The sequence below is a fragment of the Salvelinus sp. IW2-2015 genome, linkage group LG2, assembly GCF_002910315.2.
Source record: "Salvelinus sp. IW2-2015 linkage group LG2, ASM291031v2, whole genome shotgun sequence".
Taxonomy (NCBI): Eukaryota; Metazoa; Chordata; class Actinopteri; order Salmoniformes; family Salmonidae; genus Salvelinus; species Salvelinus sp. IW2-2015.
In genome coordinates, this window is record NC_036839.1 from 37,126,157 (window position 1) to 37,198,245 (window position 72,089).

The 72,089-nt window shown below is 42.2% G+C and overlaps 4 protein-coding genes across 7 annotated transcripts in view; 1 reads left to right on the top strand and 3 right to left on the bottom strand.

Moving 5' to 3' along the window:
• Positions 1-3,827: 3,827 nt before the first annotated feature.
• asb11 (ankyrin repeat and SOCS box containing 11) lies at positions 3,828-10,025 on the bottom strand. The gene is made up of 6 exons (XM_024009857.2): positions 9,343-10,025; positions 5,384-5,463; positions 5,162-5,269; positions 4,877-5,027; positions 4,446-4,769; positions 3,828-4,171 (listed from the first exon to the last, which is right to left on the bottom strand). The coding sequence occupies exons 1-6, from the start codon at positions 9,437-9,439 to the stop codon at positions 4,047-4,049; spliced, it is 885 nt and encodes a 294-aa protein (XP_023865625.1). The 5' UTR covers positions 9,440-10,025; the 3' UTR covers positions 3,828-4,046.
• Positions 10,026-10,483: 458 nt separating this feature from the next.
• piga (phosphatidylinositol glycan anchor biosynthesis, class A) lies at positions 10,484-15,056 on the bottom strand. 2 transcript variants are annotated; one of them, XM_070448780.1, is made up of 7 exons: positions 14,895-15,056; positions 13,994-14,506; positions 13,462-13,732; positions 13,179-13,311; positions 12,963-13,095; positions 11,652-11,858; positions 10,484-11,494 (listed from the first exon to the last, which is right to left on the bottom strand). In XM_070448780.1, exons 2-7 carry the CDS (start codon positions 14,438-14,440, stop codon positions 11,201-11,203), a joined length of 1,485 nt encoding a protein of 494 aa, XP_070304881.1. In that variant the 5' UTR covers positions 14,441-14,506; positions 14,895-15,056; the 3' UTR covers positions 10,484-11,200. The 2 variants fall into 2 exon arrangements, with proteins under 2 accessions (XP_070304881.1, XP_070304879.1); XM_070448778.1 differs by having other exon boundaries at positions 14,851-15,056.
• A 15,607-nt stretch (positions 15,057-30,663) lies between these two features.
• Positions 30,664-44,879, bottom strand: LOC111979372 (butyrophilin subfamily 2 member A1). Of its 3 annotated transcripts, none has more exons than XM_070448791.1 (6): positions 44,630-44,879; positions 41,556-41,614; positions 33,561-33,647; positions 33,095-33,406; positions 32,298-32,443; positions 30,664-32,032 (listed from the first exon to the last, which is right to left on the bottom strand). In XM_070448791.1, the coding sequence occupies exons 1-6, from the start codon at positions 44,641-44,643 to the stop codon at positions 31,976-31,978; spliced, it is 675 nt and encodes a 224-aa protein (XP_070304892.1). In that variant the 5' UTR covers positions 44,644-44,879; the 3' UTR covers positions 30,664-31,975. The 3 variants fall into 3 exon arrangements, with proteins under 3 accessions (XP_070304892.1, XP_023865650.1, XP_023865643.1); XM_024009882.2 differs by having other exon boundaries at positions 30,664-32,029; positions 33,561-33,872; XM_024009875.2 differs by having other exon boundaries at positions 33,561-33,872.
• Positions 44,880-53,785: 8,906 nt separating this feature from the next.
• The window catches only part of LOC111979392 (amyloid-beta A4 protein-like), a 48,036-nt gene continuing 29,732 nt past the window's right edge, over positions 53,786-72,089 (top strand). Inside the window, 2 exon segments of the mRNA XM_024009902.3 lie at positions 53,786-54,026; positions 71,577-71,744. Coding sequence (XP_023865670.1) covers positions 53,967-54,026; positions 71,577-71,744 — 228 coding nt within the window. The 5' untranslated portion in view covers positions 53,786-53,966.

Here is a 72,089-nt window from a genome sequence, read left to right on the forward strand (position 1 = left end):
TTCGCGCCATGCAGAATAAAGGAAAGAGTGGTCGCGTCATTCCAACAGGTCTTGTTCGGCCTCAGATAGAGCTRTACACCCCATTCCAACTCTCACTGCCTACTGACATCTAGTGGAAGGCGTATGCAGTGCATGTAGACCCATAGATTCCATGCAAATTAATAGGCTGACCCTGGAACAGAGCCCCCGATTTCAGATTTCTCACTTCCTTACAGGAAGTTTGCTGCAAAATGAGTTCTGTTTTACTCACAGATATAATTCAAACGGTTTTAGAAACTAGAGAGTGTTTTCTATCCAATAGTAATAATAATATGCATATTGTACGAGCAAGAATTGAGTACGAGGCAGTTTAATTTGGGAACGATTTTTTACAAAGTGAGAACAGCGCCCCCCCTATTGAGAAAAGGATATGAGCCTGGAAGGAGAGTTTACAGTCTAACCATACACCTAGGTATTTGTAGTTGTCCACATATTCTAAGTCAGAACCGTCCAGAGTAGTGATGTTGGACGGGCGGGCAGGTGCAGGCAGCGATCGGTTGAGGAGCATGCATTTCGTTTTACTTGTATTTAAGAGCAATTGGAGGCCACGGAAGGAGAGTTGTATGGCACTGAAGCTCGTCTGGAGGGTTGTTAACACAGTGTTCAAAGAAGGACCAGAGGTATACAGAATGRTGTCGTCTGCGTAGAGGTAATTCAGAGACTCACCAGCAGCAAGAGCGACATCATTGATGTATACAGAGAAGAGAATCGATCCAAGAATTGAACCCTGTGGCACCCCATAGAGACTGCCAGAGGCCCGGACAACAGGCCCTCTGATTTGACACAATTAAATCTATCAGAGAAGTAGTTGGTGAACCAGGCGAGGCAATCATTTGAGAAACCAAGGCTATCGAGTCTGCCGATGAGGATGTGGTGATTGACAGAGTCGAAAGCCTTGGCGAGGTCAATGAATACTGCTGCACAGTATTGTTTCTTATCGATTGCTGTTAAGATATCGTTTAGGACCTTGAGCGTGGCTGAGGTGCACCCATGACCAGCTCTGAAACCAGATTGCATAGCGGAGAAGGTATGGTGGGATTCGAAATGGTCGGTAATCTGTTTGTTGACTTGGCTTTCGAAGACCKTAGAAAGGCAGGGTAGGATAGATATAGGTCTGTAGCAGTTTGGGTCAAGAGTGTCCCCCCCTTTGAAGAGGGGGATGACCGCAGCTGCTTTCCAATCTTTGGGAATCTATATAGATTATAGAATGTGAAGATGTTGCGAAGTCATTCAACACTTTGATTCTGGAAATCGATTGAATGTTGCTCTGTTCTATTTCATTCACAACTCTGAGAACATTGCACAAAACACTATCAGGCAAATCAATACCTCATGTAGATCAGCGTTTCCCAAACTTGGTCCTGGGGCCCCCCCTGGGTACATGTTTTTGTTTTTGCCCTAGCACTACACAGCTGATTCAAATAACCAAAGATTGATGAGTTGGTTACTTGAATCAGCTGTGTAGTGATAGGGCAAAAACAAAAACCCGTACCCAGCGGGGGCCCCAGGACCGAGTTTGGGAAACCCTGATGTAGATTAGCTCTATAGACCTACCGTTTATACTATATATGGTGACATGTAGGTAAGCCATATTTATTTGTTCAGTTCTTCCAAGGCAGTTGGACTTTCTTGGAGGTGTTAAATTCTTGTCATGTGTAAACCCTCCTTTTTAGTGACACTCAGACACACTAACAGGGTCAATAATAGTGTTTACTAGTTGTTGAAAATCTATTTAGTCAATGTAACACTGGCTGGAGTCCCGCTGAGCTGCCTGACCAATAGAAGTGAATGACGCAACGTTCCAAACAACCAAACTTTTTTTGAGTGGAAGACATCTGGTGCAACCGATTTACTCCAGTGAATTTTAACATACTCCGTCTCCATGGTAAAGGCCTTAGGGCAGATTCTCTCTGGACACCTACACACAGTGGGATGCTCAGACTCCCTCAAGGTAATTCATAGTTTGGTCTAGATCCTAAGTGATATTTTGGCTCTGATTATTACCACAACAAACATTATGGTTACTCCAGCATCCCATGATGTCATTAATGAGCCATAGGTAATCTGTTTCAGGAGACCTGATTGGCCATCGGGGATTTGATGATATGACCTTTTCAATCTCAATCTAAACTGGCATACGAGGACAGGAAACACCCTGGAGCCACACCTCTCCATCTGCTATGCCTCTTCCCTTGTTCCTTTGTCAGTCAGCGCCTTAACTTCTTTGGGATAGGGGGCAGCATTTTCACTTTTGGATGAATAGCGTGCCCAGAGTGAACTGCCTCAGTCCCAGATGCTAATATATGCATATTATTATTATTGGATAGAAAACACTCTGAAGTTTCTAAAACTGTTTGAATAATGTCTGTGATTATAACAGAACTCATATGGCAGGCAAAAACCTGAGAAAAAATCCAAACAGGAAGTGGGAAATCTGAGGTTTGTAGTTTTCTAACTCAGCCCCTATCGAATTCACAGTGGGATATGGGTTATGTTGCACTTCCTAAGGCTTCCACTAGATGTCAACCGTCTTTAGAACGTGGTTTCAGTGAAGGGGGGCCGGATGGGAACTGTTTGACTAAGGGGTCTGCCAGCAGCCTCGTTCTGTCACGCGCATTTCACATGAGAAGTATCTCTCGTTCCATTGCTTTTCTACAGACAATGGAATTCTCCGGTTGGAACATTAAACATTTATGATAAAAACATCCTAAAGATTGATTCTATACTTAGTTTGACAAGTTTCTTCGACCTGTAATATAACTTTTTGAACTTTTCGTCCGACTGGACCTGAACGCGCTTTTGGATTTGTTTACCAAACTCCCTAACAAAAGAAGCTATTTTGACATAAATGGACATTATCGAACAAAAAAAACATTTGTGGAACTGCGATTCCTGGGAGTGCATTCTGATGAAGATCAAAGGTAAGTGAATATTTATAATGCCATTTCAGACTAATGTTGACGGCGCAACATGGCGGATATTTCTTTTGGCTGGTTTGGGCTCGGAGCGCCCTTCTCAGATTATGCTTTTTCCGTATTTTTTTATTGATTTATTTTTAATCTGACACAGCAGTTGCATTAAGGAGAAGTGCATCTAAAGTCCCATGCATAACACTTGAATTTATCAACATTTTAGTATTTCTGTGAATTCATGTGGCTCTCTGCAAAATCATAGCATGTTTTTGAACTACTGAACACACCAATGTAAAATTAGATTTTTGGATATAAATATGCACTTTATCGAACAAAACGAACATGTATTGTGTAACATGAAGTCCTATGAGTGTCATCTGATGAAGATCAAAGGTTAGTGATAMATTTTMTCTCTATTTGTGCTTTTTGTGACTCCTCTCTTTGGCAGGAAAAATGGCTGGGTTTTTCTGTGACTTGGTGGTGACCTAACAATTGTTTGTGGAGCTTTCGMTGTAAAGCATTTTTGAAATCAGACACTGGCTGGATTAACGAGAATTGTATATTTAAAATGGTGCCTAATACTTGTATGTTTGAGAAATTTGATTTATGAGATTTGTTGATTTGTATTTGGCGCCTTGCAATTTCATTGGCGAGGGGTTCTGCTAGCGGAACCCCAGTCCTAGACAGGTTAATCCCCCTCTTCTCACAGATATAGGAAAGGCATCTAGGAGAAGAAGCCGCTGGTGACTGTTGAGATGCACTAGCAATGCATACTGATACAGTATGTGATGGGGCTTCCCCTACTGTTTATGTTCCCCAATTACAATAAATACATGTCCACGTCAACATAAGGGGTTTAAGACAAAAGAAAAGCTATTTTGGATATGTTGAATATGATCATTTTATTAGACAAATACAGCATCCTGAGAAAAGCTACAAAAGTCAGTCAACCCAATTTCTATTAAACCAAGAAAAACAAAACCATTCATTTGTTCAGTCACCAACTCACTGCTAAAAACATTGAACAAGTTGATTAAAATAGATATAAAAAAATACAAATTACCAAACATTTGTAACAAAGTTGCAGTTTCAGTGTTACTGGTAAAGCAGGAAAGCCTGGAGTCTGTAAGGGAGGAAGAGGGCTGATGTTCTGTCCAGACGAGCATGTCCCAAACTTCTCCGAATGCAGAACCGACACAGCTGAGAAAGAGTGCAGGGACCTGGGGAGAAAGAGGTGAGGCAGTAAGGAGGTAAAACGAAGGAGATATGTCAGACATGGAAAATATGTTGATAGCCTTCCATCAGTAGACATACTAATAGCCCACTGGGCACAGATGTAAATTCAACGTCTATTCCATGTTGGTTCAAGTTAACTTCATTGAAATGAAGTGGGAACAACGTTGATTCAAACATTGTGTTGCCAGTGGGACGTTTGGGTAGAGTCATGTATGCGTGGATGTGCGTGTGAATGCATTAATAAACAAGTATTTTCACCTCTTTTCTGTATTGTAGTTCTGACTGTACTGTCGCAAGCTGCCAGCTCCAGAGGAGTCTTCCCGTCTGAATTCCTACAACTCCCATCAGCCCCGTAGTCCATCAGAAGCTCCACCATCCTGACTTCTCCCCCTAGCACTGCAGCATGTAATGGTGTGTCATGACCACACCCACCCTGGACATCAACACCTGATTGCAGCAGTCTCTCCACACAGTCGGTGGCCTGGGCCAGACAGGCTGTGTACAAAGGGGTTCCCACACCAGGCAGCTCCAGGTCTATGTGGAATCCATGGGACAGCAACACCTCTAGACACTCCCTGTGACCTGGGGAGGGAAACAACTTTTACTGAGTACAATGTTTACCATTATGCTGCATGAAATGGTCATTCTGAGTCACACTGCACATAAAATAAATCCACATGCACACTTACCTCTCTTTGCAGCCTGGTGGATGGGTGATGCCAGGTGATGGACAGCATGTGTGTTGGGGCTGTGCTGTAGAATCAGTCTGACACAGGCAACACTCCCACTGCTGCAGGCATTGAAGAGGGGTGTGGCTCCATCAGTCGATACCATCTCCACCTGCAGACACACAGGGAGCAATCACATGAAGCGGCTTTAGGTTAGACGCTACCTATATTGGTAAAAACAATCATTCATCACCTTTGATTCTTCCTAGTGTGAGCGAGAGAAGAAGAAAAAAAGGGTGTCCTTACATTGGCCCCATTCTCCAGTAGGAACGTGGTACAGGCGTAATGTCCTCCGAGGCAGGCCTCGTGGAGGGGAGAGACCCTGTCCATTGTCAGCATGTCCACAGGAAACCCCTGAGAGTGGAGAAGATGGAGGACTTCATGTCTATGTGATGTGTGTTTTGTTTAGTGTCAGTATGTCATTTTTATGGCAGCTTTATACTGTAAGACATGGTTTTGACTGTCTACCTGTGAGACCAGAGTCCTCAGGATCAGGAGTCTACCCTGGTAGGCAGCATCGTGAAGAGGGGTCCTGTCTGACCACAAGTCTGTCCAAACACAGCACATCATTATCAGACAAGCAATCTCCTGGACCTCAGAGACACTGAAGCCCAGTTCCTGCACTAGTATCACAAATAAACACTACCTGGGAGAACTAAACAACCACACTGACTTCCTCTCTCTCTCCCCCCAAACTGGTTGTACTAACTGTCTCGTCTCATCAATAGAAGTAAATGAATATACATCAGAAACCTGTTGGAACAGCCAGGAGAGTTCATGTGCAAATGAGAGGCACTGTAAGGGAAATGTGGTCTCACATACTCAAGTACTACCAGTGGTGTAAATACTTAAGTACTACAGCAGTTTCTTTTGGGGGGGGGGGGGTAATTTATTTTTTTGACAACTTTTACTCCACTACATTCCCAAAGAAAATAATGTACTTTTTACTCCATACACTTTCTTTGACACCAAAGTACTTGTTACATTATGAATGCTTAAGAGGACAGGAAAATTGTCAAAATCACACACTTAAAGAGAATATCCCTGTGCATCACTACTGTCTCTGATTTGGCAGACTCACTAAACACAAATACTTAATTTGTAAGTTATGTCTGTGTTGGAATGTGCCCCTGACTATCTGTAAATAAAATTGTGCCATCTGATATGCCTAAGGAATTTTAAATGACTTATACTTTTGCTATTTAAAATCAAATGCTTTGTCTTTTACTCAAGTAGTATTTTACTGGGTGACTTTCACATTTACTTGAGGCATTTTCTATTAAGGTACTGTATTGTTACTCTGCATATCTACATGCTGATGTATCTGTAACATACAGTATTTTAACTCTGCATATCTACATGCTGATGTATCTGTAACATACAGTATTTTAACTCTGCATATCTACATGCTGATGTATCTGTAACATACACTGCATTCAGAAAGTATTCAGACCATGACCACGTTGTTACGTTACAGCCTTATTCTAAAATAGATTAAATACATTTTTCCCCCTCATCAAGCTACACACAATACCCCATAATAACAAAGCAAAAACAGATTTTTAYAAATTCTATATGAAAATAAATTAAGTATTCAGACTCTTTACTTAGTACCTTGTTGAAGCACCTTTGGCAGTGATTACAGCGTTGAGTCTTCTTGGGTATGACCCTACAAGCTTGGCACACCTGTATTTGGGGAGTTTCTCCCATTCTTATTTGCAGATCCTCTCAAAGACTGTCAGGTTGAATGGGGAGCGTCGCTGCACAGATATTTTCAGGTCTCTCCAGAAATGTTTGATCGGGTTCAAGTCCGGGATCTGGCCCCTCAGAGACTTGTCCCGAAGCCCCTCCTGCGTTGTCTTGGCTGTGTGCATAGGGTTGTTGTCCTGTTGGAAGGTGAACCTTTGCCCCAGTCGGAGGCCCTGAGCACTCCAGAGAAAGATTTCATCAAGGATCTCACTGTACTTAGCTCCGTTCATCTTTGCCTCGATCCTGACTAGTCTCCCAGTCCCTGCAGTTGAAAAACATCCCCACAGCCTGATGCTGCCATCCCCATGCTTCACCATTAAGGACCGATCAGTGGAGTGCGGCAGAGATGATTGTCCTTCTGTAAGGTTCTCCCATCTCCACAGAGGAACTCTGAGTGACCATYGGGTTCTTGGTCACCTCCTTAACCAAGGCCCTTCTCCCCAGATTGCTCAGTTTCTCTTGGTGGTTGTTGGTGGTTCCAAACTTCTTTCATTTAACAATGATGGAGACCACTGTGTTCTTTGGGCTCTTCAATGCTGCCAACATTTTTAGTACCCTTCCCCAGATCTGTGCCTGACCACACTCCTGTCTCAGCACTCTACATTCAATTCCTTCGACCTCATGGCTTGGTTCTTTCTGACATGCACTGTCAACTGTGGGACCTTATATAGACAGGTGTTTGCCTTTCCAAATCATGTCCAATCAATTGAATTTACCACAGGTGGTCTCCAATCAAGTTGTAGAAACATCTCAAGGATGATCAATGGAAAAAGGATGAACCTGAGCTCAGTTTCGTGTCTCATAGCAACGGGTCTGAATACTTATGTAAATAAGGTATTTCTGTTTTTTATTTATATTTAGTACATTTGAGGAAAAAAATTGCTTTGTCATGTTTGGGTGTTGTGTGTAAGATTGCTGAGGAAATGTGTTTATTTAATCCATTTTAGAATAAGGCTGTAGCGTAACAAAATGTGGGAAAAGTTGGGGGGGAAATTGAGAAGAATGTAGTACAACTAGTTTTATAGATTGCCTTGATTCTGTCGCGAACTCACATATCGAGTGCTCAACGTGTTTGGTCTAAGATTAAGCGAAGGTTTCCGGCCATCGCTAACGCACGGTAATAATGGCACAAGCCAATCAAAGGTTGTAACACGGAACCCAAGCTGGCTGCGCGCTTGCGCCATCGTGTATAAATGTATTTTGTCCCCCTACACCAAACGCAGGTTAAAATATCAAAACAACAACAGCTTGTTTTGATATTTTAACCTGCGTATCGTGATAGCGCAGTCGATTTGGGTTTCGTGTTAAAGCCCCCAGGCATCTCTACCCCCAATGCTACAATTTATGTTAAGTGATCCCAGTGGTCGCTCAGGGTAGCCCTCATATCCATTCGTTTACTACTAGGATATGCTGAACAACACCTCTCCTGCTTGTCTGCCTGCGGTGCTCCCACAGATTCAGAGATCCATGTAATGCATCAGCAGCGGGTAATCTGATTTCCAATGACTACACCGGCAATGCTAATGTTTTCATCCTAAATGTAAGTCTCTCACATCTATGTCCCATGGAGAAGCAGTAGGCTACAGGCTAACATCACAAATATATCTTATCAATTTCTACACCCCCTCATGCAAATATGTTTGTCTCTCTGTGGGGGGAATGGTTACACGGAAGATGGGAAATGGACTGAAATAAAAGTGTGCACTGTGTGGCGCACATGAATGGTTTCAGAAGTGTGTGTGTCTGTGGACGTGATTAACTATACCCCCCCCCCCCCCSCSATGATGTCACTACACGAGAAGAACAACATTTTCAAAAATTTCTAAAAACCTGTTTTTGCTTTGTCATTACGTGCTATTGTGTGTAGATTGATGAGGAACATTTGTAATTTAATACATTTTCGAATAAGACTAATGTAACAAAATGTGGAAAAATTGAAGGGGTCTGAATACTTTCCAAATGCACTGTATCTTTACTTTTACTCAAGTATGGGAACTGGTTACTTTTTCCACCACTGGGTATTACTAAACTAGACTTTGGTTCCCTTACTTTCACTAAGAAAATGATATGCAGTATATTTATTCAGGACATACATCAGTCGGCTACCTACTGTGCACAGATATCAGTTCAATGTTTAGTTTTGATTTACATTTGGTTGGATTTGTCAACAAAAATATTTCACCATGTCATTGGATTTATGTTTTTTAAAAATACAAAATTCCCTTAAGTTGTTTACTTTTGTTCTTCAAATCCAATCAGTTTTCCACGTGGATTCAACGTCATCACATAAAAAAATTGGGTTGAAATTACATGTAAACAACATTGAATCAACCAGTAGGTAGACAGTATTCTTCTTCTAAAAACACACACCAATATATCTTGACCTAACTGCTCTCTCTTTCCATTTTCTCTATCTCTCATCGCCTCAACCAACTTCCTGAAATATCTGAAACAACTCTGGTTCTCAACTCTTAGGAAAACATACTGTATAATGTGTTTATTCAGGACACCAACCTTCTCTGTTGAACACCAATACCACAGACAAAAGCACAGAACACACTGAAGATCTCTTGGCCTCTCTCAAATTGTAAGTGTAACTTTCTTGCTCTCACAGAACACAAACTTGCTAAACAGTATTTACTTTGTCAAAGCAGCAGAAGAAAAAGAGAAAACCATACCAGCCATGAGCGAGTTGCATGCCAGTCCACCATAGATGTGGAAGGGTYCCCTCCAAGGCCGACTGCACAGGGCAATCTCCGTCTGCACACCAGTCATGGTCAAACAACAGCAGCCTCCTCCACAGTGAATGAACCAGCTATGGGTGGGATCCACAAACCTGTCTGCCCACTGCTGGCCTTCCCAGACCTCTTATCAGGCCCCAAGCTACCTCCTCCCCCAACCCTGAGGAAAGGAGTACCACCCCTACAACCCCCCTTTCCGTGGAATTGGGGAACCGTTGCATGACAATAGAGGTAAGCATAGGACCGACAGACACAGACACACACAAATGGAACATCTGTGTCTATTCTGATATCTAGGTGATAAGGTGTGGTATTTCAACATGTGCAGAGGACAACCTTATGGCGTAAGAAAAAAATTATTGGATAAGGTGCGATTGAATTTAAGAAATCTGTTTAGGACTTTCTAAAAGCCCATTTTAAGAGTGGAGTAGTAAAGCTATCTGCATATCTGTGTCGTTACATCATTCAAGTCCGGGTCACTGTTTCCTTCAGGGACATCACTTCAAAACAGCCAGTCAAAACATGGTGCCTGTAGTACATCCACATTGGAATGTGAATAGTTGGCTATTTTGAAAGTAAAAACTTGTTTTTACCAACATGTTTTTACCAAACCGTGGTTCAGTCTTCAGTCTGAATGAGGGCTACATAACATACCATATTGACTTTTCAGACTTGTTCTAAAACTATTGAGCTAGATTAGTATGTTACATGTATAGGGGTGCTGGGTGTGTCCAGCCCCTCTGGAACCTCCCTTGCATACAGTACTCTCTCCTACATCTCTTTGAAACATTTGACCCTCATGAATACCTTAAAACCACTTTAGGCAGAAAATGTGTTTCTATAGTGACAACAATGATGCTATTTACCCAGACTACAACCCTAACGATGTGTGAATGGTGCACTACCCTCACCCTTGAAAAGATAGGAATGCCATTCCTACCTCCTCCCCTTTCATTGCTATGTGTTTCGTCTGGCAAGATGTTTACAGTGAAAACTGTGATGTTTTTGTTCCAGGACGTACAAGAAGTTTGAGGCCCTAGCTATTGAAAATCCATGATCAGAAAAAAGGGTGATAAAATAGGTCATCCCGAAACAGACTTTACTTTCCTTATTTCCATCATAGGTCAAGGTTCAGGAATCAGTGCATCATTAGGGTACACACAGCCTTAAGCATGAGCTCACAAACATTTGTAAAAAATAAACAATCTCCAAAGGAGAGGAACCACCCAACAAAGACATTGGCAAAGCATGATATGAGTAAAAAAGTTAAACAGCAGAGAACTACAAAAAATGAAATTCAAGCACAAAAGGACAAGGAAGGGAACTTGGTTAGTGGGTGGTGTTGAAATACAAAACTATGCTATTAGACTCCCCTTAAAGTTTATACTGCTGTCTATGGCAACCAGTGGCATTCATTGTGGCATTTTTGTAATAACGGTATACCACCCAACCTCCTTCCCTAATCAAATAATTATCTGTRAACCTATATCCTTCTTTATTCAGTGCAAAGCATTGATAAAGAAATTAAAATACAAAAACTAGGAGTGGAACATTAGTGCTTCAGTTTTGTAGTTCATTCCGGGGTTACAAAGAATAAAAAGTATATCTATAACCGTCTTAACCTGAGCAAGAACACTCATCCTATTGTAAACATCAGGGTTCCCCTTAAAACATTCTGCAATGAGTGGTCAGTATCCACAGCTGATTAGGTGTTGGGTCAGAGGTCAAGTTAAGATTTTTTTAAGCAGTTATATTAAGGTTGAGGATAAGGAGTTGTGTTTGCTTGGAGTTATCATCATAGCTTGGTCTTTTGACCACCTGGCTCCTCCTTTGTCAACATGGCACTTTTAGAGTGAGTTCCTTTCCTATCGCCCAAGCCCTGCCTCCACAGCCCCTGGGGGCCCGTGGCGTCCATGGCAACGTCTATGAGGCAGTCTGGGAGGAGCCAGCGGAGAAGGATCAGGAAGAGGAAGTCGAGGACAGCAAAGAAGGCAAAGATGGAGCCTGCCACAGGGCCACAGTGGGTTCTCAATCTGAGCAGCCGTCTGTCAAGAGGAAGAACCTTCTCCCCAGCCACACGGTCATACACCTGACAGAACAGAGAGAAGATACACACACATAGTGTTAGTATCAATGAATTAAATCTCATCAATATCCCAGTCTGTGTCAATTAAAGGTATTACGGCAGTGTATCACAGTCTAGATTTAGGAAACATACAAAATATATTACGCATGTATGAGCCTACCTTCTCGGTCCTCTCTGCGACATTCCTCCAGGTGTAGAGGGTGCAGACGTGGGCGTGGATGGAAGCTGGGGAGGCGACGCTGCCCGATCGTTGCCTAGCGATGACACTGTCCAGGCCGGCACAAAGAGAACGCACGGTGGGCTCACACAGGGTGATCAGATCCTCAGGCAGAACCTCAGGGATCCCTCCAACACGCGTACTTACCACCTACACACACACACACTTCCATGAACCTCATTAACCACACACATACTCAATGACAAAATTCCCAGACCCATATGCATTGGGTGCATAACCCGATTAGGATGTACACTCACGGCGCTTGTGGTAATATGGTAATTCATATTAAAAGTTGAGGGTGCAACGATGTGCGGTCCTTTTTTACTGAACTCTGATGTGCACTTTGAAGATGTTAGAATAACTGTCCCCATTAACTTTTCCTCAGACAACAAGACCAGTAACAAACAACAAAATCACTAGCCTGTCAATCTACTATAGTAGAAATGTTTCGTTCTGTAATGCAATTAGCGGGAAAACAGCGCTGTCCAAAGCRCACCGCACATGAGTGATTTCATGTGACAGAGATGAAAATATCCATTAGAAATGTAGAAAGAGGGGAGATGTAATACGCAACAACTAACATGGGTTGCTAATAGGATTGTGCTTTTGGCTAATGGACAATGAAAGAAAGTGGATTTTAAATAATTGCCTCTACGGATATGGTCTGATTTTGGCTAGGGTACTTTGAAGCATGGTAAGACATGCCTCATAATATGTAGTAAAACTTTCAGATTTCAAACAATAAAGTATATGTTTTCAAAATGGATACTGCCTCCAGCTCATTGCAAAGTGGTGTGTGTCAAGCTGATGTAGCCTGCCTTCCATTGCATATGCATTTAATGTTTGTGATGTTTTAGCAGTAGCTCTTGCGCTGTCTGACAGATTTTCCACTCAGACTCTGTATCTGTATGCTGTACACGTGATAAATAAGATACATAACGAATATACTGTACACATGCGCCAATTTAAATCCACAAAATGTTGCGAATGAACCTAAAGACCTATAAGCAGGACCAASCAAATGTATTTACATCAACCGGTATTTACAGCAATAAATTGGCTAAAAAGTATTATTTCTCTTCTGCCAGACAACTGGCCTGCAGCAATTGTATTTATCAGCATTTGTATCATTTTTTTGTTTTGCCAAAAAGCCAGCTATAAACAGCTATTAACAGTACAACCACCTTCTAGTTTGTGTCCAGGTATGGGCAAGAGGATGAATATCGATTAATATTCAGTAGGCAAACAGACCTGTAGTCCACAGCTGGCCCCCTCCACTATAGCCATGCAGAAGGCCTCGGTCAGGGAGGTGTTGAGGAAGATATGTCCCTGGACCAGGACCCCCCGCACATCCTTATGCTCAAGGGCCCCCAGGAGACGCACCCTGGGGAGAGAGAGAAGCAAATCAGAGACACACCTACACCCACAAACATATACCAACCCACACACATCACTGTTTAATTCTACCTGTCGTGTAGCTGGTATTTCTCTCTCACTTCCTCCAACACGATTCTCTTTGGTCCCTCTCCACCAATCAGGAAATGTAGATCGGGATGTTTGAGGCACAGCTCTGGGATGATCCCACCCAGAAGATCTATTCCTAAAAAAGTGTAAAAGCAGCAGTTGAGACTTCACATTCCTACAATCATATCTACAGGCTTTATTTATTGATAAACGACAAGCGCACATAGTTCATCTTTTTGCTATGTGGGGTCTACATTTATCATTATATAGTCTCACCCCTCCATACCTTTACGATAAACGAGGCGGCTGACCACTACGATGGTGATCCTGTCGTCATAGCGCTGGGAAGGGTCGGGGGTGAAGTCTGTGGGGTCGACAGCGTTGGGGATGACAGAAACAATCTCGGGGTCAAGTGCTGCCCTAAGCACGGTGTTCTCCTTACTGGTGTACGACACGCACACAATGTGATTGGTGTCGCACAGAGACACCGTCAGCAGCTTATTGGTCAGCACTGAGCTAACATCAGCAAAACCAAAGAGGGAGTGGTCAGTAAACACCTGTAAACAGACAACAACTTTTAGTTATTTATACTAAATGGACACACAAAAACTATTTTAGGAACTTTATATGCTCTCATCTTGCTCTAGGATGCGCCTGCAATGGCATCATCTTCCCTAAAGTGCACCACTTTCGGTCAAAATTGGCTTAGTTTCACCACACACAACTCTGTTAAGACTGCTACCCACAACTCTGTTAAGGACTGGCTACCCACAACTCTGTTAGACTGCTACCCACAACTCTGTTAGACTGCTACCCACCGTGTTGAGGCCCATGGTCTTGGCGTGGAACAATGCATCGTGGCCCATGGCGGAGAAGGAGCTGTGGGCGTGCACCACGGTGATGCGCTCCCTGACAAACACGCAGCGCAGCAGCGGCAGGCTGTGGAAGCAGGTGGTAGCTGTGGACTGGTTGTACATCACCTGCAGGGGCAGGTAGTACACCTTGAGCCCGTTGGTCAGGTAGCGGACCCCCTTTCTGCAGCCGTAGGCGTGGGTGGCGATCACCACCTTGTGACCCTTCTCTATCAGACACTGAGACAGCTGGTAGATGTGGCTCTCCACCCCACCCATGTTGGGGTAAAAAAAGTCTGACACCATGCAGATGTTGTGCTTCCTGGCAGGGGCCTGGGGAGCCACTGTGAGCCCATCAGGGTGTCTGTTGGCTAGGGGAGCGTGGACAGYTGCCCCCCTCCTTCGCTGGCCCATGGTGGTGGAGTTATATGGTGGTGTGCGTCACTCATACAGGCGTCTTACATTTAGAGCAACCATGCACTGAGTAAACAATGAAATAAACATTACAATGGATAGCTACAACTACACAATCTGCCCAGATTAACCTAGGACTTGATCTAACTACAACATACACTTTGGTAATGAAGTTTATGGAAAGGTTATCTATGAATAAGCAGTTGCAAGTAAGCTAGCAAGTCGAGGAATTATCTTTGTAGTGGCTTGGACAACGATTCCCATAGATAACCGATTAATTTGTGGCTTGGAGGTAGCATGCTAACGTAGCTCGCAAGTTAGAAATGAGGCTAGGTAAGCTAGCTAGTATGTTTGCTGTAATGCTTCCGAGAACATTTGGACGATTGGGACTTGAGAGACTACGATCTTACCTTCAAAACAACGCGAAATTGTTTTTTGTTTGATATAAACCTACATTTTGTCTCAGTCCATCTTCATTCAAATTTCTGTCAATCAAAACAACCTCTTCACTTCCTGGTCCGCTTCAGATCGTCTTCTTCTTCTTTCTATTCTTCTTCTTCTTCTAGAATCTGGTGTTATTGCTGCCTCCTGCTGTAGTAGTCAGGAATAGCCTCACTGCCTCTGGTGCGTTCAACACCTGGGTTGCGGTCCAAACACTTAAATGTGTGTTCCAAACACTTAAAAGTGCGGTCCAAACACTTAAAAGACACACCCTTGTCCGCTTACCCTCGCCTTATGCCCTTGGGGGAATCCCCGTCGTCATCTTGGAGGGTGGTTTAAATGATTAGCCAAGCAAGGGAAGTTTGCAATGTAAGCCCCTCAGCCCTCGTTTTTAGTCGGCTTTGCAAGTGTACAATTATGTTCACACTACGGCCTGAAACTCCCCATAATTCAATTCACGATTGTACATCCTGCTAAGAAAAGTCTGTGAAAATGTTAAAACAACATCAATGGAGAAGTCAACATACAAGTGTAAGTAAAAACGAATGCAAATAAGGTAGACATTTTGTTACTACATAAAAAGTAAATATGTTTTTGTTTGGTTATCTTTTGGAAATTGTAKAAATAAAACATTTTCCTTCAGAAGTTCCAGCTAGGCGTATTTTAATAATGATATTTTTAATATAAGTAGACATGCACTCATAATTGACTGTAGCCCATATAAAGCACCACAAGCTACCGGTGGCTGAAAACAAAATCATAGTGGGATGAATGAGTGATGAATTTCCGGCCAAAGGTGGTCCATTTAAAAATCATTCCTTCCTCCCTCACCCCTTGCCCTGCAAGTGTATACTTGTCAGACATCATGATACGTCATCAGAAGTGTCCACTTCATTTTACGTCTTAGGGGATGGGGTGTGTCTTTTAAGTGTTTGGACCGCAACCCTTGTGTTAATGTCTTCAGTTCAACAAGGCGCAACATGGCAAGACTTCCTGGAACGCTTGCGAAGCAGACCAAGCTGACCAGGACGGCGTTTGGAGTTTGAGAAGTCAATTAGAGAAGTGAAGAATTCTATTTTAGATGGTAATTTTCTCGAAATCTAAAAGCACAACCTAGATCTGAGCCAATATCTTAAGTAGTTGAACATGTTATTACTCCAGCCTCGTAAAAGAGACAAACTGAAACATTTAYATTTTCGTCAAAAACAACTTTATATCGTAGGAGTGTCTTTGATTTGATGGCCTAGACATGGGCAGTTCGGTACGAGATGACCGTTGGACCCGAAGACATGTTTATCTGCATGACATCGCCATGACATCGCCTACAAGCTTGATCTGGGATTTCTATTGGAGAATACGTTTCTGCCTATATACTGTACTATCTTTGATATCACAGTGACATCCAAATAGTTACTACCAATATTACAAGTTATTTCTCGTGTAGGCTGCTATCCTACTCAAACTAAAATCAATTGGGATGGAAGAAATTGGACATGGTGACCAAATCCAGAAGTTATTTCTGCCCCGCCCATCGAAATAAACTACTTTATTTTATAAGTTTTAACTAGCACCATGCTGCTGACATTGCCATTAAAACTACCTGGGAAAGGTTTAACAGGAGGACTGAATGATGTCACCATTGCCCTTGATACTAAGCAATGTTGTGCTATTTTTATTGACTTGGCCAAAGCTTTTGATACAGTAGACCATTCCATTCTTGTGGGCCGGCTTAGGAGTATTGGTGTCTCTGAGGGGTCTTTGGCCTGGTTCGCTAACTATCTCTCTCAAAGAGAGCAGTGTATAAGGTCAGAATATCTGCTGTCTCAGCCACTGCCTGTCACCAAGGGAGTACCCCAAGGATCGATCCTATGCCCCACGCTCTTCTCAATTTACATCAACAACATAGCTCAGGCAGTAGGAAGCTGTCTCATCCATTTATATGCAGATGATATAGTCTTATACTCAGCTGGCCACTCCCCGGATTTTGTGTTAAACACTCTACAACAATGCTTTCTTAGTGTCCAACAAGCGTTCACTGCCCTTAACCTTGTTGTGAACACCTCCAAAACAAAGGTCATGTGGTTTGGGAATAATCTCACCTCTACCTTACCTGACACCCTAGACCCACTTCAATTTGCTTACAGCCCCAATATATCCACAGACGATGCAATCCCCATTGCACTGCACACTGCCCTATCCCATCTGGACAAGATGAATACCTATGTAAGAATGCTGTTCATTGACTATAGCTCAGTATTCAACACCATAGTACCCAGTATTCAACACCATGACACCACAGTACCCTCCAAGCTCATCATTAAGCTGGTGACAGGAAAATAACCTCTCACCCAACGTCAACAAAACAAAGGAGCTGATCGTGGACTTCAGGAAACAGCAGAGGGAGCACCGCCCCTATCCACATCGACGGGACCGCAGTGGAGAAGGTGGAAAGTTTTAAGTTCCTCGGCGTACACATCACTGACAAACTGAAATGGTCCACCCACACAGACAGTGTTGTGAAGAAGGCGCAACAGTGCCTCTTCAACCTCAGGAGGCTGAAGAAATTTGACTTGTCACCCAAAACCCTGACAAATGTTTACAGATGCACAATTGAGAGCATTCTGTCGGGCTGTATCACAGCCTGGTACGGCAACTGCACCGCCCTCAACCGCAAGGCTCTCCAGAGGGTGGTGTGGTCTACACAACGCATCACCGGAGGCAAACTACCTGCCCTCCATGACACCTACAGCACCCGATGTCACAGGAAGGCCAAAAAGATCATCAAGGACATCAAGGACTGTTCATACCGCTATCATCTAGAAGGCGAGGTCAATACAGGTGCATCAAAGCTGGGGCAAGAGACTGAAAAACAGCTTCTATCTCAAGGCCATCAGACTGCTAAACAGCAATCACTAACTTAGAGAGGCTGCTGACTACATTGAGACCCAGTCACTGGCCACTTTAATAAATGGATCACTAGTCACTTTATACAATGCACTCTAAATAATGGCACTTTAATAATGTTTACATATCTTACATTACCCATATCTCATGTATATACTGTATTTTAATATCTATTGCACCTTGCCTATGCTGCTCGGCCATCGCTCATCCATATACTTACATGTACATATTCTCATTCACTCCTTTAGATTTGTGTGTATTAGGTAGTTGTTGGGGAATTGTTAGATAACTTGTTAGATATTTCTGCACTGCCGGAACTAGAAGCACAAGCGTTTCGCTACGCTCGCATTAACATCTGCTAACCATGTGTATGTGACAAATAAAATTTGATTTGTCTGTTTCCAATTATGTTTGTACCATGTTTTCTGCTGCTGTCATGTTGTGTTGCTACCATGTGGTTGTCATGTGGTGTTGCCGCCATGCTATGTTGTCTTAGGTCTCTCTTTATGTAGTATTGTGGTGTCTCTCTTGTCATGATGTTTGTTTTGTCCTATATTCTTATTTTTAATCCCAGCCCCCATCCCCGCAGGAGGCCTTTTGGTAGGCCATCATTGTAAATAAGAATTTGTTCTTAACTGACTTGTGTCGTGTAAGTTCTAAAGAATCAACGCTCATGAATATTACCAGTCACAAAATTCAGACATTAGCTTCCTCCTCATGAGTCATTGTCAACCCATCTGCTTCACATGTTATCTTAATGATTTATAGGACAGTGATCAGAAAAGAGGAACTGATGCTGGTAATCTTTGTCACACAATTCACTAGACATGGGAAGTTTTTCCATAGCCTTACAGCTAATTACAGATATTGCAGCCCCAGTATCAAAAATAAAAATTATTGACTCCACACTATGTTCCTTTTTTTACTGTAGAGTGGTTTTTAAGAAAAATTGACTCTTGTCCCTCAGCTACTTCCTCTTTCCAACTTGTGTCAACTTCCCCTTTGTCTGCCCCTGTCTCTACCTCACATCCGTTTTGATAGTCTGGATTGTACAGTGTCGTCTGTGGAGGTGGTCTTGTCATCCAGGGCGTTCCTTCTCCTCCTACTCCTGGGGCCCCCCTTGGGGTTCCTCTAACCCTCTGTCCTCCCCTGCCTCGCCTCTCCATGGTTAGCCCGTGCCTTGTTGAGCAGTGCCCTGATCCCAGTTGTTTGCATAATGTCCCAGTTTTCCGCATGTGAAGCAGACTCTGTCATTCTTGGCACCCCCTCTTCCTCTATGGGCACCTCACTGCTGACCACCATGTCCCTTCTCAGCCTGCCCTTGATAGAATGTCAGCTGGGCAGCCTGTAACTTCTGGCCTTTCACCTCCCTCTCCTTCTTTTTCTCCTCCTGCCTCTCACCCACCTGGCGTTCTGCATGCTTGCAGTGCTGGACCACAGTGTCGATTGGCTCCGTCTCACAACTGATGCAGGTGGTTCTGACCATTTTCTGGAWCTCCTCCTTCAGTCCTCGGACTAAGAAGTCTTTCATCAAATGTCTGTATGCATCTGTGCCAGAGACCATGCCACTGTTCAGTCTGAAGCACGTCTCCAGGCGTTTTTGATAGTCCCCCAGGCAGTGATATTTCTTCTGAGTGCAATTGTTTTTTTGCTGGCCAGTCAGTCCTGGCAGGATTTAACAATTTCAGCCTATCCCTAAGGCTTGTCAACTGGGTCTGGTAGGCTCCTCCTGCGTCCCATTGGAGGTTGAGGTCAAAGTCGCCCTCCATGTCTCCCCATTGCAGGCCCATCTTCTTTCTGAAAATGTGAGCCACTTCAGCAGCAGATGGCTTATACTGCCTACATATTCGTCCATTGGACTCCCAGATGGTGAAGCGTGATTCATCACTCCAGAGATAGCGTTTCCACTGCTCCAGAGTCTAATGACAGCGAGATTTACACCACTCCAGCCAGCACTTGGCATTGCGCAGATGATTTTTACGCGCTACACGCTTCAGCACTCGGTGGTCCCATTCGGTGAGCTTTGCGGCTGAGCCRTTGTTGCTCTAGCAAGGCAGAAATTTGACAAACTGACTTCTTGGACAGGTGGCATCCTATGACAGAGCTCCATTGAAAGTCACTGAGCTCTTCAGTAATGCCATTTCACTGCCAATGTTTGTCTATGGAGAGTGCAYGGTTGTGTGCTCGATTTTATATGCCGGTCAGCAATGGGTGCCGCTGAAATAGCCCAATCTACTCATTTGAAGGGGTGTTCACATACTTCAGTATTTATAGTGTATGTTATGAATTCCAATTTGTTGTGGCTCACATTAGCAAGGTGGCTAACGCTAATGTTAGCTAGCCCTAGGGGTTAGGGTTAAGGTTAKGAGTTAGGCTAAAGGGTTAGGGAAGGCTTAGTTAAAAGGGTTAAGGTTAGGGGAAGGGTTAGCTAACATGCTAAGTAAGTGCAAAGTAGCCAAAAAGTAGTAGTTGCAAAGTAGCTAAAATTGTCCATGATGAGATTTAACACGCAATATCTGGGTTGCTAGATGTTTGCGTTATATACCCATCCATCCACCCTCATTTCATTTTTGTCTTATCTAACTAAATAATTATCAGAATAATTTCAGTGTCCCGGATTTACCTTTAATATGTTACGTCTAGTCTATGAGAAGCTGTCCAGGCTGTAAATTTGGGTACCAGGCATGTCCATAGTCTTTCCCAAGGGAGAGGGATAACTGGGCCCACAATCTGTCTTCTCCAGCAGGTGGCATCTTACATTTACATTTTACATTTTAGTCATTTAGCAGACGCTCTTATCCAGAGCGACTTACAGTAGAGTGCATACATTTTATTACATTTTTTACATACTGAGAAGGATATCCCTACCGGCCAAGAGCAGACGCTCTTATCCAGAGCGACTTACAGTAGAGGGCATACATTTTATTACATTTTTACATACTGAGACAAGGATATCACTACCGGCCAAGAGCAGACGCTCTTATCCAGAGCGACTTACAGTAGAGTGCATACATTTTATTACATTTTTTTTACATACTGAGACAAGGATATCCCTACCGGCCAAACCCTCCCTACCGGCCAAACCCTTCCTAACCCAGACGACGCTATGCCAATTGTGCGTCGCCCCACGGATCTCCCGGTTGCGGCCGGCTGCGACAGAGCCTGGGCGCGAACCCAGCCCAGCCTGGGCGTGAACCCAGAGACTCTGGTGGCGCAGCTAGCACTGCGATGCAGTGCCCTAGACCACTGCGCCACCCGGGCATCTTTTAGTTTTTTTCACTCACCAAGAGAGGAGTTTTTGTATGGAGGTCAATGAGAGAGGGTCAAATTGAATGGCTTATTTTCTACGTGTGGCTTATTTGATCGAATAGAACTTTCGTAATGCTTAGGTTCTTACGAGGGTACTGATATATAGGACAGGTGACATCCTGGTATATCGCAGTTGTGCCTGTTCCACCCACCAACGAATTTCTGGCTATGCCACTGATCTGGTCAATATAATGGATCATCTGTGGCTTTACCAAACTGAACCATTTAGCGTCCTTATACACATGGCTTGGGCCAAATCAGGATAAATTACATTAAATGACAATGAGGAAAGGGTTATCATAAGTCCATAGAAATAGGTAGGATTCACTGAAATACTCAGCCCTGGGAGATGAACGAGACAATGGTATGTGTGATGTGTAGGCTACAGTGCACTTTACCTCTCCAGTGCAAAAACAAACACAGCTGGGAGGATTAAGAGGGCCGTCAAGGATATGTTTGATATCTTACACAAAACTATGTGTCTTGTTAAGCTTCACTGCTCATCTTTGCTCCCTCTCATCTGCTCTTCCTGTTTCCACTTCAGTTCCTCCCCTATTCAGACACTCAAGTATAGCTAAGTTTGCAGCAACTGGATGGAATATGCAGAAAAATGCACCAAATTCTTTATTAATCTTCAACATATAAATGCTACCAAAAATAATTTACTGCAACTTGTCACCCATGATACAGCAAACAATATTTTGAAAGAGGAAGTAAAGTACTTTAATATGTTTTAGTTTCAATTTCCACTAACCAAAGTTAATTGTGAAGGCCCAATTACGGAGGAGGAACTTCTTGATGCAATTAAAGCCTTGAAGTCCATGAAAATTCCTGGGCTGGATGGCATACCAGTTGAGGTATATCAAACCTTTTTCCTGATGTACTAAGAGGACCGTTATTAGCATGTTTGTTAACACTTGACACCTAACGTCATAACACATTATGACACGGTCATAACCATGTCATAAAAGCTGACATAACTTGTCATAACCTGTCATAATATTGTCAGAACACTGTCAAACACATATTTACACCTGTTGTGACATATATAGAGTTATTTTATGGCTGTTATGACACCTACATGAGTGTCAAAACCCACATTTATTCAAATGTCTTTTTTCTCTGCCAAGAAGTTTCCTTTCGTTTGTAAGTTTGTTTCTTAAATCCTTTGTTGTAATTAACTATTTGCCATCATATTTTAAATACTTTACTTTATGACACTCTTGTAGTGACACAACTTGTAGACTTGTTTACGTGCTGCTGTGCGTTTTGTTGCTAACCTTACTTTGCTACCTGCCAACTTTAATGTTTTTACTTTTTAATTACTGTTTATATATTTAGTGTTTCCCTCGCTCAACTTTTNTTTTGTTGCTAACCTTACTTTGCTACCTGCCAACTTTAATGTTTTTACTTTTTAATTACTGTTTATATATTTAGTGTTTCCCTCGCTCAACTTTTTTTCATTCAACTTTTTCACTCCGGACGTTTTATCTGGAMGTGGTTTGTCAGGACCTCCACCAGCCGAAGTTAAGTAGTAACATTAACATGATGCCTTCTAATTGCAGTCACTGCACTCATAATATACAGGAGAACGATCGCCTTACGTCGAGGATAGCTGTGCTGCAAGCCCAGCGTCAGACGCAATCGTTAGGCAAGGGTAATTTAAGTGTAGGAAAGGATGAAACAGCGTCTGAGTCACCAGTAAGTACAGATAGTAGTATAAATCCCCTCGCACAGTCCCCGCAGCTGGACAACTTTCTCATGGCTTCTGGGAGAAAATGCTGTAGGAATGCTCAACCGGTGTCGCTCATTCAGCTGACAGAAACAGAAACCGGTCGGAGTCTGAGGCCGAGCATTCTCTGGTCTCTACTCCTCCCGTTACGGGGTCTGAGCCGCCGAAGCCTCCCACCATTAGCTCTGACAAATGGAAAACCCTAGTCATTGGCGACTCCATTACCCGCAGTACTAGACTTAAAACGAATCATCCAGCGATCATACACTGTTTACCAGGGGGCAGGGCTACCAACGTTAAGGCTAATCTGAAGATGGTGCTTGCTAAGGCTAAAACTGGCGAGTGTAGAGAGTATAGGGATATTGTTATCCACGTCGGAACCAACGATGTTAGGACGAAACAGTCAGAGGTCACCAAGCGCAACATAGCTTCAGCGTGTAAATCAGCTAGAAAGATGTCGGCATCGAGTAATTCTCTGGCCCCCTCCCAGTTAGGGGAAGTGATGAGCTCTACAGCAGAGTCTCACAACTCTCATCTTATCTACGAACATAGACAGGGCTCTAACTCCCCTAGCTCCACAATGAGATAGGGTGCAGGCCAGGCAGCAGGCTGTTAGCCAGCCTGCCAGCTTAGGGGAGTCTGCCACTAGCACGGTCAGTGTAGTCAGCTCAGCTATCCCCATTCAGACCGTGTCTGTGCCTCGACCTAGGTTGGGCAAAACTAAGCATGGCAATGTTCGCCTTAGCAATCTCACTGGAATAAAGACCTCCATTCCTGCCATTATTGAAAGAGATCGTGATACCTCACATCTTAAAATAGGGCTACTTAATGTTAGATCCCTCACTTCAAAGGCAGTTATANCCTCCATTCCTGCCATTATTGAAAGAGATCGTGATACCTCACATCTTAAAATAGGGCTACTTAATGTTAGATCCCTCACTTCAAAGGCAGTTATAGTCAATGAACTAATCACGGATCATAATCTTGATGTGATTTGCCTGACTAAAACATGGCTTAAGCCTGATTGAATTTACTGTGTTAAATGAGGCCTCACCTCCCGGTTTACGCTAGTGACCATATCCCTCGCGCATCCCGCAAAGGTGGAGGTGTTGCTAACATTTACGATAACAAATTTCAATTTACAAAAAAMCCCAGACGTTTTCGTCTTTTGAGCTTCTAGTCATGAAATCTATGCAGCCTACTCAATCACTTTTTATAGCTACTGTTTACAGGCCTCCTGGGCCATATACAGCGTTCCTCACTGAGTTCCCTGAATTCCTATCGGACTCTGTAGTCATGGCAGATAGTATTCACATTTTTGGTGATTTTAATATTCACATGGAAAAGTCCACAGACCCACTCCAAAAGGCTTTCAGAGCCATCATCGACTCAGTAGGTTTTGTCCAACATGTCTCCGGACCTACTCACTGCTACAGTCATAATCTGGACCTAGTTTTGTCCCGTGGRATAAATGTTGTGGATCTTAATGTTTTTCCTCATAGTCCAGGATTATCGRACCACCATTTTATTACGTTTGCAATCGCAACAAATAATCTGCTCAGACCCCAACCAAGGATCATCAAAAGTTGTGCTATAAATTCTTSGACAACCCAAAGATTCCTAGATGCCCTTCCAGACTCCCTCCGCCTACCCAAGGACGTYAGAGTACAAAAATCAGTTAACCAYCTAACTGATGAACTCAATTTAACCTTGCGYAATACCCTAGATGCAGTCGCACCCCTAAAAACAAAAAACATTTGTCATAAGAAACTAGCTCCCTGGTGTACAGAAAATACCCGAGCTCTGAAGCAAGCTTCCAGAAAATTGGAACGGAAATGGCACCATACCAAACTGGAAGTCTTCCGACTAGCTTGGAAAGACAGTAYCGTACAGTACTGTGCAGTATCGAAGAGCCCTCACTGCTGCTCGATCATCCTATTTTTTTCCAACTTAATTGAGGAAAATAAGAACAATCCAAAATGTATTTTTGATACTGTTGCAAAGCTAACTAAAAAGCAGCATTATCCAAGAGAGAATGGCTTTCACTTCAGCAGTGATAAATTCATGAACTTCTTTGAGGAAAAGATCATGATCATTAGAAAGCAAATTACAGACTCCTCTTTAAATCTGCGTATTCCTCCAAAGCTCAGTTGTCCTGAGTCTGCACAACTCTGCCAGGACCTAGRATCAAGGGAGACACTCAAGTGTTTTAGTACTATATCTCTTGACATAATGATGAAAATAATCATGGCCTCTAAACCTTCAAACTTTATACTGGACCCTATTCCAACTAAACTACTGAAAGAGCTACTTCCTGTGCTTGGCCCTCCTATGTTGAACATAATAAATGGCTCTCTATCCACCGGATGTGTACCAAACTCACTAAAAGTGGCAGTAATAAAGCCTCTCTTGAAAAAGCCAAACCTTGACGCAGAAAATATAAAAAAATATCATCCTATATCGAATCTCCCATTCCTCTCAAAAGAAATTGAAAAAGCTGTTGCGCAGCAACTCCCTGCCTTCCTGAAGACAAACAATGTATACAAAACGCTTCAGTCTGGTTTTAGACCCCATCATAGCACTGAAACTGCACTTGTGAAGGTGGTAAATTACATTTTAATGGCGTCAGACCATGGCTCTGCATCTGTCCTCGTGCTCCTAGACCTTAGTGCTGCTTTTGATACCATCGATCACCACATTCTTTTGGAGAGATTGGAAACCCCAATTGGTCTACACAGACACGTTCTGGCCTGGTTTAGATCTTATCTGTCGGAAAGATATCAGTTTGTCTCTGTGGATGGATTTGTCCTCTGACAAATCAACTGTAAATTTCGGTGTTCCTCAAGGTTCCGTTTTAGGACCACTATTGTTTTCACTATATTTGACCTCTTGGTGATGTCATTMGGAAACATAATGTTAACTTTCACTGCTATGCGGATGACRCTGTACATTTCGATGAAACATGGTGAAGCCCCAAAATTTCCCTCCCTGAAAGCCTGTGTTTCAGACATAAGGAAGTGGATGGCTGCAAATGTTCTACTTTTAAACTCGGACAAAATAGAGATGCTTCTTCTAGGTCCCAATAAACAAAGATCTTCTGTTGAATCTGACAATTCATCTTGATGGTTGTACAGTCGTCTCAAATAAAACTGTGAAGGACCTCGGCGTTACTCTGGACCCTGATCTCTCTTTTGACGAACATATCAAGACTGTTTCAAGGACAGCTTTCTTTCTTTCTCTCTCTCTCTCAGAGAACCTGAGCCMTAGGACCATGCTTCAGGACTACCTGGCCTGATGACTCSTTGCTGTCCCCAGTCCACCTGACCTGCTCCAGTTTCAACTGTTCTGCCTGCGGCTATGGAACCCTGACCTGTTCACCGGACGTGCAACCYGTCCCAGACCTGCTGTTTTCAACTCTCTAGAGACAGCAGGAGCGGTAGAGATACTCTGAATGATCTGCTATGAAAAGCCAACTGACATTTACTCCTGTGGTGCTGACCTGTTGCACCCTCGACAACCACTGTGATTATTATTATTTGACCCTGCTGGTCATCTATGAACATTTGAACACCTTCGCCATGTTCTGTTATAATCTCCACCCGGCACAGCCAGAAGAGGACTGGCCACCCCTCATAGCCTGGTTCCTCTCTATGTTTCTTCCTAGGTTTTGGCCTTTCTAGGGAGTTTTTCCTAGCCACCGTGCTTCTACACCTGCATTGCTTGCTGTTTGGGGTTTTAGGCTGGGTTTCTTTACAGCACTTTGAGATATCAGCTGATGTAAGAAGGGCTATATAAATACATTTGATTTGATTTGAAGTTGAAGCCTTTTGTATTTTGTCCATCAGTTCACTCCAATTAGGGGGTGGGTGGGGGGGTGGTAGCGTTAGGGGAAAATAAAGGAGAAAAATATAAATATATATATTTACCCCAAAATATATAGGGGATTGGAAATAATGCAGATAATTACATTTATAAAAAACACAATATTAAAGCTGATCAACCCCATGCAATCAAAACCACAAAAACATTTCATCTGAGATTACACAACGCAGGAATACAATCAAAAAAAAAAAAGTTACTTGTCACATGCACCGAATACAACAGGTGTAGACCTTACAGGAAATGCTTACTTACAAGCCTTAACCAACAATGCAGTGTTAAGAAAATACATTACAAAAGTAAGAGATAAGAGCAGCAGTAAATAACAATAGCAAGGCTATATACAGGGGGTACAAACGCCTGAAGGTACCACGTTCATCTGTCCAAACAATAGTACGCAAGTATAAACACCATGGGACCATGCAGCCGTCATACTGCTCAGGAAAGAGACGCGTTCTGTCTCCTAGAGATGAACGTACTTTGGTGTGAAAAGTGCAAATCAATCCCAGAACAACAGCAAAGGACCCTGTGAAGATGCTGGAGGAAACAGGTACAAAAGTATCTATATCCACAGTAAAACGAGTCCTATATCGACATAACCTGAAAGGCCGCTCAGCAAGGAAGAAGCCACTGCTCCAAAACTGCCATAAAAGCCAGACTACGTGTTGCAACTGCACATGGGGACAAAGATCGTACTTTTTTGGAGAAATGTCCTCGGTCTGATGAAACAAAAATAGAACTGTTTGGCCATAATGACCATCGTTATGTTTGGAGGAAAAAGGGGAGGCTTGCAAGCCGAAGAACACCATCCCAAACCGTGAAGACGGGGGTGCAGCATCATGTTGTGGAGGTGGTTTGCTGCAGGAGGGACTGGTGCACTTCACAAAATAGATGGCATCATGTGGAAGGAAGATTATGTGGATATATTGAAGCAACATCTCAAGACATCAGTCAGGAAGTTACAGCTTGGTCGCAAATGGGTCTTCCAAATGGACAATGACCCCAAGCATACTTCCAAAGTTGTGGCAAAATGGGTTAAGGACAACAAAGTCAAGGTATTTGAGTGGCCATCACAAAGCTCTGACCTCAACCCTATAGAACATTTATGTGCAGAACTGAAAAAGCGTGTGCGAGAAAGGAGGCCTACAACCTGACTCCGTTACACCAGCTCTGTCAGGAGGAATGGGCCAAAATTCACCCAACTTATTGTGGGAAGCTTGTGTAAGGCTACACGAAACGTTTGACCCAAGTTAAACAATTTAAAGGCAAATCTACCAAATACWMWYWRWKWGTATGTAAACTTCTGACCAACTGGGAATGCGATGAAAKAAATAAAATCTGAAATAAATCATTCTCTCTACTATTAATCTGACATTTCACATTCTTAAAATAAAGTGGTGATCCTAACTGACCAGATGAAGGTGGTTCCTTCAGGCATTTGGAAATTGCTCCCAAGAATGAACCAGACTTGTGRAGATCTAAAAAAAAAATTCTGAGGTCTTGGCTGATTTCTTTTGATTTTCCCATGATGTCAAGAAAAGAGGCACTGAGTTTGAAGGTAGGCCTTGAAAGACATCCACAGGTACACCTCCAATTGACTCAAATATTGTCAATTAGCCTATCAGAAGCTTCTAAAGCCATGAAATATTTTTCTGGAATTTTCCAAGCTGTTTAAAGGCACAGTCAACTTAGTGTATGTAAACTTCAGTGAATTATAAGTTAAATAATCTGTCTGTAAACAATTGTTGGAAAAATTACTTGTGTCATGCAGCAAGTAGATGTCCTAACCGATTTACCAAAACCATTGTTTGTTAACAAGAAATTTGTGGAGTGGTTGAAAAACGAGTTAAATGACTCCAACCTAAGTGTATGTGAACTTCCGACTTCAACTGTATACTGTATATACACTGATTGTACAAAACATTTAAGGACACCTGCTCTTTCCATGACATAGACTGACCAGATGAAAGCTATAATCCCTTATTGATGTCACTTGTTAAATCCACTTCAATCAGTGTAGATGAACAGGAGGAGACAGGTTAAAGAAAGATTTTTAAGTCTTGTGACAGTTGAGACACGGATTGTGTATGTGTGCCATTCAGAGGGTGAATGTGCAAGACAAAAGATTTAAATGCTTTTGAACAAGGTATGGTAGTAGGTGCCAGGCGTACCGGTTTGTGTAGAGAAGTGCAACGCTACAGGATTTTTCATGCTCAACAGTTTCCCGAGCGTATCAAGAATGGTTTACCAGCCAACTTGACACGACAGTGGGAAGCATTGATTACCCTTGATTACTAAATGTTAAGCCGAAGTTGTCCTCTGAGGATTATACAAACAGGCTTTTCTAGACAGAGGCAGAGGGAGTTCCCACTGCCACAACAGACTATGATCAAACTAGGCAAACCAGGAAGTAGCTAACCCTCTCATATCCACTCTTCACCACAGGAACTAGGGGAGAACGGCTCATAATAATGCCTRGAACAGAGCAAATGGAATGGCATCATGTGTGTGATGTATTTGATACTATTCCTCTCCAGCCATTACCACTAGCCTGCTCTCCCCAATTAAGGTGCCACCAACCTCCTGTGCTCTTGACCTTTCAGATTTTATTCTTTGATATTATCTTGAACAAAGATCATTGTATCTCGAGAGAACATTATCTTGATCATGAAACTTCCAGGACACGTACAAAGACATCTGTCAAGGATGTATATATTTTAAGTTATTATTAGTCAAATATTGACATTCAAAGTACATAGTAGATGGATAGTAGGTAATACCATCTGTTAGTAGTATTAGAAGAGAAACCAGTGAAGGTGGAGGTTGACATACTCCTGTGGTTACTGTAAYACACGTATAAACTATTATGAGTATGGGTGTGCCCTGTGTAAACTATATAGCTACATCGTTTAATATCTATTATAAAACTATAGATAAAACAATCTAAAACTTGTGATTAAGGTTATAGTAAGATAACTCCTTCTTTTGCAGCTTTTAGCTGAGGTCTAGTATAGCTTAACGTGAAACCTTTATTGTTTACATGAACAAGACTACAATATACCCGTCCGCTCTAGTAGAAATCAGGCCAAGGTTGATTTATGATGATGAGTAAGCTGAGATATCGCATTCAATTGTTGACTTACTTGACTTGCTTGACTGATGGCATGCCATAGTTAAGTCAACAATTTAATGAGGTTTTAATTGGTCTCGGAAATATAGTGTTGAAACTGAATTGACTCTTGCAAAGAGCAAATCCTTAAAGTCAATGTGGCAGAGGGAATCTCAGACAGACGGACAATTAGAATGTAGCATTTGATATTGCGTTTATTTTGACATTTAATCAAATCAAGCTTTTTTTATACAGAACATTTCAGACATGGACTGCAACGCAATGTGCTTTACAGAACTCACAGGCAGCCAGTAGAGACCTTAACACCGGTGTAATGTGTGCTCTCCGTCTGGTCTTGGTCAGTACCCATGCTGCAGCATTCTGTATGTTCTGCAGTTGACCAATGGCTTTCTTTGGTAGACCAGACAGGAGAGCATTACAGTAGTCAAACCTGAATGTAATTAAAGCATGGATGAGTCTCTCTGTATCAGCCTGAGAGAAACGTCCACACCTTCGAAATGTTCCTCAGGTGGTAAAAAACAATTTTGGTCGCATTCCTAATGTGTGATTCAAAATTTACTTCAGAATGTAAAAATAACACTTAGGTTTTTACCTGGTGTTTTATCTTTATTGCCTGTGAATTAAAATATGCTGCTAGATTCTCTCGCTGTGCTCTGGCTCCAACAATAAGTACCTCGGTCTTGTCTTGATTTAGCTGGAGGAAGTTGTGAGCCGTCCAAGTATTTAACTCACTAAAACAGTCTAATAATGTATCCGTGGAGCTGGAGTCCTCTGGTGACACAGAAACGGGAGGTTGGGTATCATCTGCGTAGCAGTGACAATCAATGCTGTGCTTTAATATAGGGTTTATTACGGCATTTAATATCTCATTTCATATTCACAGTGCATACAGTTTATTTGAAAAAGAAACACGAAGAGGGAAGAGGGCAGAGAATTTCAGCTACTTTCCAACACTACAAACACATAAAAACGATTAAACAATACTTTCACACACAGAAAAACAGCCAGTATTGTCACTTACAGCATAAAATACAAGTGGTATAAAAGTATTAAAACAGATGTTCTCCTTTTGGCAATCTGTGGCTTCATCACTATCAAGCATTTTATCTAAACCAATCCCTTGTCTTGCCAATCTCTTACTGCTTAATGATGACTAACTACACTGTACCTAACACCCAGGCAACCAAGTATCAACAAATATCAAACACTACTTTGATATTTGTACTCAAATAAGCAGGTCATGTGGGTGGAAAGGGGTGGGAGGATATAGTATATATGTGTATTTGTATAATGTCTGTAGTTTTTTTTGTCTTCTCACAAAATAAATATGAACACAGATGTGAAACTTGTACTGGTCCCTCTAGTCCCTCGGGACAAGACCTATAAAAAGTCATTTTATTTCCCTGATTTCCGATCAGCTCTTCCTGTGTTGTAAGCTTAACCAATATGGTTAATAATACAACAAAACGGACCCTGGACCAAAGTGTTACTAATCTTTTGATTTAGTCATTCCATGGCATGCTTGTTTCACAGCAAGCTTCATAATAATAAGCAGCAATGAAAACATTGATCATGTCAAATTCTTCACATATTCAGATAATTAAATTCACATTTAAATGGTGAAATGACTGCTGTACATGAAAACGAATTATCAACCTGAATTATCAACATGATTCAAATGGGTAACAGCAGGAACATGCAGTAGATGTATGTAACAAGAGTTTCCATGATGGCTGTTAATTATAGTAGTCCTGTATCATCTGCTTCTCTTCTTAGAAATGTGAATGCACCTGTAGTTAGTAAACTCTATAATTGCAATATACAGGCTGCCTTAGGTCTACTTTATTTCTTGGGATTTCTCTGGACTTCATTTACTGAGTTCAGCTCATGTTCAGTCCATTGACCAGTCATTTCTCCCATCATGCTGTTCTCCACTTCTTTCACTTCCTGCCTCGTTTCATAACGGCCACAGAATATAGTTCAGACATGACAGTACAATACATTGCTCAATGCTGCTACTTTGAACACAGGCATTATTTTAAGTTTAAGTTTGTCTTGTTGCAAGTCACCATCCCTCCATTTTGTCGTCCGTCAGTTGAGGAGAGATTGTTGTATCAGAGGGAGAAGATGCTCCACACACTCAGTGTTCATACATGTTCAACTGCTGGGTCACGCTTCTTTCCTCCRTGTCTCTCTGCTTCTTCCAGGGAAAACAAAACATGAATCACACACAAGGACTGAAACTGATCTATTCAATCACTATTTAGGTGCATCAATATCAAATTGAATGTGCAAGTACGGTATGAGGTTTGTTAGTCTTATTAGTCTTTTTTTATTTCTAATTCGAACACCTTTGCAGTATGCGCTCTGATTTGTGCCCAGATACTGGCATTTTTTCTAGATCCAAGCAGCATTAACACTTGGACACATATCACAGTGGTATAATAAGGACAAGGGCTCACCGTTGACGTTTCACGCCGGTGACATCTAGCCAGTAAGAAGATCACCAGCAGGACTCCCGCAACCAGCATCACAACCATGCTGACAGACACACCTGCTGCTACTGCTACTTTATCAGGACTCTCAAATAGACTCTCTCTATTGTGCACTGGAAAGCAGAGAGGAAACAGAAAACTTAGAAATAGTTAATACAAACTATGAAATGCTCCAAAAACGTGTTTTAGATGAGAGACGGAGAGGCCAAAAAGCTGAGGAATTTGAAAAGGCAGACCTCTTAGTGTAACTTGACCAAGTGGTGAGAAGGTTTTCCAAATGAAACTCTTAACTTCCTCCCTATTTGTCACAGCAGTGTAACTTTCTTTGTCTACTACTCTTCAACACATCACTGTGTATTCCAGCTTCTTCATTTTTATCCAAACATTTGTGTTCAGTCAGAGGAAACACTATTATCTACACATTGGTAATACTAATAGTTTAGTCCCAAAGATAACGCTGTTGTTTCTCTGTAGTTTCACTCTAGCTTAGAGTTTGTTTTTCCTTTTCTGTATTTATGCCTGTGCATGCCCCTAGATTGCCCCACCCTCATGCACTTTCACACACATACGCATGCACCCACTCCTAGCTTTTCATTCTCATGCATTCCTATGCAGATGTTTTGGGATTTTTGGGTACAAGCTGAGACTAACCAACATTCTTCAATGAAATCACTATGGGACTGAAACTCCTGACCCTGACTACAGTACCATGATTTACTGCTACAGTGTTATGGCTACTGGTGTCACTAGTCTCCTGTACTCACCAGGCTTTTCCTTGCAGGTGGAGTTGAGTTTAGAAGCCTGGTCTGTGTTCTCCACCATACACTGCAGTTTTTCACCCTGACTCCGATCCATGGTCAGGTTGCTGGTCAGACTGTAGAGTCCTGTAGAGTTATCCAGGTGGGTCTCATCCCTCCTGGAGGTGTTCACGAGAGGATGTCCATCCATCTTCCAGTGAATCTGGCCCTTTGGGTATCCCCCGTTGGCTTTACACTGGTACACCACGAACCCCTCTCCCCATCCGGAACCCCCCGAAGCCTGGTCTAGTACCTGGTACATACAGACACTGTAGTTGGCTGGAGAGGAGAGAGGAGATAAATCAACTACAGCATGCCTGAAATGGAGTCATTTATGAAGTAGAAAAGGGGGGGGGAACACAAATAAATCAACCATTAGCAGAATGACAATGAACAACAACAAAAAAACAAACAAGCAAAACAAATGTCTTACCAATCACATGCAGAGTGATGTGAATGTAGACCAAAGTCTCGGTTTGAAAGAAGCATTTGTACATCCCATTGTCTGCGACAGTGATGCCTGAGAGGAGCAGGGAACAGTTGTCCTTATCTTCATTCTGAAAGAGACTGACCCTGTTTTGATATCCCTCCCCGATGTTTGTGGTGTTATGTCTTCCACTGTGGTGAAGCACGGTGGTATGGTCTTCTAACTGCCATTTAATGTCCATTCTCTCGTTTCTCTTCTTGCAGGGGCATTGCAGGAGGACGTTTTGTCCCACAATAGCTTGGAGCGGCTCCAAATGGGCTAGAATATTTTTTTAAAGCCCAGTTGAGCAGGTTCAAGGTTAATTTCAATAATGTTTTAGGGAAGTTGCATTGGTCTTTAACAAGATAAGAAAAAACATTGAGAAATGGCAACAACAACAAAATCTCCCCTTGGTACAGAGGAGCACAATAAACAAGAAGAACCAAACTTTAAAAAGGAGGTATGTGGTTTCTCTCATAACGGTTATTGTGCAATATCACAACACATTGTTTGCCAATGAACATGATACCGCACATTATTGGAACCACACACACACACACACACACACACAAGCACACACACTTTATATCTCAATGAAGACTGTTTATCAAGCAGAATCTTAAATCTGACTTAGTCAATTGTATCTATACATTTTTATCACACCCACACAAACGTCCACACTTCCTCAGTTCTCCTTTCTACTCCTCCCACAAGTATAGTTAAACACGTCCATMGATGGATGACTGGGATTTCACTGTAAACACACACACACTCAGTTCTCCTTTCTACTCTTCCTGTATGTGTGTGTGTTTACAGTGAAATCCCAGTCATCCATCTATGGACGTGTTTAACTATACTTGTGGGTATATGCCACACACGAATAGTAAACTAACACAAACACATTTTGTTAGTCCCCACAAGCTCAAATGCTATTTCTAGTGGGTTAAGGTASAATTAGTGTTAGGGATAGAATTAGGTTTAGGAGTTAGGGTTAAGATTAGATTTTGGGGTTAAAGTTACGGTCAGGTTTAGGGAAAATAGGATTTTGAATGTTTACCGTGACTTCGGAAAGTATTCAGACCCCATTACTTTTCCCACATTTTGTTAGGTATTTTTATTCTAAAATTGATTAAATCGTTTCCCCCCCCCCTTATCAATCTACACACAATACCCCATAATGACAAAGCAAAAACAGGTTTTAAAAAATACATATTACATTTACATAAGTATTCAGACCCTTTACTCAGTACTTTGTTGAAGCACCTTTGGCAGCGATTACTGCCTCGAGTCTTCTTGGGTATGACGCTACAAGCTTGGCACACCTGTATTTGGGGAGTTTCTCCCATTCTTCTCTGCAGATCCTCTCAAGCTCTGTCAGGTTGGATGGGGAGTGTTACTGCACAGCTATTTTCAGATCTCACCAGATATGTTTGATCMGGTTCAAGTCCGGGCTCTGGCTGGGCCACTCAAAGACAGTCAAAGACTTGTCCCGAAGCCACTACTGCGTTGTCTTGKCTGTGTGCTTAGGGTTGTTGTCCTGTTGGAAGGTGAACCTTCACCCCAGTCTGAGGTCCTGAGCGCTCTGGAGCAGGTTTTCATCAAGGATCTCTCTGTACTTTGCTCCATTCAGCTTTGCCTCGATCCTGACTGTGTCCCAGTCCCTGCCGTTGAAAAACACCCCCACAGCATGATGCTGCCACCACTATGCTTCACCATAGGGATGGTGCAAGGTTTCCTCCAGACGTGACACTTGGCATTCAGGCCAAAGATTTCAATCTTGGTTTAATCCGACCAGAGACTCGTTTCTCTTAGCTGGCGGTGCAGGTGATGTATGAGATCATATTTGACATCATGTTTTGAGAGATTAGAAATGATGACAGGTTATTACTTTAAACACATAACCTCATGACGTCGGCCTTGGATTCATTTCTTTCCAACTATTTCCCCTCCTTGCCTCTTTTGACCTCACATTTCCCCAATCCCCTCCAACTCACAAGGCAGGCAATATGCTTGACATTTACATTTACATTTAAGTCATTTAGCAGACGCTCTTATCCAGAGCGACTTACAAATTGACCTCATCTTTACTAGAGGCTACTCACCTACTAATCTCACTGCAACCCCCCTCCAGGTCTCTGATCACTACTTTGTTTCCCTTTCTCTCTCTCACCACTGGTGTCCCCCAGGGCTCGGTTCTAGGCCCTCTCCTCTTTTCTCTATAAGTCACACGGCTCCGTCATATCCTCACATGGTCTCTCCTATCATTGCTATGCGGATAACACGCATTTCCCCCTTCCCCCCTTCTGACACCCAGGTGGCGACACACATCTCTGAAGGCCTGGCAGATATCTTAACTTGGATGTTGGCTCACCGCCTTAAGCGCAACCTTGAAGGGGCTCTTCCTCCCGGGGAGGGCCTGCGCACTCAGAGACCTCTCCATCAAGGTTGACAACTCCACAGTGTCGACCCTCCCAGAGTGCAAAGAACCTTGGCGTGACCCTGGACAACACCCTGTCGTTCTCTGTAAACATCAAAGCAGTGACCCGCTCCTCCAGGTTCATGCTCTACAACATCCGTAGAGTACGACACTATCTCACACAGGAAGTGGCGCAGGTCCTAATCCAGGCAGTTGTCCTCTCCCGTCTGGATTACTGCAACTCGCTGTTGGCTGGGCTCCTCTTATGCCATCAAACCCCCAGCAACTTATCCAAAATGCTGCAGCCTGCCTGGTTTTCAACCTTCCCAAGTTCTCTCATGTCACCCCGCTCCCGCTCAGCTTAGTCCAAGCACCCCAAGGGTGGAACCAGCTTCCCCTTGAAGCTAGGACTGCAGAGTCCCTTCCCATCTTCCAAAAACAAACTCTATACCAGGTGGTGTCAGAGGAAGGCTCTAAAAATTGTCAAAGACTCCAGCCACCCTAGTCATAGACTGTTCTCTCTGCTACCACACGGCAAGCGGTACCAGAGCGCCAGGTCTAGGTCCAAAAGGCTTCTTAACAGCTTCTATCCCCAAGCCAAAAGACTGCTGAACAGCTAATCAAATGGCTACCTGGACTATTTGGATTGCCCCCCCTTTTTAAATGTATGTATTTATTTATTTTTAAAACACTGCTGCTACTCGCTGTTTATTCTCTATGCATAGTCATTTTACACCTACCTTATTGTACATATTGCCTAAATTAACTCCACTAACCTTGTCACGCCCTTGTCAACCTTGTGACTAGGTTGGGCATTCTAGTTTCTTTATTTCTATATTTTCTATTTCTTTGTGTGTTTGGCCGGGTGTGGTTCTCAATCAGAGGCAGCTGTCTATCGTTGTCTCTGATTGGGAATCATACTTAGGCAGCCTTTTCCCACCTGTGTTTTGTGGGTAGTTGTTTTCTGTATAGTTTAGTTACCTTACAGAACTGTTCATTTTTCTCTTTGTTATTTTTGTTCAATTGTTCTGATTTAATAAAATATCATGAACACGTACCACGCTGCGCTTTGGTCCAATCATTTCCAGGAAGAGGATCGTGACAAACCTCTACCCCCATACATTGAAATCGGTACTGGTACCCCCTGTATATAGCCTCGTTCTTGTTATTTCGTAAATATTTTCTTAGCCAAAAATAAGAGTTAAGTGCTTGTAACTAAGCATTTCACAGTAAGGTTGTTGTATTTGTATTGTACCTGTTGTATTCGGCGCATGTGACAAATAAAATGAGATTTTATTTGAAACCTTACCTCTTCAAACAGTATCTTAAATAATCCTCCTCCTCACCTCAACCATCCTCCCCTCCAAAAAAAACTTAACCCAAAATTTAAGGTTGAATATTAGTGTTGAGATTTCAATACATAACAATTACACCAAAGCATAAATTACAAAGCTCATTATCAAACTACAAAACAACAGACAAGACTGCATAGGATTTCAATTAGGGGGGGGGTCTCTATTGGGTGTTTACAAAACACCAAAATGTGTGCCTAATGACATTCGGCGATTGCCATTGATTAGGCCTATATTAATTGATGCGTCAAACTGACAAATTTACCTTTTTTGTAACCTGAAAAGTCAGGACACCTGAAATAGGGCTGAAATTGTCCCGGGGAAAACGGGATGGTCACCCTTACCATGAACTTCAAATAGGTCTACCGCTAGACAGTGATGTAGTGGTAAAAAAAATGATTGGTGTGTAAACTCTGATCCGACGTCACCTTCCAACACACACAAAAAACCACTCCCTGATGCTCCCCTTTGGTGCCGGAGAGGGAGTATAGGTGACACCTACATAACGTCTGTATAGGTGACACCTACATAACGTCTGTATAGGTGACACCTACATAACGTCTGTATAGGTGCATTTGCATTCTCTCAAGATGCTGAAGGAAATAAATCATATTTTTCCTCTCCTGTTGCCAAGTCAAATATTTGCCTACATTTGGTGTAAAATTTTACTGCAATAAATGCTTAATTCTGCAGGAGTTAAAATTAAGGCTATATGAGAGGTTATAGACCTACAGTCAGTGTCCAGATTTCAGTTTCCATTAAACCCATCTGTAGGCTACAGTTCTCTTGACGTGCAATAGGCCTATTTGAAGTCCCCATCTTGTGTCTGTCAAATTTGTATAGCACCTCACAATCATCACACATAACATGGTCATGACTTGAAAACCAACCTATACACTGATGATATCTTAATAACACCTTCAAATCCCAGCTGTTCCTTACCGAGGTGCTACAGCTTATAAGAGGATTTGACCAATTTTCTGGATATAAAGTGAATTAGAGTAAGAGTGAGGATATTCCACTGAACCACACCTCCCTTCATATGGAAACCACAAGGTATGAAATACCTAGGGATAAATATCAGGTCACCGATCAGTAAGATATTTGATCTATATGGACCAGGTTTCCTAAAAACCATTAGGGTTGAGATTAAGAGATGGACAGTTTTACCTTCATCACTATGGGGTAGAGCAGTGATAAAGATGAACATACTCCCTAGACTATCGTTCCTTAAGTCAGCTATACCACTTCAGTTCCCTCAGTACTGGTTTAAAGAGATACGTAGTTTATTTTCTGGCTTGTTGTGGAAAGAGAAGAAACCAAGAATTAACCATAAAAACTGTCCATGTCAAGAAGCAAGGGTGGATTAGGTSTTCCTGATGTTTATTAGTATTACTTGTTTTGTAATGCAATATACCTATTGTCATGGGGGAATAGAAATGGGACAATAGCAGGCAGCTGGGAGTGGCTAGAGGAGAAAACTGTGACAGAACATAAGTCAATCTCCTTATCACTACGGTATTACCCCAAGATCCACTGTAAGATAAATAACCTACTACTGGAGTTTCCATGTGCAGTGGCTAAGATGCTTCATAAAAGGTTATCTATCAATGGAGCATCCCTCCCTTCATGTCCAATAGGGAACAACCCCTTGTTTACTGCTGGGAAACAGACATTGGTAAATATTACCTGGCAATGCCAAAACATCAGTCAGGTGGGGCAGGTCGTAAGGGATGGTGATATCATACCATTTAAAAAGTTGATTGCAGAGTTTGGCCTGAATGATATAGCATTTCCACCCTATTTACAGCTCAAGTCAATAATAAAATGTATTTCCTCAAAGGGTATTGATGTGGGATCTAAAAGTGTGATGGACAACAAACTGAGGGATGCTGCTAATGGGAAAGGAATGGTTTCCGCCTTATACAAGCCCATTGGCCACTCCTCCCTTAACAGCAACATCCTTACTCCGATACACTAGGAACAGGACTTGGGTATATCTCTCACCGCAGCACAGTGGGATGCAATATGGAAAAACACAACATCCATATCCAACTGTCTAAGGTATACAATTATTAAAATGAAGGACTTGCACAGGGATTATATCACACTACACAGGTTGAAAAACATGGATCAAAGCCTTTCAGATGTGTGTTGGCATGGCTGCGGTGAGGTTGGTACACCAATGAATCTGTTTTGGAAATGTCCAGTCGTTAAAAGATTTGCCTGATGTAGATTATATGTTGAGTGTATGTATCCCACTTTGTCTTGTGGTGTGCCTGTTAGGAAGTAGGGTGGACAATATCCAACCTAGAACCACGCAACGTATCATTGCATTGGCCTTCCTAACAGTCAAACGGACAATACTTCAGTGCTTAGCATGGATATTTGGTTAAGGGAATTCATGGATTTATTGACTATAAAACGAGCGGCATCGGCCCTCCAGGACTATGACAATGGCCTAGAGCAGGGATGGGCAACTGGCATGCGGCCCCCCTTCTGTAGGCCCGCGGACCAGTTTCACACACAGGAACTCAGTTGGGGTCTCAACTTACTGTTGAAAGTTAGAATAATAGAATATACAAGGTGCAATTTCGAGAATTTGGTTGTGCATCAACAGTCACTCAATTAGCCCCTGTCAGCTAAATGTTTTTAGATTGGTAAGTTTGTCTAGAGGACAGCTATCTAAACTTGTAGTAAGTCAAGCCCCCCCACCCAGGCTTGACTTCAGCTGTGTTACACAGGATGCCTGTGGCAGGGCTGGCTGTGTGTCCTGGCAAGACCCAGGCTGAATTTGTCCAATATAAACATATAAAAAAAATATTTAAAAAAATGTTTCCCATTCGGAGTAAACAACTTTCTGCTGATCAAGTCTCTTCTTGTMCTGAAGCTGTCAAGCAGCAATAGCAAAAGTGATATCTTTCTCTCTCAAAGGACAATGTGTGTGGGCCTGCTTGATATACAAAGAGAAGTGTATACGTGCATGTGAAAATAATAATAGTATTGTAGATGGATGACTGGGATTTTACTGTAAATGTAACAGTATAACTTTAGTACGTCCCCTCGCCCCGACCTCGGGCGCGAACCAGGGACCCTCTGCACACATCAACAACTGACACCCACGAAGCGTCGTTACCCATCGCTCCACAAAAGCCGCGGCCCTTGCAGAGCAAGGGGAAACCCTACTTCAAGTCTCAGAGCAAGTGACGTAACCGATTGAAACGCTATTAGCGCGTACCCGCTAACTAGCTAGCCATTTCACATCCGTTACACTTCCGACCTCCTCCTTTTCCGCAGCAACCAGTGATCCGGGTCAACAGCATCAATGTAACAGTATAACTTTAGACCGTCCCCTCGCCCCGACCTCGGGCGCGAACCAGGGACCCTCTGTACACATCAACAACTGACACCCACCAAGCGTCGTTACCCATCGCTCCACAAAAGCCGCGGCCCTTGCAGAGCAAGGGGAAACCCTACTTCAAGTCTCAGAGCAAGTGGCGTTTGGTGACGTTTATTTTATTTACTAAATATTTAGTTAACTACATTTTTTTWAAACTGCATTGTTGGTTTAGGGCTGGTAAGTAAGCATTTCACGGTAAGGTCTACAGCTGTTGTATTCGGCGCATGTGACAAATAACATTAGATTGGATTTGATTTGACACACTCAGATGGATGAATGGGATGTTACTGTAAATACACACAGGAGGGGAAGTAGAAAGGAGAACTGAGGATGTGTGACATGTGGAAGGATATTTGGAGCATGTGACAAGATTGGATTTGATTTGACATACACATAGATGGATGAATGGGATGTTACTTTAAACACACACACACACACACACACACACACACACACACACACACACACACGAGGGGGAGTAGAAAGCAGAACTGAGGATGTGTGGGAGAATGTGTGGGTGTGACTAAAAGGTTTGAGGAACTGCAATTATGAAGATTCTGCTTGATAAACAGTCTTCATTGAGGGAACCAGAAACAACAACCTTCACCTCAGAACCATGTCTCAGTTGAAGATATACTGAATATCCACAGAGGTTGAGGATGTGTTGCAACAAGAGACATGAGTTTAAGACAACATAACACTATAAGCAATTGAGATGTATTGCTGACCATTACTACCCCTCCTAAACTTTGCATCTACACCATGTCTCTATTGAGGCAATGAGAATAACTTACCTGAGGCACACAGGAAGACTGCTACTAACCACAGGACAGTCCACATGACAATGTGTGTTCTGAAGGTGAAAATGGATACATATGTCAGAGGCTTGCTGATTAACATGAAGAACCATAATAGAATCACAAATTGCATTGCAGGATAGGTGGTGGGTTAATATTGTCTGATTGGTGGATTGCTTTAGATTTAGGATATTGTTTAGAACATAAATGTAAAAAGGAGACACTAGCTAGGTTTCCATCCAATTGGCGACAGATTTTCACACAAATATTCTAAAATCTGCATAACAACAATATGCAAATGTTCTTGCGCATTTTCCATCAAATTGCCTTGTTGCTGGTAAAATGCTGTGCGTGATTACCTATAGTAGTGCATATAAAAATTACTTCTGTAGTTAAATTCCCAGGTACCGAATAGAAAATAAAAGTTAATTGGGTTTCCATCCCACGTGCGTTCTAGCCAACAGCTCGCAGATACAGTGCGGGTATTGTAAAAAATGCCAGCCCTCTCAATCCGATTGGCCTTCAGACACTTCACACCTCTGTTCATACACCAAGTTAGAGCGTGTTCACCTGCCGTCTTGAGAAAGATGGCAGGTGACATGCTGTTTCCTTACTAAAGTGTTGTGTGCGTCCATTGGCATGCATGCTACCTCGGGTTAGTGTGGTTAGCCGGTTTATATTGTTTGTATGTTACCGCTGCAATGTATAGCCTTAGATGATACTGCTGTATTAAAGGGCAACATTGCAGAGTTTCTAGAGGTGAGGGAATGGCCAAATCCTATCTGCATGTGCACTTTGATTTACGGCCTAGGAGCCTAGTAACAGTGCCTTTTTAGATCGGATAAGATCTGTAGTCAGGCCTAAGAGAGGGCCATAAATATTTCTTTTTTTTGTTGTTATTTTTATTATTTATTTAAATTTTAGTTGTACCCCTTTTTCTCCCCAATTGGTAGTTACATTCTTGTCCCATGCGTCCTCCAAAACAGAGCCGTGCGTCCTCCAAAACACGACGCCGCCAAACCGCACTGCTTCTTGACACAATGCTCGCTTAACCCGGAAGCCAGCCGCACCAATGTGTCGGAGGAAACACCGTACACCTGGCGACAGTGTCAGCGTGCATTGCGCCCGGCCCACCACAGGAGTCGCTAGATCGTGATGGGACAAGGACAATCCAGCCGGCGAAACCCTCCCCTAACCCGGACGACGCTGGGCCAATTGTGCGACGCCTCATGTGTCTCCCGGTCGCGGCCGGCTACAACACAGCCTGGGATTGAACCAGGATCTGTAGTGACACAGTGCCTTAGACCGCAGCGCCACTCGGGAGGCTTGAAGGCCATACATCTTAAGTGCCTAGGCCTTCTATTTCTCTCTCTGGCTACATACTGTATATATTCATGCTGTGTGAATATCCAAGTGTTTGCATGTTATACTATAGCATCCATTGTTAGAACAGCATGCCATATATATCACGTCATCTCTTTACTATTGTATGTATATTTCATTAGCCTCTTGTATATGGATCCTAATGATAGTTTATTCTGTCTTTCCTTAGAACCACACAAAAATCACTTCTATGTGTGTGTGCTAATGTGTGGTGGTGAACTAGAGAATAAAACTCTGAATATGGACACATCTGCCTGGTTCTTGCTGGAAAGCCTGTAGCGAGGTCAGACCAAAGTAAAGTCAGCATTATGTCACTAGTGGGTGAGGGCATCTACAGTGCAATCGGAAAGTCTACAGACCCCTTCCCTTTTTCCACATTTTGTTACGTTACAGCCTTATTTTAAATTCTTAAATTAATTGTTTTCCTCATCAAGCTACACACATAACGACAAAGCGAAAACAGGTTTTTTGAGATTTTAGCAAATTTATAAAAAATATACATTATTTTCATAAATATTCCAAACCTTTGCTATGAGACTCAAAATTGAGCTCAGGTGCATCCTGTTTCCATCAATCATCCTTGAGATGTTTCTTCAACTTCATTGGAGTCTACCTGGGGTAAATTCAATTGATTGGACATGATTTGGAAAGGCACACACACCATAAGGTCCCACAGTTGACAGGGCATGTCAGAGCAAAAACCAAGCCATGAGGTCGAAGGAATTGTCCATAGAGCTACGAGACAGKACTGTGTCGAGGCACAGATCTRGGGRAGGTTACCAAAAAATGTCTGAAGCATTGAAGGTAGGGACTGGGAGACAAGTCAGGATCGAAGGAAAGATGAACGGAGCAAAGTACAGAGAGATCCTTGATGAAAACCTGCTTTGAGGACCTCAGACTGGGGCAAAGGTGTGGCTTCGGGACAAGTCTCTCTCTCTCTCTCTCTCTCTCTCTCTCTCTCTCGAACCCGATTGAACATCTCTGGAGAGACTTGAAAAAAGCTGTGCAACAAAGGTGCTTCAAAGTACTGAGTAAATGGTCTGAATACTTATGTAAATGTGATATTTCATAGTTTTGTTTTTCTTCTTCAAAAATGTCTAAAAACCTGTTTTTGCTTTGTCATTATGGGGTATTGTGTGTAGATTGAGGGGGATTTAAAAAAAAATCAAATTCATAATAAGGTTGTAATGTAACAACCAAGTTAACCCACATGGTACACTTTTTGGGGGCATGTGCTAGCAACGACTTTGAAGAGTGCACATTCACTGGTAGGTAATTMGAGCCTATTGACCCCCCAACCCTTGTAATATTGGACACCCAGTGTATCTGTCCACATGATATTAAAAGCTTGTGACAGTTATTAATTAATCGGATGCAGTTATGAAACTAAACACTACATGGGTGAATTTGTGACAAGCATGGTAACAAACATTTGTTGTTAAAACCCCTGTAATTAAACACTGCAATTAACACCAGTTACAACACATGTTGTAATGACAATTAACTACAAGACGTGTATTCACACTGTAATAAAGACCCCTTAAAATGAAGTGAATCATGTTTYGTGATGTGAAATATGAATCATAGCTTAATTCCCTCCGCCCACACATAATACATTAAATTCACTTCCATTTCTTACTACCGTTCTAGTCAAAGTATATTGCATGAACATATTATCATTAACTTACCTATAGTTTTCCATTTTCTGCAGAAATTATAATGAATGTAAGCAGGAGATCAAAGTTTGGCGTGAATCCGCGATGGACGGCAAACGTGGAAAGAGTGAGTCAGCAGTGTCAACTGTCGAATTTTTTTCCTTTGACGTCACGGTTCCAGAAATTGGGCAATTAGCTTGTGTATTTGACTGCCGTTAAGATCAGAACGCTCGGATCAATCCTACTCCTCAGCTAGTTTCCAGTGTGCGCTCACTGAATGCTCCAAGAGCGAAACGCTCAGAATTTATGACCGGACAATCTGATAACGCTCTGAATTAACGAACGCCCAGAGCGATTGCTCTTAAAGAACACACCTTTACACGAGGTTTTAAAAATAGGTTATATTTTACACATAATTCCATGACATACAGTAAGGCATTGTTGGCAGAATAGATGGATGCAGTTCAATCCATGATTCACTAATACATTTCTTGGTAGTCCCAAAAAAGATTGCTATCAGGTTGTAAATCACAGCTGCCTGGTACATTGTTTGTGATGTGAAATGGCTAAAGTTTCAATCTGTGACGTTACTAGCTCTGAGACCTTGAAGTAGTTGTTCCCCTTACTCTGCAAAGGCAACGGCTTTTGTGGAGCGATGGGTAACGATGCTTCGAGGGTAGATGTTGTCGATGTGTGCAGAGGGTCCCTGGTAGGGGCGAGGAGAGGGACGGAAGCTATACTGTTACATTTGCTGCCCCCATCCATTCGGGATGCACCGTTTCAGTAATGACTCAATATTTTGAACAAAAACTGAGATGGTAACTGAGAAGGTAATTAAGGCTGGGGAATGTCAATAGAAGCAAACAAGCAAGGGCAAAGATCACAAGTCAGTCATAACGTGTCCAATAGCCTAGCGCACGTGTCAAACAAGGCCCGCATGCCGAATAGGACACACAAACTAGTATAAACTAGTCAACAGTTGAGTCATCTACTTTGTGAAACTACAGCCTGATGCGCTGGCATTTACAGCAAGCAGCAGAGAGAAAGTGTACAAATGCCACCGTCATAGCTAGGCTACTAAATGTTGCAGTCTGGCTTCGGGTTTTAAAGCTTGACAATGAATAACCGAACAACAAAACCTGCAACAAAACACCATGCAAAAGACAAACATGTTGGCCTATTACAGCAACATTTGAGCAGTAGTGTCACGTGTGCTCCCTCTCTGGCCTCTAGGTCACCAGGCTGCTCGTTATGGCGCACACCTGTCACCATCATTACGCACATCAGCGCATAATGACACTCACCTGGACTCCATCAACTCCTTGATTACCTGCCTTATATATGTCACTCCCTTTGGTTACTTCCCCATGCGTCATTGTTTCAGTTTCCTGTCTGTGCATTGTTCGTGTTTCTTGTTTTGTATTATGTTTCATTTATTAAAACACTCACTCCCTGAACTTGCTTCCTGACTCTGAGCGCACATCGTTACAAGTAGCCTTGGCTACTCAACTACAATACATAGCAGCAAAGGATGGACAAATATTATTTTGTTTTAATATATGAAAATGCTATATACAGCATCCTACGTACATACGCAGAACAATATAAACGCAACAATTTAAAATATTTTATTGAGTTACAGTTTAGGAAATCAGTCAATTTAAATAAGTAAGGCCACAATCTGAGTATCACATGATTAGGAATTCAGATTTGCATATGTTGGTCACAGTTACCTTAAAAACAAATGTCAGTATCTGGTGGGCCCACCATTTGCCTCATGCAGCAGGACACATCTCCTTCTCATAGTTGATCAGGCTGTTGACTGTGGAATGTTGTCCGACTCCTCTTCAATGGCTGTGCGAAGATGCTGGATATTGGCGGGAACTGGAACACGCTGTCGTACACATCGATCAAGAGCATCCCAAACATGCTCAATGGGTGATATGTCTGGTGGGTATGCAGGCCATGGAAGAACTGGGACATTTTCAGCTTCCAGAAATTGTGTACAGATCCTTGCGATGGGGCCATGCATTATCATGCGGAAACATGAGGTGAGGGGAGCGAATGGCAATACAATGGGCCTCAGGATGTCGTCACGGTATCTTTGAGCATTCAAATTGCCATCGATAAAATGCAATTGTGCTGTTGTCCGTAGCGTATGCCTGCCCATACCAAAACCCCACTGCCACCATGGGRCACTCAGTGGTAGTCAGTGGACATTCTGAACCTTGTTTGAGTCCAGTAGGTCACAYGACCAAGGAGCTATTGAAAAATGTATGTAAAAACGTGTGAGATGAAAATGGACAAACTAAAAGGTGTGCAATGTGTAGGCCTACTCAGTGCACATTCTGAACCTTGTCAGTAGGTCACATGATCAAGGAGCTATTGAAATTTTGAAAAATTAATGTAAAATCGTGTGAGATGAAAAGGGACAAACTAAAGGGTGTGCAATATCGAAGTTTAGTCAGTGGACATTCTGAACCTTGTTTGAGTCCAGTAGGTCACACGACCAAGGAGCTATTGAAATTAGAAACATTGAAAAACATAATTTAATGTAAAATTGTGAGATAAATGAACAAACTAAAGGGTGTGCAATGTGTAGGCCCATTGAGTGTACATTCTGAACCGTGTTTGAAGTCAGTAGGTGCTTCTACACCTGCATTACTAGCTGTTTGGGGTTTTAGGCTGGGTGTCTGTACAGCACTTCGAGATATTAGCTGATGTACGAAGGGCTATATAAAATAAAATTGATTGATTGATGATTGATTGAGTAGGTCACATGACCAAGGAGCTATTGAAATTCAAATGTAAAAAAAGTTTGTACTTTGTTTACTCTCCCAAACTTATTCAACTAGGAATACACAATGCTGCGCACATTTCCACATTTATTAGTTTTACAAAACAAATTAATATCCAAATCGTGAAATTAAGACTGTGCAATGTTGTGCACAATTTTTCCAACATCGTGACACTTATTTGGAGTCTGTTGCTCAAGTAGTTTGAAAGCTATTGAGGTTTGAAAGCGCGAATATCCGTTGAATATCCAACCTGAAACTGTCTTTACCTCGGTTCTGTTCACAAAATTGACATCAGCAAACCGCTCACCCACACGGTGCGATACACGCTGTCTGCCATCTACCAGGTACAGTTGAAACTGGCAAAAGTGAGCTTTTGACACCTGAAGTCGGGTCAAGACCCTGGTGAGGACGACGAGAACGCAGATGAGCTTCCCTAAAACGGCTTCTGACATTTTGTACAGAAATGATTCAGTTGGGCAAAACAACAGTTTCATCAGCTGTGCAGTTGGCTGGTCTCAGATGATCCTGCAGGTGAAAAAGCCGGATGTGGAGGTCCTGGGCTGCCGTAGTTACACGTGGTCTGCGGTTGTGAGGCTGTTGGAGGTACTGCCAAATTCTCTAAAACTACATTTTATGGTAGAGAAATGAACATTACATTTTCTGGCAACAGCTCTGGTGGACATTCCTACAGTCAGCATGCCAATTACACACTCCCTCAAAACTTGAGACATCTGTGGCATTGTGTTGTATGACAAAACGGCACACTTTTGTTGTCCCCAGCACAAGGTGCACCTGTCAAATCAAATCTTATTGGTCACATAGACATGGTTAGCAGATGTTAATGTGAGTGTAGCGAAATGCTTGTGCTTCTAGTTCTGACAGTGCAGTAATATCGACTACCTCATACACACAATGTAAGGGGATGGAATAAGAATATGTACATATAAATATATGGATGTGTGATGGCCGTGCGGCATAGGCAAGATGCAATAGATGGTATAAAATACAGTATATACATATGAGATGAGTAATGTAGAATATGTAAACATTATTGAAGTGGCATTACTTAAAGTGACTTGTGATACCATTATTAAATCAATTTTTAAAGTGGCCAGTGATTTGAGTCTGTGTAATGATCATGGTGTTTAATCAGCTTCTTGATGTGCCACACCTGTCAGGTGGATTTAATATCTTGGCAAAGGAGAAATGCTCACTAACAGGGATGTAAACAAATTTGTGTACAACATTTGAGAGAAATAAGCTTTTAGTCCATATTAAACATGTCTGGGATCTTTTATTTCAGCTCATGAAAAAAGGGACCAACACTACATGTTGCGTTTATATGTGTTTGTTCAGTGTAAGTGAACGTTATAAAGGGACATTGTTTTATTTGAAAAAATATGTCCAGTTTGGGTCGTAGTTGGACGGTTTATTGTCAAAACAAATAGCCGCAATTTCATTGTTTTTCTGATAGAGTTTGACACCCTGGGCTAGCCTATCAATTTATGTAACTAGCTATTTATTTAGCAAGCTAAAGACACACAGTATAACCATTAGCTAGCTAGCTAGCTGCTGGAAGGATGTAATGTCAATGGAGGAGTGGGTGAGTGACCGACGTTTTCCCCTCATATCGTTTTCGTTGGCTATAGCTAGAGATGCTGCAGGTGTTAATCTCTTCGTTTTCAAATGTCTCTGGCAGTATAACCGTGGAATCTGATGGAATAGCCTACATCAACTCCATCGGCCACCCAGACATCCTTGTCTTTTGCTCATGAGCCTAATAAATTGGTACAGTAATACTTGCACTGGCAGAAATGAGCCTTAAAGCACATGCCACCAGAGGGCAGTACATCTACATCAGAAAGGTCAACATTGCCTCAACCCAGAACCAAAACTCAGGATTATAGAACCATTGCTCGGGACAGTGTTCAAACAAAACACTATATTTTCCTTTAAAATCTGAACAACACATTTAAATTAAATGACACATAAAGTTGTATTATACCTAATTAAGTTGATATTGACCATTATATTCCTCCTGTCAAGTGGATCACATATTCTTGTTAACTTTCCGACTGAAGAGCACTACAGAGTACATCACTTCCTGCCATTTAGGACCTCAATACCAGGCGGTGTTAGAGGAAGGCCCAAAAAATTGTCAAAGACCCCTGCCACCCTAGTCATAGTATGTTCTCTCTGCTACTGCAAGGCAAGCGGTACCGGAGCGCCAAATCTAGGTCCAAAAGGCTCCTTAACAGCTTCTACCCCCAAGCTATAAGACTGCTGAACAATTAATCAAATGGCTACCCAGACTATTTGCCTTGACCCCCCCTTTTTTTTTTTACACTGCTGCTACTTGCTGTTTATTATCTATGCATAGTCACTTTACCCCTACCTACATGTACATATTACCTCAATTACCTTGACTAACCTGTACCCCCACACATTGACTCGGTACCGGTACTCCCTGTATATTGCCTTGTTATTTTAATTTTATTGTTACTTTAAAAAAAAACTTTTGTTTATTTAATCAATATTTTCTTATCTCTTATTCTTCTTAACTACATTGTTGATTAAGGACTTGTACAGTGCCTTGCAAAAGTATTCATCCCCCTTGGCGTTTTTCCTATTTTGTTGCATTACAACCTGTAATTTAAATTGAATTTTATTTGGATTTCATGTAATGTACTAACACAAAATAGTCCAAATTGGTGAAGTGAAATGAAAAAAACAACTTGTTTCAAAAAATTCAAAAATAATTAAAATGTGAAAGTGGTGCATGCATATGTATTCACCCTCTTTGCTATGAAGCCCCTAAATAAGATCTGGTGCAACCAATTGCCTTCAGAAGTCACATAATTAGTTAAATAAATTCCACCTGTGTGCAATCTAAGTGTCACATGATCTCAGTATATATACACCTGTTCCGAAAGGCCCCAGAGTCTGCAACACCACTAAGCAAGGGGCACCATGAAGACCAAGGAGCTCTCCAAACAGGTCAGGGACAAAGTTGTGGAGAAGTACAGATCAGGGTTGGGTTATAAAAAAAGATCAGAAACTTTGAACATCCCATGGAGCACCATTAAATCTATTACMAAAAAATGGAAAGAATATGACACCACAACAAACGTGCCAAGAGAGGCATGCCCACCAAAACACACAGACCAGGCAAGGAGGGCATTAATCAGACATGCAACAAAGAGAACAAAGATAACCCTGAAGGAGCTGCAAAGCTCCACAGCAGAGATTGGAGTATCTGTCCATAGGACCACTTTAAGCCGTACACTCCACAGAGCTGGGGTTTACGGAAGAGTGTCCAGAAAAAAATAAGCCAACACGTTTGGTGTTCGCCAAAAGGCATGTGGGAGACTCCCCAAACATATGGAAGGAGGTACTCTGGTCAGATGAGACTAAAATGTAGCTTTTTGGCCATCAAGGAAAACGCTATGTCTAGCGCAAAACCAACACCTCTCATCACCCCGAGAACACCATCCCCACAGTGACAGCATCATGCTGTGGGGATGTTTTTCATCGGCAGGKACTGGGAAACTGGTCAGAATTGAAGGAATGATGGATGGCGCTAAATACAGGGAAATTCTTGAGGGAACCTGTTTCAGTCTTCCAGASATTTGAGACTGGGACAGAGATTCACCTTCCAGCAGGACAATGACCCAAAGCACACTGATAAAGCAACACTCAAGTGGTTTAAGGGGAAACATTTAAATGTCTTGGAATGGCCTAGTCAAAGCCCAGACCTCAATCCAATTGAGAATCTGTGGTATGACTTAAAGATTGCTGTACACCAGCGGAACCCATCCAACTTGAAGGAGCTAGATCAGTTTTGCCTTGAAGAATGGGCAAAAATCCCAGTGGCTAGATGTGCCAAGCTTATAGAGACATACCCCAAGAGACTTGCAGCTGTAATTGCTACAAAAGGTGGCTCTACAAAGTATTGACTTTGGGGGGTGAATAGTTATGCAAGCTCAAGTTCTGTTTTTTGTGTTATTTCTTGTTTGTTTCACTCCCAAAAATATTTTGCATCTTCAAAGTGGTAGGCATGTTGTATAAATCAAATGATACAAAACCCCCCAAATCTATTTTAATTCCAGGTTATAAGGCAACAAAATAGGAAAAATGCCAAGGGGAGTGAATACTTTTGCAAGCTACTGTAAGTAAGCATTTCACGGTATTTGGCGCATGTGACAAATAAAATGTGATTTCTTTGGCAGAAGGAACCTCTCCTCTGTCCATCTGGCCACTGTGAGGCTAAAAAGTAAGGTAAACAAACAGTTTCAGATCAGTTATTTTCAGATTCACATGTTTCTCTGGAATAATAAAGTACATTACGTCAAAAAGTGATTTTCCTGTGTTATATATTTTCAGACTGAGGTTGGAATAATACTGTGTAATTGTGAAAATGACGATAATGCTGTTTTCGTGCAAGAACTGTTTGAATAGACTGTCAAATTTCAGCCTGTTTTGGTGGGATGGAGTTTTGGCCTGCCTGGCGACATCACCTGGCGGTATAAATTARTAGACCAATAACAAAAATAGTTTCAAACTTCTCTGCCAATAACAGCTAGTTTTCACATTATATATCTCTCCCATTAGGCTCATCCAATTAGGCCCCTTACTCAGACCACTTATAGACAGTCCTAGCAAAGTTCTTGCTTGCGAAATTGCTCTTTGCTAAGAAGCTACACTATATGACTAAAAGTATTTGGTCACCTGCTTGTTGAATATCTCATTCCAAAATCATGGGCATTAATATGGAGTTGGTCCTTCCCAGATGGCAGAAAAGGGGGGCTTTCCACTAGATGTTGGAACATTGCTGCGGGGACTTGCWTCCATTCAGCCACGAGCATTAGTGAGGTCGGGCGTTGATGTTGGGCGATTAGGCCTGGCTCGCAGTCGGCGTTCCAATTCATCCCAAAAGTGTCTGATAGGGTTGAGGTCATGGCACTGTGCAGGCCAGTCAAGTTATTCCATACCGTGCTTTGTGCACGGGGGCATTGTCATGCTGAAACAGGAAAGGGCCTTCCCCAAACTGTTGCCACAAAGTTTGGAAGAACAGAATCGTAGAATGTCATTGTATGCTATAGCTTTAATATTTCCCTTCATTGGAAATAAGGGGCCTAGCCCGAACCATGAAAAATAGCCCCAGACCATTATTCCTCCTCCACCAAACTTTACAGTTGGCACTAAGCATTGGGGCAGGTAGCGTTCTCCTGCATCAGCCAAACCCAGATTTGTCTTTCGGACTGCCAGATGATGAAGCGTGATTAATCACTCCAGAGAATGCGTTTCCACTGCTCCAGAATCCAATGGTGTTGTGCTTTACACCACTCCAGCTGACACGTGGCATTGCACGCGCATGGTGATGTTAGGCTTGTGTGCGCCTGCTCGGCCATGGAAACCCATTTCATGAAGCTCACGACGAACAGTTCTTGTTCTGACGTTGCTTCCAGAGGCAGTTTGGAACTCGGTAGTGAGTGTTGCAACCGAGGACAGATGTTTTTATGCACTACGCGCTTCAGCACTCGGTGGTCCCGTTCTGTGAGCTTGTGTGGCCTACCACTTTGTGGCTGAGCCGTTGTTGCTGCTAGACTCCACTTAACAATAACAGCACTTTCAGTAGACCAGGGCAGCTCTAGCAGGGCAGATATTTGACTAACTGACTTGTTAGAAAGGTGTCATCCTATGACGGTGCCACGTTGAAAGTCCCTGAGCTCTTCAGTAAGGCCATTCTCCTGCCAATGTTTGTCTATGGAAACGGCATGGTTGTGCGCTCAATTTTATACACCTCTCAGCAAAGGGTATGACTGAAATAGCAAAATCCACTAATTTGAAGTGGTGTCCACATACTTTTGTGTACATAGTGTATCTCTGTTCATTTTTGACAATTTTAATTGAAAAAAAATAACAGTAAGGTACTTAATATTAAATGTTACCCAGAAATAGGCTGTCATTGTAAATAATAATTTGTCYTTAACTGACTTGCCTAGTTAAATAAAGGTTAAATTAAACAATGAAAAAATATATATAATGATTTGATATTGCGTTAAAAACTGCTGCATTTTGGGATTGCCTAATTCTTTTAGGATTGTGAAATTAGGTTTTAGTGGTATGTATGTCTTTGTGTGTGTGTGTATCATCAGAACTAGCCTATAGGGACATTTCATAAACAAAGAATGAATGAGAGCAGATTAAACATGAGGAAACCTTCATGTTTGTAGGAGACAGAGGGGGGGAAAGAGATCTTTCTCTATAAAGTGTATGACTAGGTGTGTTAAACATCTGCTCACCTTTCGGCCTATATCCCACAATCGGAGCTGGCTGCAGTCCTGTCTCCCTCAAGTTTCTTCCCATAGGCTAGCCTATTCTCTCGGGCCGCAATCACACACTATTGGCCCGGTCAGGTGACAGGCTTTGGGGRAGCTGGCCAGCCTCGTTCTCGCTTTCCATCATTAAACACGCCATCGCCAACCGGGAGTGCACGGGAACGGGATAGAGCATCGGATTTATCGGAATATTTTTCAGATATTGGACAAAACTGATTTAGGGTCAACGGCATGGGCGAGCGAACGGCATTTCTGCTGTTATGGGTTGCGACCTTGACGCTGGCATCTGAGGTAAGAAAAGGGGAGAACAGGTCAGCGTTCTTCGTGTATCGGGAAAAGCACGAACCTCCATAAGCTAGTTCCCGTCCCTGTAGCAGCGGAGGATATGGGTGAACTGAAGGCAGGAGGAGTGAAAATAACGGAATTCAGACCCACGGTGAATCAAGATTGCATTTGGAGGAAGAAAGAAATGTTACTAAATTACAAAATTCTACAATGTTTTTAAGACACTATACGTTAAACACCATAGGTTTTAATGCGATTACTAGGCTACATTTCTCATCTTGTTCCAACCACTCCATCTTTCTGCTAATTGCAGCCTGCGTAGTAGTGTCGAGAATAGCTTGTTTTTATCACTCTCGTAGCCTTAACTAGCTATGGAGTGGAATATCCAAATGCGTAAAGCAAAAACATTCAATATTTATTTTTAGGCCTATAATTGGCCTACCGTTGTCAACGACACTGGCTTGACAGTTTGGCACTAGATTACAGGGACCTGGAATGACAAACTAAAGTATTGGTCTGCTTCTCTACTGACAAACTACTCATTTAGCCTATATGCGAAAATGTTAGGGCCTAGCTATATTGTGGGATTGCGTTGTTTCAATGGTGGTAAACGTATGCTGGCGTGTATTAATTAGTTTGATTCCGTTGCAAAACGTTTCGTCTGTTACAAAACGTTTTGCAACGGAAACAATTTACCATTTACTCTAGGAACCAAACGGAAGCAAACAGAGCAAAAAAAACGGGGAGGGACATACCAGATTGTGTCCAATAGAAAGTATAGCTTCCGTTGCAAAACGTTTTCCGTTTGGAGTAAACAATTTCCTTTGCAAAATGTTTTGCAACGGAATCTGACTAATGAATACACCCCGCATTTTGTATTTTTCAAGGGTGTGTGATCCTTTTCAGGAATATTGAACAGATTAGGCTAGACACGCGTTTAGACCTGATAAACGACATAATTAGGCCTAAGGACCATAAAGCAGTCTATCATTTTAAGGTGGTCAACCGGTTCAACTGCAAGCGACGCTGCAACCCATGGCTTATCAATGGGGATATCATTATCCCCCMAAAAAATCGGTGCCTAAAATTAACCTACCATTAAAGTCGCAATGAACCATAAATGCCATTCTATTGCAATGATAGGCTATCTGCTTGTCAACATCAAATGAAGGACCTACAGGTTACATCCTTTGGGCATTTACACTTTAGCCTTAACTAGCGTAGGGCCTCCCAGTGAGCACGTCCGACACCTGATGTCCATGGACATTGAAAAGTTGTAAAAATGTGTTCAATGTCCACAGACGTCCGGCCCAGACCGGCTTCGATTTGTCCCAAACATAGACATTTATGATTTGGTTCTGACAACAATAGATTTGTTTCACAAGTTTGGACAGCACAGTACAGTAGAGCATAGCAGAGTAATAGTTCAGTAGAGTACAGTAAATGCGTATTTTCAACGTCCAGAAACGACGTTGTTTCATCTTTCGTTAATCCACCCGTTTATAATCTTTGTATGTTGGATTGGATTTCAACGTCTTTTCAACATAATTTTGCTCACTGGGTTACTATAAATGCTGTGACCCACTTTCAAATCTCTATGTTAGATTCACATAGCAGGGTTTAATTTAGTCTATAAATCAGTTTGTGTTAGCCTACTCCTTTTGAGAGTGAGGATACATTGTTGCTTTTCTGATACAAGGAAATATGGAACTGCTGTGCATATGGATAGTTATTGAACACATTAACATGATCCAATGTTGCATTTGCCACATAACCGGCCAGTGGATGCTGGTGGGTTATGATGGAAAAGAGTGAAGCTTGACACAAGCAAGATGGCGTCAGTGCTGCAGTGCTGAGATACACGGTGGCTAGACGGCACTGAGGAGGTTGCTGTTTTTAACAGTGCATTATTCCATTTAAGAGTTATGACACAGCATCAAATTGTCTATGTTCGTGAGTAAAGCCTCAAAATGGGCCTGGGTCGATAGTAGTAGCTTATGTTGCATCTAGACTGTTTTACGCCATTCCTTGGTGCCTTGACTGTAAGCATAAAACCAACYGGATAATTGCACTGTAAACTAGTAAACAAAGTGTGCATACCAGAACAGTCGGTCAACCCCGACATGCTAATAGACATGGGCAAGTCTCTGTTTGACAGCTGCTCTATTAGGAACATAACTTTAAACATATTATTTTTTCTTATCATCTTTATATCATTTTGAAGGTGTTTAGGGAAATAAWGGTCTACTTTGGTTGCAGTGTGTATGTGTGTGTTCGTACATATGTCTGTTTGTTTTGTGTACCTGTAACTGATAGAGAAAGAAAAGCACAACTGTAGGCACATTTTACTTGGCCACACCAAGTAGCCTAATCATTAGCAACATCACAAATAAAAACCCAATCTGGCCTCCCGAGTGGCGCAGCGGTCTAAGGCACTGCATCACTACAGCCTGCGGTTCGATCCCAGGCTGTGTCACAACCGGCCGTGACCGGAAGTCCCATATGGCGGCGCACAATTGGCCCAGCGTTGTCCGGGTTTGGCCGTCATTCTAAATAAGAATTTGTTCTGACTTGCCTAATTACGTTAAGGTTACACAAACACACACTGACCACAAAGTTATTTTGTTGGCATTTACATACATCCCCATTACCAGGGACTGTAGTTGTCTCGCACACCTACAGTGCTGGTCATAAAAAGAGCTAGCTAGCTCATGGATGCAAACAATGTTCTTCCCCAAAAACATAGCAAAACGACAATCTGTTTCAGTAGCTATAGTTAGCTAGATGTCATCATCTAAAATAACCCGAATTCATAAGACAGTTCTTATTTGATTAATGGTGGTCGGACCCATCTATGTGAAGCTAGCCACAATAAGGATTAGCCACAGTAGTGGACTTTGCGGTTAGCCTTCAAAATAAAAGTATGTCTTTGACAGAGAAGCAAATTAATACAAATAGTAGCATTATGCTATAATTGAATAGATCATGCTAAATGAGGTTGGAATGTTATATAAAATCAACTAAAGACAATAATTTGTTAATTTGACAAATCTGTTGAAATCACACTGGATGTATAATACTTTAGAATTGCGTTGGGGGCATACTTATTTCACTGTACAGCCTTACCTGTGGATCAATGACATGGGGTATCAGTYTACACAGTGACACCCAGAGAAGATTAGCATCGTAGCTCTTATTGCGGGACTCTGAAACAACTGTGAATTGAGCCACATTTATTGTCAACCTGTGTGTATTGACACTATTCCTGAGGAAAATCAATACTGAGTGGATGTTTTGGAGTCTGAAAACTCTGAGAAGGACGTTGGGAAAAAATATATTGGGTTTTGAGTAGACTGTTACCCCATTTCATTGATCCCCAATCCTTAGGTAAAACTGTACAGTGCAATATGAATGTCAATACACACAATAGGTTGACTGGGGAGGTGATGTCACAGTCTCGCGATAACAGCTACAACGCTAATATTTGCGTAAACTCTTCACAGTTGTGTTCTGTGGGTGTCACAGAGTAGACTGATACCCCATTTCATTGATTTACATTCCAACCTTGTTTAACATTGGCTGGCTCTCGCTACATATTCGTCACCAAACCCACTGGCTCCAGGTCATCTATAAGTCTTTGCTAGGTAAAGCCCCGCCTTACCTCAGCTCACTGGTCACCATAGCAACACCCACCTGTAGCATGTGCTCCAGCAGGTATATTTCACTGGTCATCCCCAAAGCCAACACTTCCTTTAGCCGTCTTTCCTTCCAGTTCTCTGCTGCCAATGACTGGAACGAATTGCAAAAATCACTGAAGCTGGAGACCTATATCTCCCTTTCTAACTTTAAGCATCAGCTGTCAGAGCAGCTTACCGATCACTGTACCTGTACACAGCCCATCTGTAAATAGCACACCCAACTACCTCATCCCCATATTATTTTTTGTTGTTGCAATTTTGCACCCCAGTATCTCTACTTGCACATCATCATCTGCACATTTATCACTCCAGTGTTAATGCTAAATTGTAATTGTTTCGCCACTATGGCCTATTTWTTGCCTTACCTCCCTAATTTTGCTACATTTGCACACACTGTACATAGATTTTTCTATTGTGTTATTGACTGTACGTTTGTTTATCCCATGTGTAACTCTGTTTTTGTCGCACTGCTTTGCTTTATCTTGGCCAGGTCGCAGTTGTAAATKAGAACTTTTTCTCAACTGGCCAACCTGGTTAAATAAAGGTGAATTATTATATTATTTTTATGAAGAAAAAGAAAAATCTGACCACTTTCTTATAGTCTGAGTCACTTGTGCTTCCTGCTTTAGTTTTAGCTTGTAAGCAGGAATCAGGAGGATAGAATTATGGTCAGATTTGCCAAATAAAGGGCGAGGGAGAGCTTTGTACATGTCTCTGTGTGTGGAGTAAAGGTGGTAAAAATGGATTTCAGTTTCCCTGCATTAAAGTCCCCRGCCACTAGGAGCGCCGCCTTTGGATGAGTGTTTTCCTGTTTGCTTATGGCSGTATACAGYTCATTGAGTGCKGTCTTAGTGCCAGCATTGGTTTGTGGTGGTATATAGGCAGCTATGAAAAATACAGATRMAAACTCTCTWGGTARATAGTGTGGTCTACAGCTTATCATGAGATACTCTACCTCAGGCGAGCAAAACTTGAGACTTTCTTAGATTTCATGCACAAGCTGTTGTTTACAAATATACATAGACCGCCCCCCCTTGTCTTACCAGAGGCCGCTGTTCTATCCTGCCGAAAAAAATTAAAACCCGCCAGCTGTATGTTAGTCGTCGTTCAGCCACGACTCGGTGAAACATAAGATATTACAGTTTTGAATGTCCCGTTGGTAGGATATATGTGATTGTAGTTCGTCTATTTTATTATCGATTGATTGTACGTTGGCTAGTAGGACCGATGGTAGATTACCCTCTCGGCAACGGATACTTACAAGGCACCCGGACCTTCGTCTTCGATATCTCCGTCTCTTTCTCATTTGAATTACGGGGATGAGGGCGTTGTCGGGCGTCTGAAGTAAATCCTTCCCGTCCGACTCATTGAAGAACAAGTATTCCTCCAGTACGGGGTGAGTAATCGTTGTCTTGATATCTATAAGCTCTTTTCGTTCATAAGACACGGTGGCAGAAACATTATGTACAAAATAAGTTACAAATAACGCAARAAAACATGCACAATTGGTTACGGGATTGTAAAACGGCAGCGATCTCCTTCGGCACCGTTCTCAGATACCCCATAATGACTAAGCAACATTTTTGCACATTTTATTCTATATAAATAGATACCTTATTTACATAACAATTCAGACCCTTTGCTATGAGACTCGAAATTGAGGTCAGGTGCATCTTGTTTCCATTGATCATCCTTGATGTTTCTACAACTTGATTGGAGTCCACCTGTGGTACATTCAATTGATTGGACATGATCTGGAAAGGCACACACCTGTGTATTTAAGGTCTACAGTTGACATTGCATGTCAAAGTAAAAACCAAGCCATGAGGTCGAAGGAATTGGTCAGGGAGGTGACCAAGAACCTGATGGTCACTTCGACAGAGCTCCAGAGTTCCTCTGTGGAGATTGGAGAACCTTCCAGAAGGACAACCATCTCTGCAGCACTCCACCAATCAGGCCTTTATAGTAGGGTGGCCAGATGAATCCACTCCTCAGTAAAAGGCACATGACAGCCCGCTTGGAGTTTGCCTAAAGGACTTTCAGACCATGAGAAACAAGATTCTCTGGTCTGATGAAACCAAGATTGAACTCTTTGGCCTGAATGCCAAGCACCACGTCTTGAGGAAACCTGGCACCATTCCTACGGTGAAGCATGGTGGTAGCAGCATCATGCTGTGGGAATGTTTTTCAGCATCAGGGACTGGGAGACTAGTCAGGATCGGGTGAAATATGAACGGAGCCAAGTACAGCGAGATCCTTGATGAAAACCTGCTCCAGAGCGCTCAGAACCTCCAGACTGGGGTGACGGTTCACCTTCCAACAGGACAATGACCCTAAGCACACAGCCAAGACAACGCAGGAGTGGCTTCTGGACAACGCAGGAGTGGCCCAGCCAGAGCCTGGACTTAAACCCGATCAAACATCTCTGGAGAGACCTGAAAATAGCTGTGCAGCGACACTCCATCCAACCAGATAAAGCTTGAGAGGAGCTACAGAGAACAATCTGAGAAACTCCCCAAATACAGGTGTGCCAAGCTTGTAGTGTTATACCCAAGACTACTCAAGGCTATAATTGCTGCCAAAGGTGCTTCAACAAAGTACTGAGTAAAGTGTCTGAATACCTATGTAAATGTGATTGTTCAGTTTTATTTTTAATACATTTGCAGAATTTCTAAAAACCTGTTTTTGCTTTGTCATTATTGGGCATGGTGTGTAGATTGATGAGGGGGAAAAAACTATTTAATCCATTTTAGAATAAGACTGTTACGTAACTGTGGAAAAAGTCAAGGTCTGAATACATTCTGAATGCACTGTATGTTATGCAGGAAAAAGTTATTTTGAATCTTTTGTCTAGGTTAAAAACAGGTCGTCATCTAGTAGGCTTTGATTACATTTCCAATATCCTCGCCCACATGGAAATTAATGTGGATGCCAATTAGTTGATGGTTCGACTGTGTTCTGCCCCCTTTCAAAGGTTTTTTATTTTTATTTTTTACTTTTGGTGTCAGCGCGAAGGCTAGACGACTCGCTTGATTAAGCCTCCTCAATGTACAGTTGATGTCGGAAGTTTACATACACCGTAGCCAAATACATTTAAACTCAGTTTCACAATTCCTGATTTAATCCCAGTAAAAATTCCCTGTTTTGGGTCAGTTAGGAGCACCACTTTTATTTTTAGAATGTGAAATGTCAGAATAATAATAGAGTGATTTAGTTCTGCTTGTATTTCTTTCGTCACATTCCCAGTGGTTCAGAAGTTTACATACACTCAATTATTATTTGGTAGCATTGCCTTTTAAATTGTTTAACTTGGATCAAACGTTTCTGGTAGCCTTCCACAAGCTTCCCACAATAAGTTGGGTGAATTTTGTCCCATTCCTCCTGACAGAGCTGGTGTAACTGAGTCAGGATTGTAGGCTTCCTTGCTCGCAAACACTTCTTCAGTTCTGCCCACAAATGTTCTATAGGATTGAGGTCAGAGCTTTGTGATGGCCACTCAAATATCTTGACTTTGTTATCCTTAAGCCATTTTACCACAACTTTGGAAGTATGCTTGGGGTCATTGTCCATTTTTGGAAGACCCATTTGCAACCAAGCTTTCCTGATGTTTCTTCAATATATCCACATAATTTTCCTTTGTCATGATGACATCTATTTTGTGAAGTGCATCAGTCCCTCCTTCAGCAAAGCACCCCCACAACATGATGCTGCCACCCCCGTGCTTCACGGTTGTGATGGTGTTCTCTGGCTTGCAAGCCTCCCCCTTTTTCCACCAAACATAATGATGGTCATTATGGTCAAACAGTTCTATTTTTGTTTCATCAGACCAGAGGACATTTCTCCAGAAAGTATGATCTTTCTCCAGAAAGTATGATCCAAAAATAGAAATGTGCAGTTGCAAAGCGTAGTCTGGCTTTTTATGGCAGTTTTGGAGCAGTGGCTTCTTCCTTGCTGAGCGGCCTTTCAGGTTATATCAACATAGNAGTGGCTTCTTCCTTGCTGAGCGGCCTTTCAGGTTATATCAACATAGGACTTGTTTTACTGTGGATATAGATACTTTTGTAACTGTTTCCTCCAGCATCTTCGTAAGGTCCTTTGCTGTTGTTCTGGGATTGATTTGCACTTTTCACCCCAAAGTACGTTCATCTCTAGGAGACAGAACGCGTCTCCTTCCTGAGCGATATGACGGCTGCGTGGTCCCATGGTGTTTATACATGCATACTATTGTTTGTACAGATTAACGTACCTTCAGGCGTTTGGAAATTGCTCCCAAGGATGAAGCAGACTTGTGGACGTCTACAATTTTCTTTCTGATGTCTTGGCTGATTTCTTTTGATTTTCCCATGATGTCAAGCAAAGAGGCACTGAGTTTGAAGGTAGGCCTTGAAATACATCCACAGCTACACCTCCAATTGACTCAAATGATGTCAATTAGCCTATCAGAGCTTCTAAAGCCATGATATAATTTTCTGAAATTTTCCAAGCTGTTTAAAGGCACAGTCAACTTAGTGTATGCAAACCTCTGACCCACTGGAATTGTGATACAGTGAAATAATCTGTCTGTAAACAATTGTTGGAAAAATGACTTGTGTCATGCACAAATAGATGTCCTAACCGACTTGCCAAAACTATAGTTTGTTTTACATGAAATTTGTGGAGTGGTTGAAAACAAGTTTTAATGACTCCAACCTAAGTGTATGTATAAACTTCCGACTTCAACTGTATATCTCACTAAGTCTGGATTTTTAAGCCTCCATATATGCAATGGTTCTAATGTGTCCATGATATTCGTAATTTCCCAAATTGCTTGAAGGTGTTTTCATTTATTTACATTTACATTTACATTTAAGTCATTTAGCAGACGCTCTTATCCAGAGCGACTTACATCTATGATCAATTGGGGTACTTAAAACTGTATTCTAATCTCCCACCATAATAAAAGTCATTTGTTGCTTGTGAGCTCGAGAGATTAGTATATATCATTTAGAAGAAGTGTGGATCATCGTTATTTGGACCATATAGATGAATTAGCAACATCTGTTTATCGTTCAATTGAATGTTTTAAAATGATCCACCTTCTTTTCGGATCTGTTTGGACAGTTTGCACATTCCGATCAAAATTGTTATTAATTAATATGATCACCCCTTTTGAGTTTCTTTGCCCATGACAGAAATATATTTCTTCCTCCTAGTCCTTTTTCCATATAACCTCATCTGTAATTGGAGAGTGAGTTTCCTGTAATTGGAGAGTGAGTTTCCTGTAAACAATAGATATTGTATTCCTTCTCTTTGAGCCAGGTAAAGACTGATGGTCTTTTTTACAATCTGCTAAGCCATTACAATTATAGATAGGTATACTTATTTCACCACTTACCATGATGAGATACAAGTTTCAATATTACTTACCATAATATATGCCTGTAAACGTACTACCAAAAAGTAGTAGAATTGATGCATACTTACCAATACTACCAGTATCAATGTCTGACATCTACCCATGTAGCTGTACCATAATATATGCACTGCTAAACATACTGCAGCTGCAACTGACTCGAAGTAAACCTCCAATTGTTTTGCAAAAGCCTCCCCCATCCCAGACGGGGGTGTTGTCCCTGATACTGTCATACCACCCCCGTACCCATAACACACCTTTAGCATCCTAAAACACACCTTCAACTGCCGATTGTCATGGTCCAGGTAAGAAATCGGGACTGTCCCATAAACTTGTTTCAATGCTGCCACCCCTCAAGCGCCCAGCCATAAACCCTATAAGCCTATGGCATGACCACGAGAGGAGAATCCTCTTTAGGAATTAGCCACATAACAAATAAAAAACGGAGTGAATGAAAATAAATAAATACATTCGGTAGTACTGAGGACAATAAGACCTAATAAACAAATACCCAGACAACAGCAAAATGTAGAACATAATATACTACTACTACACTGCTCAAAAAAATAAAGGGAACACTTAAACAACACAATGTAACTCCAAGCTCTGGCAGTGCTCCTCCTTGCACAAAGGTGGAGGTAGTGGTCCTGCTGCTGGGTTGTTGCCCTCCTACGGCCTCCTCCACGTCTCCTGATGTACTGGCCTGTCTCCTGGTAGCGCCTCCATGCTCTGGACACTACGCTGACAGACACAGCAAACCTTCTTGCCACAGCTCGCATTGATGTGCCATCCTGGATGAGCTGCACTACCTGAVCCACTTGTGTGGGTTGTAGACTCCGTCTCATGCTACCACGAGTGAAAGCACCGCCAGCATTCAAAAGTGACCAAATCAGCAAGGAAGCATAGGAACTGAGAAGTGGTCTGTGGTCACCACCTGCAGAACCACTCCTTTATTGGGGGTGTCTTGCTAATTGCCTATAATTTCCACCTGTTGTCTATTCCATTTGCACAACAGCATGTGAAATTTATTGTCAATCAGTGTTGCTTCCTAAGTGGACAGTTTGATTTCACAGAAGTGTGATTGATTTGGAGTTACATTGTGTTGTTTAAGTGTTCCCTTTATTTTTTTGAGCAGTGTACTAATAAATAATTATATCCTCATTACTGTCATAAAAACAGTGATGCACAAATATCCATATACAGCTGCTCATTATTGGCTCACTTTGCAAGTTGGCAGTTGTCAAATACAACAAAGGAAAGCCAAATTCTGCTGAAAATTATAGACTCACTAATTCACATCCCTACAATCACAATAGAGGAAAGACATTCCTTCATTTCATTAGATCAGAATGTCAGTAAAAAGAGATTAATAAATTGAAAAGATGTTGTCAATTTGATTCATCGTTGTTGATATTCTAGCATTGAAAATATAATTTGAGGAACCTGCAATAACTGATGGGTATCTGATTTATACATCCCAACACCCTTGAAAATAATACATAATCCTAATGTATAATTGCCCTTGACACTAAAGGACAAATAGGGAATAATAATAATAAAACATTAATATGTAGAAATTGTAATTATAGTGATTTGTTGTATATTGTAACTTTAGATCTTTATAAAGTGTGATTCCAGGACATCCCCTTTTGCACCAGGGTCACTGTTCCAATGCTGTTTTACAAAACGTGGAAAAGGTGTGGAGGGAGAACTAGAGCGTAGACAAAACAAATAAGATCAAAATTGTCCAGCACCATGGGAAAATTATGGCACACGAGACACCTGTGTTAGTGGACTAATCCATTGCGGAGGCAGCGGGTATCGCATAGCAGTATCACCAGGAGTACATTTTACCATTCATTCCGATCATTTCTAATCTACGTTTGTTTGGTTACTGTAATTTTGTTAATGCATTCAATGTATTATTATTATTATTATTACAGTCTTACTGTTTTCATTGTAGGAGTTGACATGTTTGCAGAGCGTACAACCTAGGTGACACTTGTGAGAAAAGTTTAGATTTATTTAATTCCATTTACGAGTTGTCAATTTATTCATTGTCTTTTGTTTGGAGCGCTCCTGTCAATCTTAAGTAAGGAAACGCACCTGATTACGCATAGAACTAGGCCTAGGCTACCTGGCCTGAGTGCAAATGTAGACCTATAAATGTGTCTATTTGTGCCCTATTTCTGAGGAGTATTTCTGTCTGTAATAAAGCCCTTTTTGTGGGGAAAAAATTATTCTGATTGGCTGGGCCTGGTTCCCCAGTGGGTGGGCCTGGCTCTCAAGTGGGTAGACCTATGCCAACCCAGTCATGTGAAATCCATAGATTAATTAAGGCCTAATGAATTTATTTAAATGTACTGATTTCCTTCTATGAACTGTAACTCAGTAAAGTCTTTGAAACTGTTGCATGTTGAGTTTTATTTTTGTTCAGTATAGTTGATTTTATTCGAGCATAGGGTGTCTATATATGGAAAAATACACATTTTTAAAAATGTTGACCAATCGATTGGTCAAAAGAACAGACGACTCTAGGTTGATCAAGATTTTTTTTTTGTCAGGGACAGCCCTACTGTAATGGCACCTTGCCCTTTACGGATTGTTTGTGGCCTAGTAGCCTGATGGAGACAAAAAAYAACCGTTTTTACTAGAGGTCGACACATTGTAACCTTTGATTCCCTGAAGAGCTGGTTGTTCATGTACAGCTTATCCAATACTAAGTGCACATTCTGTTTCTCTGCTCTGTCTTTTGAAAATGGGATAAAGGATGCGTTGTCTCTTTATTATTTCATGGGGGAGTTTTTCGTTGATAGAGAATGGTGTGCCCTTCAACTCCCTACCCCTTTCCAACACGGCCACCTTGTCTAGCAAGAATGGGTCAGGGTTTCTGGGGAACCCTTTGGCCTAAACGATGCACCCTTTGGAAATCAATCTTATCCACCTGTTTGTTGGCCATTTTTAAGATTGTTTAGTAAAATCCTTCACCTTTCATTCTCTTTCACTCCCTTTATGACTATTTGTCATGCTTCTGCATTTTTAGGTCAAGTAGCTCCACTTTCATTTTAGTGTTATCACTCAGGWGTTTCGTCGTTGATTGTAGGGAGTCTTATGTCGCTTTCAAACTTGTTTTCAGTCCTTATTTCTCCCATTCATTTGTTGCTGTTATCCATTACTACCTTGAGGGCCTCGATGTCCTCCATTACTCCGGGCAATAGATCAAGCTGTTGAGGCTGTATGTACATGCTTGCCGTCAATGCACTGTCCTTTTTGGACATTGTTGTACCCGCATCCTCATCCATTGTTATGTTTGGAAGGATAAATAATCTCTCTTGGTCACTTTGATTTGCTGTTCAAGCATATCGAATTGACAATCTATAAAAAGTTCAACGTTTTCTGTTATCCGTAGTGTAATTAGTTATAGGCTAATTTCGCAGATTTTAAGATTCATTGGACGAGTCGTGCCCACCACGCCATCACATGCCACGTAATTTCCTCTCAGGGAAGGTGGTACTTACTCTGCTATGTGCAGCCTCTCCTTGRGATGTCATCTTCCCGGAGATGGTGGGACCTGAAGTCAACTGTCTGTCACCTAGCTAGCTAGCTTGCTCTAGTCTCATGGTAGGCTATGGTTGGTACTAGAGTGCTAATCAGCCAGTGGCAGGTATCAAATCCTGGCATGGTTGGAACAAGACAAGCTACATAAACACAAGCTTCCTTTTTCCTAAGCATAACAGGCACTCCCAAGGTCCTAATCATGTGGAATGGGATTTCTGTTGTTACTCCTGTTACAACTGACCCCCTCAATAACAAGGACTTTTCTTGGGATTGTTTTACTGCTTGCATGTCACATACTGTGTAATGTTGAGTGGCCAAAACCAGGCTGGTCTGTGGCTGATCATGGTCAATGGTACAGTTGCATGTACTCTCTCTGTCTCGTTCCCACTACTGTTACAGGGATTCCTTCTCTATCAACAAATTGTTCAGAGATCGGCACAGCCTGAGGAAACCTGTGGAACCAGGACAGCCCTAGCTGACGATTGGTGGATTCAGGGAGGGTATCTGATCCTAGATCTGTGCTTAAGGGAAAAATCCACTCCATAAGCAGTGTCACTTGCCACATCATCATGATGATGCGAAATGCATAATTTGATGTAAAACGCATCATCATGAGGATGTGACAAATGAGACTGCTTCTTAAAATATATATTTTAGGTGGATTTTCCCATGAATGGCAACTCCTGCATCAACCAGCACCTTAACCTAGTTCAGTGTGCTGACTCAGGCCTAGTGAATCTATGGTGAGTGTCTTCACTCCAGATGACCAGGTGGTGAATTAAGATTCTAGAAGGCACCAACACCTGCAACCCGGCTGATGCTGTCTCCCTTTCCGTTGCCATACCAACATCGTTGCTGTTGACACCATCTTGGAAATGCTGTAGTCCTCTCCCCATCGCATAAGTTGGTTCTGGCATCCCACTACCACCTCATAATATCAACATCCATTCAGGCTCCTTAATGGATGATAACTATGGTTCATGTTTGTGTTCTTCATGTCAGCCATGTTCCTCGAGGGCCCCTTACAATTAAACACAAATAAACTAGACAAAGACTTAATTAACCAGCAGTGTCAAAGAGCTTCCCTGCAGGTAGGCAAGGACTGTCCCAGACAAAAAACGAAATATTGTTTGATCGAGAGTCGGTGGTTCTTTTGAACAATCGATTGGTCCATATTTTCAAATGTGTATTTTTCCAAATATAGACACACCCTGTGTTTGAATAAAATCAACTATATGTCGGCTACTTTGCCTGAAGCTTTAAGCACTGCAATTACAAATTAAGAGACACAAATTACTAAAGAGGGAGCCAGAGATCAATATAGGCTAACCAGAATATAGCCTGCCCGATGCTGCTGGTCTTCACAGATTCTGCCTTTAATCTCCTGAAGTTGCCGGTAATAGGCTACACCAGCGGTCGACAACCTTTTCCATTTGGAGTGCCAAGTTATGGTACCATTTCTACTGATCTGCGTGCCAGTTCTGATTTTCATATGCACCTTTTCTTAGAACAGCTTCATTTMATTTATAATAAAGTCTTCATATCTCAAAATCAATGTCATATGATTCATCAAAATTCTATCTAAGTTAAAATGATATAAATCTAAAAGTAACATCTATTGCCATTGCCAATATGTGAAACAATTGCCTACAAATAATAACTTTTAACTTGGGTCCAGCTTGAAGCTGGTGCTAGCAAACTTGCAACATTGTATAAAATATTCTAGGCCCCAGAGTTCCCTGGGCCTGTGAGCTCCGGACAGACAGACACAGCTGTAGGCTATTTGCGCAAGTGATAGTAAGTAATCAGGTATGCCTTTTTTATGACACTTCCACCTGATCAGAACAATACATGTTTTCCCCTTACATAATGAGTGGTTATGGAAAGAGAGAGTGCTGGAAAGATTTTTCAAATAGGCTACGTTGAGGAACTATTGTCATTGTTTTTAAATATACTTATTTTACTTACTTTCAGAAGCCTAGGCCTAGTTCTATGTCTAATCAGGTGCGTGTCCTTACTCAAGATTGACAGGAGCGCTCTAAACAAAAGACAATGAATAAATTGGAATGAAATAAACCAAAAATAAACATGGAATGAAATAAACCAAAACTCTTTCCTGAAGTGTCACCTAGGTTGTGCGCTCTGCAAACATGTCCACTCCTACAATGACATAGGGAAGACTGTAATAATATATTGAATGCATTAACAGAAATGACCGTAACCAAACCAACATTGTAGATGAGAAATGGTAATTAACGGTAAATGTGTTACTGGTGTTGTCACGACTTCCGCCGAAGTCGGCTCCTCTCCTTGTTCGGGCGGCGATCGACGTCACCTGCTTTCTAGCCATCGACGCTCCATTTTTCATATTTCCATTTGTTTTGTCTTGTTCCATACACACCTGGGTTTCATTCCCTAATCACACTGCATGTATTTAGTCCTCTGTTCCCCTCTATATCTTTGTGTGAAATTGTATTTATGTTATGTGGGTATTGTTACGCGCCATACTTTTTGTCTATGTTCCGTGTTTGGGCACATTTATGTACTTTGTGCTTTCGTTGAACCGGAATAAAAAGAGTGCCTGTTCACTACACTCTGCTCTCCTGCACGTGACTTCGCCTCCAGWACAAACCCTTAACAGGTGTGCCATCTTCACAACCTCCACAATAGATTAGTCCACTCAGACAGGTGTGAATCAGACAGGTGTCTTGTGTTCCATAATTAAAATATATATTTGCCACTACTCGACTGAAAAAAATCTTGGTTGACCAAACAATCGACCAGTTGACTAAATGGGGTCAGCCCTAAGGTAGGCTATAACAAAACAAGCACCTTGTGAGCGCAAACCAGACTCCCTGAATTCCACAGGGTGTTGGGTCAGACACATTAATAGCATCTATTGAAAAATGCTTGTTTCTTCACTGCTGCTATAAGAAATTAAAGGGCAACATACAGTGCCTTCGGAAAGTATTCAGATCCCTTGACTTTTTCCACATGTTACGTTCCAGCCTTATTCTAAAATGGATTAAAAAAAATAAAACTGCAATCTACACACAATACCCCATAATGACTAAGCGAAAACAGGTTTTTAGAAATATTTGCTAATTTATTCTAAATAAAAACATATACCTTATTGACATAAGTATTCAGACCCTTTGCTATGAGACTTGAAATTGAGCTCAGGTGCATCCTGTATCCATTGATCATCCTTGAGATGTTTCTACAACTTGATTGGAATCCACATGTGGTAAATTCAATTGATTGGACATGATTTGGAAAGGCACACACCTGTCTATATAAGGTCCCACAATTGACAGTGCATGTCAGAGCAAAAACCAAGCCATTAGGTCGAAGGAATTGTCCGTAGAGCTCCGAGACAGGATTGTGTCGAGGCACAGATCTGGGGAAGGGTACCAACATTTCTGCAGCATTGAAGGTCCCCAAGAACACAGTGGCCTCCATCATTCTTAAATGGAAGAAGTTTGGAACCACCAAGACTCTTCCTAGAGCTGTCCGCCTTAGCAATCGGGGGAGAAGGGCCTTGGTCAGGGAGGTGACCAAGAACCAGATGGTCACTCTGACAGAGCTCCAGAGTTCCTCTGTGGAGATGGGAGAACCTTCCAGAAGGACATCTATCTCTGTGGCACTCCACCAATCAAGCCTTTATCGTAGAGTGGCCAGACTGAAGCCATTCCTCAGTAAAAGGCACATGACAGCCCGCTTGGAGTTTTCCAAAAGGCACCTAAAGACTCTCAGACCATGAGAAACAAGAGTCTCTGGTCTGATGAAACCAAGATTGAGCTCTTTGGCCTGAATTCCAAGCGTCACGYCTTGAGGAATCCTGGCACCATCCTTACGGTGAAACATGGTGGTGGCAGCATCATGCTGTGGGGATGTTTTTCAGCATCAGGGACTGGGAGACTAGTCAAGATCAAGGCAAAGATGAACGGAGAAAAGTACAGAGATCCTTGATGGAAAACCTGCTCCAGAGCTCTCAGGACCTCCGACTGGGGGCGAAGGTTCACCTTCCAACAGGACAATGATCCTAAGCACACAGCCAAGACAGCACAGAAGTGGCTTCAGGACAAGTCTCTGAATGTCCTTGAGTGGCCCAGGCAGAGCCCGGTCTTAAAGAGGATCTGCAGAGAAGAATGGGAGAATCCCCAAATACAGGTGTACTAAGCTTGTAGCGTCATACCCAAGAAGACTCAATCTGTAATTGTTGCCAAAGGTGCTTCAACCAAGTACTGAGTAAAGGGTCGGAATACTTATGTAAATGTAATATCTGTTAACTTAAAAAAAATAAAAATAATGTTTAATCAATATTAGAAAAAGGTTGTAACCTAACAAAATGTGGAAAAAGTCAAGGGGTCTGAACTTTCCTGAAGGCACTGTATGTGTCCATCTATAACACATGTATTGCATACAAAATGGAAACGATGAATATGGGGAGAAAAGATATAGCACATACGTCCAAGTTTGTGTGGTAATTTATCATTAACTGCTACACTACAGGCTGCAGAAATAACAAGGGCCTAGTTTTTTTAATGAGTATCATCAATCTAGGGAATGGATCGTTGTGTTTTCCTTTTCACAGGCCATTTACCAGCAGAATGGCAGCAGGCTTCTGTTTTGTTAGTTTGCGGCATCCTTCTTTTCCGACGTGCGCCAGACGGCCAGCTACAATGAAACTTCCTCCCATTGTATCACGGAACAAAAAGAGTGGGGAAAAACAATGACCCCAGAATGTTTTGCGTTCAACTTTGTTGGAAAGAGTGAAGGCGAGCGGGGGAGTAATGTGTATTTTGACCGCTGGTTTAGATTTTGAGTGCACTTCAACTGCAAATAACGTTTTAAAACATTTATTTACAGTAATTTGACTCCCTCTGCACTCCTCCTTCACTGCAGGTGCCTTCTGATGACTCGGTGGGTCTGCTGGCAGAGCCCCAGGTAGCCATGTTCTGTGGGAAATTCAACATGCATGTCAATGTTCAGAGTGGCAAGTGGGAGTCGGATCCCTTCGGCACCAAGAGCTGCATCGGAACCAAGGAGGGCATCCTGCAGTACTGCCAGGAGGTAGGAGGAGAGGGGGGGATGAGAGGGAGGGATAGGTGGAAGAGGCATCAGATGAGGGTGGATTAGGTGGGAAAGGGTGGATTAGGTGAGAGAGGGAGGGTTAGGTGAGAGAGGGAGGGTTGGGTGAAAGGGAGGGTTGGAAGGGAGGCAAAGAGGTGGAGGGACATGGGAGGGAGGGGTAGGTGGGCGGAGGGAGAGGTCGGTTAGAGGGAGAGGTGGGAGGGAAGGAGAGGTGGGAGGGGGAGGGAAGGAGATGGGGAGGGAAGGAAGGAAAGGGGTAGATGGGAGAGGTGGGAGGGATGGAGATGTGGGAGAGGGGTAGGTGAGAGACAGAGGGAGAGGTGG